Source organism: Quercus lobata, chromosome 6, assembly GCF_001633185.2.
Source record: "Quercus lobata isolate SW786 chromosome 6, ValleyOak3.0 Primary Assembly, whole genome shotgun sequence".
NCBI lineage: Eukaryota > Viridiplantae > Streptophyta > Magnoliopsida > Fagales > Fagaceae > Quercus > Quercus lobata.
The window spans coordinates 15187725-15259813 of record NC_044909.1 but is presented as its reverse complement, the minus strand read 5'-3'; the positions used below and the strand labels follow the sequence as shown (position 1 = coordinate 15259813).

Sequence of the window (72089 nt, the reverse complement as noted above, 5' to 3'; positions counted from 1 at the left end):
TTGTTTGGAATTTTAAGCTTCCACAAGGCAGACCAAACTTGCTTCCCATACCTCCCATTAGAACTTTCAGCCCCTCTTCCAACCTTCAAAACTTGTTGTGCAACCCTATATGCTGATTTAACAGTGAATTTTCCATTCTTATTATGCAACCATGTAATGGAATCAAACACACTCCTTCGGCTAAAGGGAATTTTACATATTGCATCAGCCTCCTTCTCATGAAATAATGCCATCACTACTTCAATCATCCATTCATGTAATTCATGATCAATGAGGTTTGCCATAACCCAACCTTCAACATCATTATTGGGCGGATGAAGTATTCTATGTAGGCCTGTCCACGGGTCGGGTTGGATCGGGTTTGTGCTCAACCCGCATCTGACCCAACCAGATTGGGTGGACAAACTTTGAACCCGCCGCCAACCGAGAGGATGATCGATTCGGATGGGTTGGAACATCAACGAGCGGTGGTCGGATTTGGTCGGAGTCAAGATCTGGAAAATAAAGGAAATCCGGTGAGAAAACGATGAAAATTGGCCAAAAACCTCTGAGATTTCGCCGGAAATAGCCAAGATCTTGACTAGATCTGGTGAAATCTCGCTAGATCTAGCCAAGAACTCGACTAAATCTAGCGAAATCTCACTGGATCTAGCCAAAAAACATCTCAAAAGTCATCGGAAGATGAAAATCGGCCAAAATCCTTTGAGATTTCACCGGAAATAGCCAAGATCTCGACTAGATCTAGCGAAATCTTGTCGGATCTAGCCAAGAACTCAACTAGATCTAGCGAAATCTTGCCAGATCTAGCTAAAAAACATCTCAAAACTCATCGGATTTATCAAATTACGCCGAAATATTTGTGGGTCAGTTGGATCAGGTTTCTCAGATTTTGAAGAAGGAGAATCGACATTCGACCCGTCAAAGTCGGGTTTTGGAGGAAGCAATCCATCACCGACTGTCGAAGAAGTCGGTTCAGTTGGCAGAGGCAGGTGGGTCGGGGACAACCCCAATTCTATGTGATGGAAAATTAGGAATCCACTTGTCACCTTGAACCCGAATTGAACAACCATTCACCACTCTCCAACAATGACTGGACTTGAGGATTGGTAGGGCTGCCAGCATGCTTTTCCATACATAGGAACTATTTGGTGATTTAACTGCCTCAAGAAAAGAAGTCTGTAGGAAGTATCTCGCTTTAAAACACCGATAGAGCAATGAATCAGATTCTTGGATCATTCTTTGCCCTTGCTTGGCTAGCATGGCTAGATTAAATGCTCTAAGATCACGAAAGCCCATTCCACCATCTTTCTTTGAGGTTGATAACTTATCCTAACTTCTCCAATGAATTTTCCTTTCATTCCTAACTTGTCCCCACCAAAACTTTGCACATAAAGCATCCAATTCATCACATAATTTCATTGGGATTTGAAATACACTCATTGTATAAGTGGGAATAGATTGAGCCACCACCTTAAAGAAAATGATTTTATTTCTTTTTGCTTGGTGTATAAATATGAATTTGATAATTATGATGGTTCATAGCTATTTATAAACATTTATTATGACTATGTTTGTATATAAATTATTAAATATGAAATTTGACAATTATAGTAGTTATTAATAGGTATCGATTATCATTTTTTTTATTAGGAAACTTTTAACATCACTTTCATGAAAAATGTAATATCACGGCGAACCAAAAGTCCCCTTAGGATAATGGTTAATAAATTATATTAGGAAAGTTTTAACATCACTTTAATGATAAATAAAAAAATGTATTAGAAAAATTAAGATTATGTTTGGTAACAGTTTTTATTTTCTATTTTTAAAAACTTGTTTTTGGGAATATAAAGAAAAAAAAATTCTTATGTTTTTGAAATCAAAATCATGTTTGGTTAGTTGAAATTAAAAAGATAATTTTTTGAAAAAAAAATAGAAAATACTAAAATATGTTGTTACTAGGATTTGAACTCTAATGCTAACTTATTAAATGAGATAGATTTATTAAATTAAATTCGTATTTTCATTAACTTTTGAAAATTAGAAACTGAAAACAGCATTTTACATGTTTTCAGTTTCCTTCACAAATTAAGTTTTGAGAACAGTTTTTGCTTTCTATCCATTTTGGGTTGCCAAACAAGTTTTTTAGTCTCAAAAATAGAAATTGTTTTTAGAAACAGAAAATAAGGGGAAAAAATAGTTACCAAACATATCTTAATTTTTTTTATCATTTTTTCATAAAATATTTCTAAAAATAGTTCATAAACCAATGTCTTAGGACATCCGTTAACATTTCTCATAAAACAAAAACCATTATCCTTAGTCCTTACCTACTCCTTTGAGCACTGTTATCACCTTAAAAATAATGGTTAATAAACTATATTAAGAAAGTTTTAACATCACTTTCATGGGAAATATAATATCACGGCTAACCAAACACCTCTTTAGAATAATGGTTAATAAACTATATTAGGAAAATTTTAACATCACTTTCATGGGAAATATAAAAAGGTGTTAGGAAAATTAATATTTTCTCTGTTCCAGTTTGTTTGTTCTCTATTCCATTTTGGGATGTCCCAAAATATTGTCCTATTTCTAAAAGTAAAAGTTATTAATTTACAAATGAGAGTGTGTGTGTGTGTGTGTGTGTGTGTGTGTGTGTGTGCGCATCTGTTTCTCAAAAAAAAGAATGGGTAATTGTCTCACATTACTTAAGAGAGTGTGTTGTGTGTAGTATAACTTGCCCCACCCTCCCTTAAAAGTTACAATGACTTTTGAGTAGAGTTGTGATGTGTCTTTGTATTAGAACCCATTTCCCTCTCCCTTGTGTGTGTGTGTGTGTGTTTGTTTTTATAAAAAAAAAGAATGGGTAATTATCTCACATTGCTTAAGAGAGTGTGTTATGTGTAATATAACTTGCCTCACCCTCCCTTAAAAATTATCATGACTTTTGAGTGAAGTTGTGGTGTGCCTTTGTGTTAGAACCTCTTTCCCTCTCCCTTGTATGTGTGTGTACATGTGTTTGTTTCTCAAAAAATGAATGAGTAATTGTCCCACATTACTTAAGAGAGTGTGTTGTGTGTAGTATAATTTGTCTCACCTTCCCTTAAAAGTTACCATGGCTTTTGAGTGGAGTTGTGATGTGCCTTTGTGTTAAAACATCTTTCCCTCTCCCTTTTGTGTGTGTGTGTGTTTGTTTCTCAAAAAAAAAAAAATTTAATTTACTAATGTTCCTATTATACCCCTACTTTATTTTCAAAACTATTTGAAAAGAAAACTAACAAATATTTAAAAAATCAATTTAATTGGAACACCTTTTTAGTTGTCTCATTAAGAATAACTCTTTAAAAAAAAAAAAAAAAACTAATAAATTTATTTAAAGATAGTTTTGTAAACTTATACATTTTTATAAGGTAGACAAAATAATAAATGATATTCCCTTAAAAATTTTGACTTTTCAAACAGGACAAACAAATTAGGACGGAGAGAGTAGTTTTATCATTTTTTTCATAAAATATTTTTAAAAATAGTTTTTAAACCAATACATTTATAACATCCGTTAACATTTCTCATCAAATAAAAATCATTATCCTTAGTCCTTACTTACTCCTTCGAGCACCATTATTAACAACACCTTCTGATTAAAGTAGACATCATGCATTCCAATGACTATGAGGTTTAAAATAAAAACATACTTCTATATTCATTTGGGGGAAAATCTTTGTTCTTAGTGGGAACTGGTTGGGAAGCTAACATTAATGTAATGTAAAGAGTAAAGACACTTTAACAAACCGGCAAGCGTGGGGCCTGTGAGAAATGGCCGAATGGGAACGTAGTCTTTTACCCTTTGTTCTATTTTGGGGTTAGGGTAGGAAAGTAGATAGTAGGTGATAGTTTCACTTTCAAGGATGGGATCAGATCCTCTTTAGTTGGTTACTGTCTCCATCACTTTCTAGTTTCTACACTGAACCAAAAAATGAGAGAGACGTGTATCAAAGATTTTACAGCTTTGCCTATTAATCCATCAACCCAGCAGGAATCTCCCCCAGATGAACACATATCTTGAACCATAAACTAACTTGTCATACTTTAGTAGATAAACCCACTAATTGGAATATATAAAAACTTCCACACCCACAATTTGTGATTTTTATAACGATTTTGGTCCGAATCTTTAATCCCCAGATGCTTTGACCTCGCGTACCATTTTTTTTTTTTTTTACTACTTTCATTATCCCCCCACAAAATAGAAACACCAATGTGCGTGTCATTGGAAAGAGACCGAATAATAACTTTGTTTGGGATTCAATATTGCATAGTCTCCATCCAGTGGTTAGATATAAAATCAGAAAAAGTGTTTTATAGAAAAGTGTGTTTGTGTGTGAAAGAGAGAGAGAGAGAGAGAGAGAGAGAGCTAAGAACTAGCCTAGTACATGGTCAAATCAAGGCGGAGAAGGAGAAATTATATTAACGCATGACACAAAATATCACACCTTTATGAAAAACAAAGCCTAATTTTTCTAAGTTTAATTCCGTTTGACCCAATTTAAAATATGTAAATATGTGCTGGCACTTAGCAGTATTATGAATTGCATGAATTCGATCATTAAGAAACAATGTTAAAACTATAACAAAGTATACAATTTTTGTCACAATTTACCATATAATGAGTTGTAAGCGATAAAAGTATGAGCCATCATTTTTTTCTTTCACCAGTCGCAAGTTGTGACAAAAGAAAAGTTGTGAAATTTGTTCCAAATCTAACATTTTTTAAAATAGTTTATTAATTAACGTGCATACATTAGTAAAACACGTAAACAGAAGCATGGTTTTGAAACTTGGACCGGACTGTACAATTCGACCAGGTTAACCAAAAACTGTTCATCAACACAGTTCTTTAAAGTTTAAACCTCAAGAACTGGCCTATGTGAGAAAGTGAGTGAACCATTCCGACCGCGGTTGAACCTTCTAGGTTTGAAACAAGTCAGACCGTTAGAGGTTTTTTTTGGATACTTACAGGTTTACAACCATAGTTGAAGGCTAAAGCTTCAACCATGTGAGGTGCTATCAAATGAGATTACACTGCCATCTTTCTGTTCTTATTCTTTGTCTCGCTTGCTCTCTTTCTCTCTCTGCATTTTTAATTTTTGCTGATGTTGTTTATGCATTTTTGGCCTCTGAACTCTGAAGTATTCAGTCTTCTTCTTTGTTGCTTTTGAAGTCTTCTTCTTTGTTGCTGTTTGCTTTAGTGTCAACCACTTATGTTTGCTTTGCTGTCAAAACTACTAACATATAATGCTTGCTTGCTGTGAAGCACTTCCTTCTTGGGTTTTGTTCTTTATTTGACTTAAAAAAATTTTAAATGCATGGACATTAGATCTTCTAGCTTTTGATTTTTTTTTTTTTAATTCATAATAAATGGTGAACAGTAACTATTCAAATGGGCTTGGGAAAAAAAAAAAATTGGCAGTCAAATGGGCTTGGTCATGGGCAAACAAACTAATTTGTCTCTTAACTATTTTATTGGGTTTCATAAAATAAAAATAAAAATTATTAGGTACTAAATTGTGCTTTGTCATGACTTAAAAATAAGTTAGAAACTCAATAGCTATTTATGTTTTTTTAGAATTTAATAATTCTTATTTGTATTATGAAAGTTATGTTATAAAAAATACTATCTATATTTGTTTTGGATTATTTTAGTTAAATTTTCAATTTTTATTAATTTAATATATTTATTTATAATTTAAATAATTATTAAATTAATTATGACGTCATCACGGTTTGATCTCAGTTTGACCTTAATTTAACCTTAAAAACTTCGAACCTCGCTCTTTTACCATTCATTGAACGGTCCAAATTTTAAAACTATCAACAAAGTGGCCCTCCCCAAGTCAAACCTCAATGTTACGATGATAAGATACACGACTCAGTTCTTATATAAACAGGTTTGATCTGATTCATCATCAGAGTCTAATCCAGCCTGAGAAACTACAAGAATGTCAACGAAGGAAGTGCAACTTGGCAACTCCCAAAGTCTAGTCAATGCTAGCGCACGTGGAAAAAAACAATTGTGTTCACTTTTTTTTTTATGAAATAATTGTGTTCACATGATTCTTGCCAACAATAACAACCATTACCTCATCCTTAATAATGTACCATAATCCATAAAGATTTATAAACTAAACTCCACACAATATCAAAGAAAACAAATTGAATGCTCTGACATTATAAATTTCTTACCTTCCAAAATACAATAAATAAAGATTCTCAAAAAAAAAAAAAATACAATAAATAAATAAAACTTTATAAATTTCTTTGTATTTAAAGAACACTCCTTTAGGAATAATGTAAGAGCCCAATCCTTTTAAGCATAAATGAAAGTTAGCATATATACGATCATCTATTTCATCACTAACCATGGTTTTAAAAACCAAATCGATTAGTTTAACCAATTTGATCCTGAATCGATTTCTAAACCACTCTAATTATCACGATTGTGAAACAATTATGAAAAGCAATAATCCGCCATGGTTGTGAAATGTGATGTTTATATAATTTGTTATCATGTTGTTAAAGGAATCGAAATACATGCTCCTTTATTAATTCATTAAAGAATGACAAATTACTCCTAATGATGCTGAATGTTTAGTATACGTGCATATTAATATTTGACTTATTTCAAGAGATAAGGAAGAGAGTACAATAAAAGAATATCTCAGAAGTGGGATATTACAAGTGATACTTTAGATGAACCATTTGAAGAAACTTGGCTAGCTAGATGAATTGAGGATGAAGAACAGCCTTTTCGATAGTGATATCGTATAGTGATGGTGTTGTTAATGGAGATAATTGGTAACCTAACGGTAATGAAGGGGATCGATCATGTTGTCATTATTGGATCATCACGAAGACTTTTCTTTTTTCTTAGTTTGATATTGATTGTAGTTTATTTGAACTCTTAATTTGTATTTTAAACACTATTTTATAGGTATCATTATCAATGTAGTCAATACCGTACCGATACTCGTCATACCGGCGGTATATACCATACCGATACATATACTAGTATCGAAACGCCAACGTTTCATACCGGTTTAAATACCAGCTGTACCGGTCATGTACCGACCATACCGGCCAATTTCGAGCAATACCAGCCGGTACCGGGCGTACTGGCCAATACAAAAAAAAGTTTTTTTTTTTTTTTTAGTTTTGTAATTTTTGAATTTTTGTAAGGACAAAATAGTAACTTATTTGCATTAACTTATTAGTATTATTTGTTTTCTTAGTATGCAATAAACAATTAAGCTTTCTATTTTTTATATTGAGTGTTTTTTGTTTTCCTTTTAATTGATGCTAAAGTCTAAAACTATGAATAATTTGTTTTGAATTGAGGTAATGTTTTATGGTAAACTTTTATATTTATTATAACACACACACACACACTCACACACATATATATAAATATAAAAAATAACGGTAAACCCAAAACGGTATACTGGTATTGACCAATACCAAAATATATCATTCTATTGGTCAAACCGGTACATTCCGGTACAAGATTGACTCCTTGATTCATTATACTTCTTTACAATCTATTATTGTTTTGAAATTAATTTTAGATATGTTTTTCAAACATTTTGATGATTGTTACTTGTTGCTTATTTTTAAAACCTAAAAGAAACATAGATTATGCCCAAAAATATAAATAAATAAATATATATATATATACATATATATATATATATATATATACACTACTATTTAAGTGGTTTTTCCTATTTGGACCAGATTTTTTTTGTTCTAAAATACCCCTACATCCCTATATTTAAGAAAAGACAAAACTAAATGACAATCCGATAAAAATACAACCCTAACTCCCACTAAAATATTGCCTAAAAAATAGTATTACTCTCCTATTGATTTTCAAATTTCTTTATCCACTTATAAATTAGATTCTTAAAATAAAAATTATATATATAAAATAAAAAACACAGTTTTTTTTTTTTTGCTACGACCACTAAAAAAAAAAAAAAAAGCCTCATCGCATGCACGAAGCGTGTGTGATGAGGCTAGTGTGTATATATATATATAATACTAATGAATTATTTGTTGTGTCTTATGTTTTCAAGAATATATTATGCTCATATATGTGCATGCTTCATAGATTTTCTAAGGGGGAAGATATAGTAATTATTATTTGTTGTATCCCCTACCATGTTTGTGTCATGTTCATGTTCATGTTTATGCTTGTTGGAATTTATTTTTTCTCATTTTTAGAGAATTTGACCGTTTCTATCTCATACTATTTCTGTTAGTTTTTAGACTCCCTAACACAATATGTTTAACCTAGTATTAAGCCAAGTTGATTAACAAGTTTGTTAATTAAATCTAGGTTAAACCAATATGTGTAAAACAGATATAAAGTGGAAAATAAAAAACACATAAATTTGATAACCCAGGAAAACCTAACTAGTAAAAAACCTGGGGAGAATTTAACCTAACTATCCTTAAGGTAAAAACAGATCCACTATGAAGGAATTGAAGTTTATATAATAAGACTTAGACCATTAACATCTTATTGCTACCTCATGTAGAAAACATACTACCACAACCATATGACAGCTCCGAGTCCACGGATTACTTCTTTCTTTGATCTGCAACAACCACAAGTTCTCCTACTTGTGACTTTGAGACACCTCTCAAAGGTTTCAGATCTTCTTTAAAGTTCTTTATGTAGCAACTAAAGCAATCATCAAGTTTTTGACGTGAATCTTGATCTTGATAACTCTATGTGTGTGTATGAAGGTAAATACATCTCAAATCTCACAAAAGATTCAACACACAATTCAGCAAAGACCTCTAAAACGTAGCTAGGGTTTTTCATTTTATACTTGGAGTAAAACACTTAACCCTACACATCATATGGGCTTAGGCTGGTTTGAAAATTCTGTAGAAAATTACTGATGCACGACTTTCGATCGATCGAGTCTTACAGATTTTGAATAGTAATTCCTGCAATTACTTGATTCCAACTTTACTTCAATCCAAACTTTGAGCAAGCCTAAACCTAGATTAAATGTTTTGATCATGATTTGCCAACATATACAAATTGAAGTTCTAATGCATTAGTTTCTTAAGTCTTAAAACCTAACCATTTCTACAATCTAACAGAGCCCAAATAGCCATTACATGTTGAAAAGAAAGACTATTTTGTGATTGTATTAATTTCTTAAAACATTCCGAAATATTTTTCAGTACTTTCCTTTCTCTCTTTTTTTTTTTTTAAATAAAATTTTAAAAACAAATTAAAAGCATTTAGCCGGTTTCTCTCGTTTATGGCAGCATGATTTTCAAAGGAATGTGAGGAACTTACAGAAGAATCTGGAGCTATATCTCCTACACAGCTGCATAACAAGTTTCAGCTAGCTATTATTATAGCATCATTGTTGGTTATCCATGCATATTTAAGTCTACAGAATGACATATTTACTTTTCTTTCTTAATTTTCTTGACTTTGTAGTGGATGATTGAAGACACAAACCACAACTATAGTTAATTAATCAAAATTTCAAAGGGAAACAAAGGCAAACGCTACCACAACCAAAAGGCCTACTTTTTTCTTTTTTCTTTTTTCTTTTTTCCCTCATCAGTAGGGACAGCATCACATGCTATTTGCTAATTTAATATTGAACAGCGTCACTTGCCAAATCACTTGCCAATTTAATAAAGCTTGAAGATACAAGTGTGTGTTATTTTATTTTATTATGGATAATCTATATGCATTTTATAGATATGCTATCACTGAAGATACAAAGCTTGGAAGTGATAGTGTGTGATAATCAATCTGTGCACTATGTCTTTATATCGAATCTTATTATAATTCTACATAAGAAATAGAGAAAGAGTACATGCATAGTGTTCCGAAAACGAAAAAGTGAAAAACACAAAGCAAAGAAATCCAATGATATAGTTAAATAACAAAAACCACTTCCTAGTTTTTTTTTTTTGAGAATGTACCACTTCCTAGTTGGTTCAAGCTCAAAACTAACAATTCCTTGATGGCTAATCCAGGGTTGGTAGAAGTGGGTGTGGTCTCACATTAGTTAAGAGATTCATGTGGGTCCTCGATAAGAATTGAGATTTGGTGCAATAGTTAGGGCTATTGCAGTGTATAATTGCAAATCAAAGATTAAGATTGAAAGTTTCAAAAGTCACTTTTAATCTCAGCTCTTGAATAATAATAAAAAAATTAACTTTTAATTTTTTACTATTTTACTTTTACACTTATTTTGTTAACTTCTCTCACAACTTAATTTAAGGTGAATTGCATGGTTCAATCCCCCGGATAAAAAGGCACTCTCGTTCTATTAGTATTGCGATAAGCCCAAGCCAAGTTATGTGCTTTAAGAGATGAGTATCCGTTCGGTAACAAAGCAAAACATAATATAAGACAAAGAACAAGACTTAAGTACAGTACTTAGGTGCTGTTCCTTAGGTTCCCTTCTTAAGATTTTGCCGTGTGGATTTTTTTCATATGGGATGGAAGTATATTTTTTAATTAAGTAGCCACATTGTTAAATCTTAAAAGGGGAACTTAAGGAACAGTCCTAAAACAAAAAAATATAATTTTTGGTAGCTTTATAATAAATAAATATATGATGAAAAATAAAAGCAGCTTATTTTCAAAAAAGTTAGTTTTGCTATTATTATTATTTTAAAAATTGAGACAAGAAGCAAAAAGCCCAAACCGATGTGAATATATTATTCATGTCATGGTTAGAGGTTGAGGGTGATGCACTATCTGTGGCCTAACTACTCGGCCTCCTCTCATCTTTTGCTTGGTCTTGTTATTCACAACTAGCATATTCTATATGGTGCAAATTAAATTGATTATCACGGGGTCTAGCATATCTATATTGAAGTCAACTCTTTGTGTCAATGCTCTAGTAAGATTATGGGCTTACAAGAGCTAGAGCTTTAATTTAGTCTATAACTACTGGCTATCTCATCTACGAGCATTCACATTAAGGTTTTAAAAGATAAAAATGTTATTTTTTAACATTTGATTCCAAAAAAGCACACTACATTAAATATGCTATTGGCTATAAATTTTGAAACCCAGCTACAGTTAGAGGTGGCAATTCATGCTTACATGTCGGATTCATGTCGTGTCGACTCATGAGTATCTAACTATATGGGTCAACACTAACCCAACATGTTTATTAAATGAGCTAAGATTCTTCAACCCTAACACAACTCATTTATTAAACGGGTCAATTGTGTCGACTTGTTTATCTGATTTTATCAAAATGAAAAAGAAAAAAAAATAGTATTAACCAAATTGAGTTATGAAAAACCAAAAAAATAAATATTTTTAGTATAAAATTCAGAACTAACGAGTAACTGCATTACAAATAATCATTCAAAACTAAAGCATATCTCAATATCACAAATAATGAATCATAATATGCTAAAGAAAATAAATCACAACAACTAATAAGTTTATATACCTAGGATTTGAAGGGTATATTGGTAAATTTTCATTTAATTAAATGGGTTAGATATGTCAAACGGGTTCTATGTATTGGACACTAACACAACCTGTTTATTAAACAGGTCAGTCATGTCAACCCGAATATGACACTAACTCATTAAGTTTCTACTCATAACCTGCTAATTTCGTGTCGTGTCACGTCAGGATCATGGGTCATGTTTAATTTTGCCACCCCTAGCTACAGTGGCGGCTCTAGAAAGTTTTTTCAAGGCATGGTCATTAAAAACACTTAATTTTAAAAAATTTATTAATAATAAAACTTCAATATATTAACATCACAAAATAAAAACATACTCAAATATATAAAGTTTTAAAATTTTCTTTCACAAGTTTTCATATTTTAAAATTGTTGTGTGATATAATAGTTTTATTATTAGTATTATCAGTTATATCTTTTTCAATATACACAACCAAGAAATTATTAAGCTATTGATTTCCTATTCAATTACTAACATATTGCTTAATAAGTACTAATACAAACAAAATACATTATCTTTTTGAAAAAATATATTACATAAATCCAACAAATTCGGCTAAAGACCAAAGCAAATACTAGTAGACTAGCTATTTGAAAAGTGTGCAATTTTTTATATAAAAAAATAGCAATTTTAAAATATGCCACTTGAAACACAATTTAAAAAATCACAATTAAATGTTTAATTTGAGATTTTAGGCTAATATGTTTGTTTAAGCAATTTTTGAGAAGTATTATGTTCACAATATTTTTGCAACACTTTCACAACAAAATCTAGGTTGTAAGTTTTTACTGGTTCTAATTTGAACTTACCACTGAAATTACTTTCTATTCATCAGTAACAACCTGTTATTTAAGATTTATTACGAAAATATTGTGAATATAGCATTTCTTACAATTTTTTTTTCAACATTCAATAGACAAAAATTTTAGAGAGGTTGAATTTTATTTTTAATAGGCTCAATTGTTATTAAGGGTGTTCCAAGTGTTTTTTTTAGGGTGGTCAATTTTTTTTTTTTTTTCTAGAGTGGTCAAAAGATCCATTTTAATTTAAAACTCAAAATCTATTAAGTTATATTAAAAAAAAAAATTCAGCCTGATTAACACTTGGTGCCACCAATGCCCAGCTACAGCCCACTATAGCAAGGTGTTAAAAAGAAAAAATTACTCCATATTTGTTTATTCAGATAGGTACATGGTAGTTAAAGGAAAACATAAAGAAATAATAAAAAAACATAAAGAAAGAATTAAAAAAAATATTTAAATGAAGTGGTAAAATAATAGAACCTTTGGTGTTAGTTGTATTATAAAGTGAATTGTTAAAATGAATAAAGTAACTTTTTGAGATGTTAAATACTATATTTTATAACATTCTTAATGTGAATGCTCTAAGCTTTTACATGGTCTACGATAAATATCTATAATTCTTTTTGTTTTAATTTATTAGTCTTATGATCTTATACTCTCTAAAAAAAAAAGTCTTATGATCTTATATAATAAAATTTGTAATATGTATATCATCATTCTTATTATTTTGGCGAAAAGCACATTTTAGTCCCTACATTTTATTTTTACTGTTTTTAGTCCCTATCCTGAAAAACGCTTCCCATTTTGGTCCCTGCTGTTACTCATTTAACAAAAATATCTTACGTGGCAAACGGTTCAACAGTAAATGCTGACATGTCTACTAAAATAATATTAAAAAAATATTTGCATTTTTTAAAATGCCACGTCAGCCATTTAATTTTTGAAAAAACCCACATCAGATAAAAATAATATAAAATTTTCTAACCTAATTATTTTTTTTAAAAAGAAAAGAAATTAGTTAAATTAATTTTTTTTCCTTTTTTTTGGAAGAACATGAAGAACGTGTTCTTCATTTTTCTTCCCCAACTAAGCTTGCCCAAAAAATTAAAAATTAAAATTTTACTTTTCTTTGCTTGCATTTTCTTAGCAACCAAAACCATAAAATCACTCAGATTTACAAAATAAAAAGATATGCCCATAAAAATTTACAAAACACAAACATTCAACAAGATTTTCTTATCCTTTGAAACCAAACACAAAAAACACAAAACTCAAACCCAGATTTTCGGCCTCCATGCACAACCAAACCCAGCGAAGCCTAAATAAGATCTTAGAGAAAACGTACACTTGATTCCACTCTGGATTCGAAATCTTCTCCAAATGAGTAGTTGATTTGGATTCAGACAACATACACCACAAACCCACAAACCCATAAATCAACATACAACACAAACCCAGAAATCAAACCACCCACTGCCAAGCAATTCAAACCCAAACCCAATACCTAACTCACCAAACACCTAAACAAAAAATCACCAAACACCCAAACAAAACCCAAAGGCACAACCACCACCACCATCTCGAACAAAAACCAGCCACCACCAAAACCCGGCTACCAACGAAACCCAACTACCAAAAAGACCATCACGAAACCCAGCCACCAAACAGACCCAGCAAGCACCAAATCTCACCACCAAACTGATCCAGCAAGCACCGAAACCCACCACCAAATGGATCCAGCAAACATCGAAAAAAACCCACAACCAAAGCTGGCCACCGATTCAACTCCACAACCAAAACCCACCACTAAAACCTAGCAACCACCGATTCGATCCAACCAAAACTTAGTCAGATGAGAAGAGATAGATGAGTGAAACATGTTGTGAATAGAGAAAGAGGAATGGGAAACGTAGAAGAGAGATATAGAGGGAGAGATGGAGAACTGTGAATAGAGAAAGAGGAATGGGAAATATGCTCCTGGCACGTTCTTCCAAAAAAAGGAAAAAAAATTAATTTAACTAATTTCTTTTCTTTTTTTAAAAAATAATTAGGTTTGTTTGTAAATTTTAATTAAGTTATGTTTTGTTTTTCGTTTTTTAAAGTTTTTTGTTTGTAAATTTCTTTTGATGGTCCTTTTTATGTGTTTTAAATCATTTTATTTTTATAAATAATTCAATAGTTACATTAATGATCCATCCAACCCTCGTTTTTCTCTCATATTTTTTATTTTTAAATTCTTCTCTCATGTTACTAAATAATTGTAATTTCTGTCTTTATTAAATTCTATGCATCTCATGATTAATGTTCGTATGCTTTTTGTTTTTTGTTTTTTATTTTTTATTTTATAGAGTTTCAACCTATGATTTCCGCTTTTAACGATTGTTCTTATCATTGAACCAAAACACCTATTGGTGTTTGATATATGCGGAAATTGAATTTCAAATATTTTATTTGACGACAAGAGACTTTACCTAATCTTATTCACAAGTATTGTTTAATTTGTGTTTTTGTGAGGAGAAACTAGATATGAGTCCACGGAAGACAATGGAGAAAGTAAGTTTTATTCAACTACAAGTTCATTGGACTAGTAGGTCTTAACAATTGTTCTTATCGTTGAACCAAGACACCTATTGGTTTTTGATATATGCAGAAATTGAATTTCAGATATTTTATTTGAAAACAAGATACGGTATCTGATCTCATTCACAAGCATTGTTTAATTTGTTTTTTGTGAGGAGAAACTAGATACTGGTCCACGCTAAGGAAGACAATGGAGAAAGTAGGTTCTATTCGGCTACAAGTTTATTGGTCTAGTATTTCATTATTTAACTAAAAAAAAGTTGGTTTTATTCTGCTACAAGTTCATTGGACTAGTTTTCATCATTTAACTGCTATAAAAAAATAAATAAAATAAAAAGGTATTCACGCTCTATTTATTTTAGCATTAACGTTTTCTAGAAAATGGTCCATTTTCCAAAGAGCATTTTTTGAAAAACTATCTCATTTTCTGGTGTTTGGTAACAACCTTGAAAATGTACTTGAGAATGTTTTCTGGTGTTTAGTATGCATAAAATTTTTCTAACATTTCATGTATAATTTAAAACATGTGTATTATGTAAACCAACTAAATGTAATCAATATAAATAAAAAACCAAGAATAAATTTGGTTTTCATACTAAAATTTTAACAATAAATACAATAAAAAATATTTGTTCAATTTTTATGGTGACCAATTATCTTGCTCATATATATGGACAGTAATTCTCATAATTCAAAATAACCATAAACTTCATTTTAAATAGTTCAAAACGCCACATAGGCCAAATAGTTTAACCTGCAAAATAATCTAGTACAAATAGTTTGATAAATATCAAAATGCCAAATTGACACATCCAAATTCAAATAAAATGCACCTACATAATCAAAATTGGCTTGAATAATTGTTAAGAAGTTCAGCCATTGTCTACGAAGTTTGTCATTTTTCAACATTAATGTATAACTTACACTTATTAGATATTGGACTAACGAGCAATTTAGTAATTTGCAATTACGAAGTGAATAGAGGTTAAACTTAAATGTCAGACACATGGGAAATTGACATGGGGATGCATATATATTCTTAACATGTATTTGTGGTTGATTGAATCAACATTTTTGGAGGCCAGCCTATTGTCTGTCCTGTGGACAGAAATATCTCAAATAGTATATATTTAGTGGATGAAAGAAGAGTACCCACAATATACTTCTTCTCACTATGTATACCAGGACGAAGATTGGAAATGGACTTGTTACCATTGATTTAGTTTTTACATAAGAATACATATCACTTTATTACACATGTTTCAGACAGAAGGAAATTTATGCTTGCACAGTCTGTTCTAGTTTGATGACCAAATTTTATTAGGTGGTTCTAAGGCCTTTGGAACTAGAATTCAAGCTTATATATGCCTGTGTCATGCACACATGAATTAAAAAAAAAAAAAAAAAAAAAAAAAAAAAAAAAAAAAAATCTATATTTTGTCCATAAAAAATAAGAACAGAGATTCATCCCACAGTACAATTTGAAATTCATCCCATGACCTCCTAATGGCTTAGATCCTAATATTTAGAGCTAAACAATTATCTCTTAATTGGAAACTTGTTCGGCAACTAACCAACCACTCCTAAGAGTATGGTGATAACAACAATAAGAACTAACAATAAATTACAAAATCAAAATAATGATAGAATGATAAAATAATTAAAGATGACGAGAAGGCGGCAAAAAATTTATGTTTCATGCGGCTAAAGAAGAATGTAATATTTATAAGAGATGAGAAGCTTGAGAGAGAGATTGTTTTCCATTTTTTATTATTGGAAAATAACCTATAGAAAATAAGCCTTATTTTTATTAGGGTTTTCCATTGACTAAAGATAGTTTTTTTTGTTGACCATTTTTTTTTTTTGTGCTATCAAATACTGAAAAATGTGAAAAATTATCTTTACAAAAAATTTCTCAACGAAACAAACAGAGCATCAGTATTTAATTGACTGAGCCATCATATGTCGTTAACAAGAGCACTATTAATTATAATTAGCCTGGGCTCTTAAACAACTTGTCTTCATAAATTATCATTAATATATCACCATCATGCCAAGTAAACACCCAAAGTAAGTCGATCCGCAAAGCAAGCAATGTTTCTTCCTCGCGTGAGCGCTTTGAGTTTGAAACAACTTGCCTAAATCATTCTTCTACTATTATATTGTGACAGTGATATGCACGTAACTGACGTAAGATATTGTTTTTTAATAAAAGTAAAAAAATAAATATGGTTGATTAATTAATATAAGTTCTTTTAAAAATCTCAAACTATTAACAATAGCTTCTTTGATTTAAATACAATAACTATTAATAATATTTATTTTTTTTTAAGAATGAGTAATACTACTGTGGGGCCCGGCCCAATATGATGGGCCATTCCAAATTCAGGCCCGTCCGAGGAGCGTCCTGTCCGAAGAGAAACCACGTATGAAGCATTACTCAATCCCAATAAACGCCAAGGAAACCTGTCCAATGAGTAACTCTTCCTCGGACCTCACGAAGCCCATACGAGGAGCTCTCCCCAGCCACTTCAGTTCATCCTCCCAACATATAAAATGAATAAAATCCAAAATATCCCATGGAGAGCTACCACCACATTAATTGCGCCCCAACCACCCTCTTGGCCGCATTAATGAGGAAATGACCCCTGAACAGTACCGCCTTGGCCTCTGCAACTCACATGGGGAGAGATGAAGGCGTCTGATGGGACAGCCACTCAAGTAGGTGCTTAGATAGTCAACAAGTGTAGGGTTGAGATGAGAGAAGGGAACTATATAATGTAGTGGAGTCCCTTAGAGAAGAGGAGGAAAATTTCTGTATAAAGAACTAAAGAAATAAACTTATACGCGAGAGATCCATTTTCATGTCTTTATTTTCTGCAACTATATTGCCCATGCATCAGACTGAATAGACACGCTGAGGCCAAGTTCTTTGACCTATCCTCTACAAATATTTATTGTGGATTGCGCTTTGGGCCAGGACCTGATCAATCGAATTTGGGCCAGGAAAATCGTGCAACTACAATTGGCGCCGTCTGTGGGAAGAACTAGAGCATCAGCTAGCACAACGGTCAAGCATGGCAGAACTAGGTCCGCACCAGGAGAATCCTCACCAGGCTAACTCCCAACAAACACAACCCGCCGAGTCCCAGAGGCAAAATAACCCCGTCAACCCAGGCCACAGGGGAAATCGTGAGGGAAGTGTGCGTACTATCCGGACAAGCCAGAGTCACACTCAGATAGGTAATCACGTGTCCCAGAAGCGAAATAGTCACCAGGCCATGCAGCGAGAGATAGATGATCTGAAGAGGAAGCTACGACGAGCACAGCGAAGGCGATCTCCTTCAGACTCAGACAAGTCCTCTAATGCGGAGGATGTGAGTTACCGACGGAGGTCAAGGACCCCCCCAAGTGAAACCTTTACCTACGAAAAGGAACTACGCCCTGTGCGGAAGTATGAGAGCCCATCTAGTAAGGGTTCGGGAAATGACGCCATGAAGAAGGCGTTGGATCAGGTTTCAAGGTCCCCCTTCACGTATAGAATTGAAGGGGCTGAGCTGCCTCGACGGTTCAACCAACCGACGTTCGCCATCTATAGCGGTCGATCAGACCCGGTAGAGCATGTGAGTCAATTTAACCAAAAGATGGCGATCTACTCGCAAAATGAGGCCCTTATGTGTAAAATCTTCCCGTCCAGCTTGGGATCAATGGCGATGAGATGGTTCAACGGCCTAAAGACAAATTCCATAAGCTCTTACAAGCAGCTCACTCGGGATTTCTGCTCTCGCTTTATCACCAACACCAGAGTCCCCAGGCCCCTCGGTTCGCTATTGTCCTTGTCCATGCACGAGGGAGAGACTCTGAAAGCATACTCCGATAGATACTGGGAAGTATATAATGACCTGGATGACAATCACGATGCTGTCGCTATCAGCACGTTCAAAAGCGGCCTCCCCACCGACCATGGCTTAAGGAAATCCCTCACTGGCAAACCGGTTGCCAACGTTGATCAGTTGAGGGATAGGATAGACAAGTACAAAAGAGTGGAGGAAGATCAGCTGCAAGGGAGGGGGAAGGAGAAGGTTATCCACCCCAAAGCAAATGATTTCAGGTCGGATCGGCACAATCATGGTCAGCCGAGGAGAGATTTTTCGCGACAGGCTGGGCAGAGCAACCCGCAAACAGTGAATGCCATATTCAGAGAGTCCGTACAACAGGTACTGGAGAAAGTAAGAGATGAACCCTATTTCCAGTGGCCGGGAAAGATGGCTGGGGAACCTTCCAAACGTAACCAGAACCTGTACTGCCACTATCATCAAGACCATGGGCACACTACCGAGGACTACAGGAATCTGTGGAATCATCTGGATCAGTTGGTCCGAGAAGGAAAGTTACGTCACCTGCTGCACCCATCGAGTGGCCACACTGGCCAAGCAACACAAGAACCTCGAAAGGACGTGACCTTAAGACCACCCACCGGGACGATACATGTCATCTTCGCTGCACCAGGAAGAACGGGACCACCCATCCCCAGGGTGTTAGCTGTTGATTGGCTCCCCTCCGGGAGCAGGCAGAGGGAACACAAAAGGTCAAAAAAGGGGAGCTCTTTGATACTGGGTTTCTCGGATGAGGATAAGAGAGGAACTATTCAACCTCACGATGATGCCTTGGTGGTCACTCTGAGGATTGAGGGCTTTGACGTGAAAAGGGTGTTGGTGGATTCGGGAAGTGCAATAGAGATAATGTACCCTGATCTATACAAGGGGCTGAACCTGAAGCCAGAAGATTTGGCAGTTTATGACTCCCCTCTTCTTAGCTTCGAGGAAAGAATGGTTATGCCAAAAGGACAAATCCGACTACCCATACAGACTGGGACGGAGGTGGTGGAAGTGAATTTTATCGTCGTCGACGTTTACTCACCCTACACCGCGATAGTCGCCAGGCCATGGATCCACGTCCTGGAAGCCGTAACCTCCACACTTCATCAGAAGGTGAAATACCCATCCAAAGGACAAGTGGAAGAGATCCGAGGAGATCAGGCCGTGTCCAGGCAGTGTATGGTGGCCGCCGTCTTACATCAGCCCCATGCCGAGTCCTCGGCCTCTGAAAGTTTATAGCAATCAGCCGCCTCGGCAGAGCAGGACGACGGACTGGCCGAGGAGATAAGGTGTGAAAGTTTAGATAAAATCGTTGTCAATGACGACCCGGAGAAGTTCTTTCTGGTCGGCTCGGAATTGCCCTCTCAAGAAAAGGAGGAACTGGTCGGATTTCTTAGAGAAAATGTCGACGTGTTCGCATGGGAAGCTTACGACGCCCCGGGCGTCGATCCCAGCCTTATTTGTCACCACCTGAACGTCAACCCCTCTTCCACTCCGAAGAAGCAGCCACCCCGACGCCCTTCAAAGGAGCATGCTAGTGCCGTAAAAGACGAACTGGCAAAGCTAAAAAGAGCGGGGGCTATCAAAGAGGTCTTTTACCCAGAGTGGCTGGCAAACACGGTGGTGGTAAAGAAGAAGACAGGGAAATGGAGGGTCTGCGTAGACTTCACGGACCTGAACAAGGCATGCCCAAAGGACCCATTCCCCCTACCACGAATTGATCGATTGGTGGATGCAACCGTGGGGCACCCTCGAATGAGCTTCCTAGACGCCTTCCAAGGCTATCATCAGATACCACTTGCGCTAGAGGACCAAGAGAAAACGGCTTTCATGACGCCCATCGGAAACTATCATTACAAGGTGATGCCATTTGGGCTAAAGAACGCAGGCTCAACCTACCAAAGAATGATGACTCGGATGTTTGAACCACAACTGGGCAAGATCATTGAGGTTTATATAGATGACATGGTCGTCAAGAGTAGAAGGGCGTCCGAGCACGTGAAGGACCTCGGAACAATCTTCACCATATTAAGGGAGCACCGGTTGCGGCTGAATGCCTCCAAATGTTCATTCGGGGTCGGGTCTGGGAAATTCCTAGGGTATATGGTCACCCACAGGGGAATAGAAGTAAGTCCCGATCAAATCAAAGCCATTAACAGCCTATAGGCTCCTCGGAACCCGAAGGAAGTACAGAAGCTCACTGGTATGATTGCGGCATTGAACCGGTTCATATCGAGATCGGCGGATCGATGTCGGCCTTTCTACCTCCTGATAAACAAGTGGAAAGAGTTTGCATGGTCGGAGGATTGCGTTTAGGCTTTCCAGCAACTTAAAGACTACCTGTCCCGACCACCCATCATGTCCAGCCCTGAGGCGGATGAGGTGCTGTTTGCCTACATCGCCGTAGCTCCCCACGCTGTAAGCCTGGTACTGATACGGGATGATAATGGGGTGCAGCGACCGGTGTACTATGTGAGCAAATCACTACATGAGGCCGAGGTGCGATACCTACCTTTAGAAAAGGCAATTCTGGCAATAGTGCATGCAACCCGAAAACTTCCTCATTACTTTCAGGCGCACACGGTCATCGTTCTGACTCAGCTTCCCCTCCGAGCAGTGCTTCGAAGCGCTGACTATATAGGAAGGATCGCCATGTGGAGTGCGCTCTTGGGAGCCTTTGATATAAAATATATGCCCAGATCCTCCATCAAAGGGCAGGTCCTCGCAGACTTGGTAGCGGAGTTTGCTGAGCCCTCCATAGAAACAATAACCGAGAAGAGGGACATGGACGGGAAGTCGGTTGGTGCGATCTCAACAGGGAGGAACACGCATTGGAAGGTCTACGTAGACGGCGCAGCCAACCAGAGAAGGTCAGGAGTTGGGATAGTTTTAATATCCCCGGACGGTGCTGCCATTGAAAAATCATTAAGGCTCGGATTCTCGGCTACGAACAATGAAGTCGAATACGAAGCCTTACTTCAAGGGATGACGATGGTTCAAAGGATGGGCGGAAAAATGATAGAAGCGTTCTCGGACTCCAGACTGGTAGTCGGACAGGTGATGGGTGAGCTGGAAGCCCGAGATACTAGGATGCAAGAGTATCTGGGACAAGTTAAGCGGCTGCAGACGAATTTTGAGTCCTTCAATCTGACACACATTTCCAGGAGTGGCAACACCCATGCGGACTCGCTGGCCACTCTCGCCACGTCCTCGGCACATAATCTGCCGCAAGTGATCCTGGTTGAAGATCTAGCCCAGGCAAGTCCCATCAGTAGAGGCCCTGCCAGAGTCCACCAGATCAGAAAGAGTCACAGCTGGATGGATCCCATAAAGAACTTCCTGCAAAACGGCGTCTTGCCGGAAGAAAGGTTGGAAGCCGAGAAGATACGAAGGAATGCTCCTCGGTTTTGGCTGTCGGAGGACCACAAACTATATCGGCGTTCCTATTCTGGACCGTACCTACTCTGCGTACACCCAGAAGAATCCGAATCACTGCTTGAGGAGTTACACGAGGGGATTTGTGGAAGTCATACCGGGGGGAGATCGCTGGCACACAGGGCACTTACCCAGGGGTACTGGTGGCCGAACATGCAGAGAGAGGCCCAAGAATACGCTAAGAAATGCGATCAGTGCCAAAGATTCGCCCCGAATATCCACCAACCCGGAGGAGTTCTCAACCCCCTCTCGAGTCCATAGCCGTTCGCACAATGGGGCCTTGATCTAGTTGGACCCTTCCCCAAGGCCGCAGGGAACAAGCGATACATAATAGTCGGAACGGACTACTTCACTAAATGGGTGGAGGCTGAACCATTGGCCAACATTAGGGACGTGGACGCCCAGAAATTCATCTGGAAGAACATCATCACCCGCTTCGGGACCCCGCGAACACTCATTTCCGACAATGGTCTGCAGTTCGACAGTAAAAACTTTAGGGAGTATTGCCGCGAGTTTGGAATCATCAACCGATATTCCACCCCCGCCTACCCTCAGGGAAATGGGCAGGTCGAAGCCGTGAACAAGGTCATAGTGAACGGACTGAAAAAGAGGTTGGACGAGGCGAAGGGGAGATGGGTAGAAGAGCTCCCCCATGTCCTATGGACTTACCGGACGACGCCGCGACGATCGACCGGTGAGACCCCCTTCTCGATGACTTACGGGGCTGAGGCCGTGCTCCCGATTGAGAACAACTTTCCCACGCTGAGGTCTAGATCGTTTACCCCAAGCGATAACGACGAGTTATTGGAACGGAGTCTGGACTTAGCCGAAGAAAGAAGGGAAAAAGCGATGATTCATGTGGCCTATTATCACCAGAAGCTGAGACAAGGGTATGATGCTAACGTCAAACCACGGCCTCTGGGGCCAGGTGATCTCGTAATGAGGAAGATTCTTGGCAGCGCAAAGAACCCCTCTTGGGGCAAGTTGGGGCCCAATTGGGAAGAACCATACCGTGTCACATCCGTGGCCGGAATAGGCACCTACTACCTAGAAGATTTAGATGAAAAAGCTGTACCTCGACCATGGAATGTAAATAACCTCAGAAGATATTATTATTAATGAGAATGGCTTAGCATACGTTTTTCTTTCATGATTATCCGCTGCTTGCTGGGCTACTGACAACCATTCATAGTTTTAAACAGAACCCAAGTCCTGCATGGCTCCTCGGACCACAGACTTGGGGGAAATTATTACTAATATAAGTTTTAAACAGAACCTAGTCCTGCATGGCTCCACGGACCACAGACTAAGGGGAAATTAATACTTAAGGCAACCATTCATAGTTTTAAACAAAACCCAAGTCCTGCATGGCTCCTCGGACCACAGACTTGGGGGAAATTATTACTAATATAAGTTTTAAACAGAACCTAGTCCTGCATGGCTCCACGGACCACAGACTAAGGGGAAATTAATACTTAAGACAACTATTCATAGCTTTAAACAGAACCTAAGTCTGTGGCCCGAGGTCCTGCATGGCTCCTCGGGCCACAGACTTGGGGGAAATTATTGCTTATGGTAGATTGGGAGATCACTACTTAAAGGAAACCATTTTAATAACGCGCGCGCAGTCTGGCACCATCGCAACCCTCAGATGCGCAGCCCAAAAACCCATTCTTATCTTGACCGTTTATCTGTATCTACATAGTTGCAAATGTTCAAAGAAGAGCGCTACTGACGTGCATCCATAGTAAGCAAAACGAACATTTTATATTGATATTCCGAGTACATTAGAAGGAGAGGTCCTTACAAAAGAGCGGGAAAATTGGACGACTCTCGGTCAAAAAAGGAAAAAGTACAAAGATCAAAAGCCTAGAGGGCTAAGCCTCAGCAGGAGGATCTCCTTTCTGCTCAGGCTGAGGAGGCGGAACCTTGATGGTAGAGTCTACGACAGGATCATTCGCCATATCAAGCACAAGGACAGCATTAGGCGTCGCCAGATCCTGCTCAGAGGCAGCTTGGACACCATCAGGATGCGCTCGGATCTCCTTAGGATAGAAGATGCTCTCAGGCAGTCTCAGCGCCGAGTTAGCAGGAACTCCTGCGGCGTCGAGGGCACGAGACCATGAAATATCGCAATACTCCCGGCATACCTCGGGGATTTCCTTGGATAGCCTGGCCTCCGTCTCTTCGGCCCCGAGCTGGCGTGCGGCACTCTTCTCAGCCTCTGTGGCCTCTCGGATCAGTTGGGCCTCCTCTTTGGCCCGTCGCAGCTCATCCTCGACCCTTTGCAGAGCAGTCTTGAGATCCTGCACTGCCTGTTTCTCGGTGGCAAGGTTAATTTGGGTCGAGAACAGTTCCTTGCGCTGGTCCTCCGCCTGGGCCTCAGCACTTTTCAAACCAGCCTCTGCAGACTTGCGCCGGTTCTCCGACTCCTTGAGCTTGTCCATAAGTTCAGTGTAATCGTGCTGGAGGGACCCCAAGGTTTTCTCCACCTCCGCTCGCGCCTGGTTCTCGACCTCAGCCCGACTGCTGTTACCACGGCAAAATTCCTCAGCCACGAATACCTGCTGGGTGATCTACAAACGAAACAAGATTGCTGTAATCTAAGGTCAAATAAGTTAATGAAACAGTAAAAGGATTACTTACCATCGCGAGATCCCTTTTAAGGGATAAAAAGATCTCGGGCTGAGAGAACCGCCTATAGGCCTCCATATCCCGAGGAAGGAGTAGGGGCTGCTCTAAGGCCTCGGCTACGTAGCCTGCCCGGCCCCGATTGTACTCTCGGACCGAAGTATTGTAGGGGATGGCCACCCCATCCAGCTCCAATCTGGGGCCCCATACACGCGGGGTAGCACGTACATCCGCAAGAGTCTCCTCGTCTCGACTCTCCGAGGAGTTTCCCCTTCTGCTCCTTGGCGCGCGAGTGGTTTTTTGCTGCTTGGTCGGCTGGGCAACCACCTCGCCCTCCTCAGGAGTGTCGGCCGTCCTTTTCTTCTTTAAGTCCGGATTAACCTTAAGGCCAAGGTCTGAGGTATCCGTAGGGGCCACAGGAGGGAGGGTCTTGCCCTGTGGTGGAGTTGGCGCCTTCGAGGACTGTCCTTTCGACAACCGGCCTTTCCCTCGGGAGGCCATCAGCTCCTTTAAAGTTTTTCCTTTTTCTGCCATGGGCTCTATCTCCTCGTCCGAAGTATCGTCCGAGCAGATAACGATGGAAGGAACACCAACTGCAGAATGTCGGTCCCGCTCTCCTTCGGTATCAGAAAATTCCACCAGGGGGGTCTGTTGAACTTCCTCCTCAAAATGAAACTCGTCTATCTCTGCCTCAAGGGAAAGACGAGATGATTCAGCTTCCTCTTCAACCTGAGCGGCAGCACCAGGCTCGTTCGGCGGAGGTAGCTGCTCTGCCAAGTAGGGATCTCTAACACCGGGCAACACAACTGGTGGCAGATCGTGTTCAGCTAGGAACCCGTCCCTGGACACGTCAATCCTAGCCAACCTCGGACTACCAGCCCTTATAGCGTGACCGATAGCCTGGAAAGAGCTGCTCAGGGGTTGATAGCCCAGAACCAGATGGGCAGCACGCAACTGCCCGTCCTCGGAAACGTAGATCTCCGACCTAAGAAGGTAGTTCAGCGCTGGCACGTTCACAAAGTTTAGCCGAGGGGCGACGTGAATTTTATCTGCAAACAATCAAGGAAAAGAGGATTAGTCCACGAAATCTTCCAATTATAAAGAAAGCAAAAAGTGTAACCCCTCAATGCTAAATCCTATCCCAAAAGGGACCAATCCTAGAGACGCCGCACCTGGGTTTCCTGCCCGAGTTGGACAATGAATACCGTCGAACCACTCCCCAGAAGCAATAAGGAAGTCATTCTTCACTGTCTTATTGGATATTGGGAGACAAGAGATCAACCTAACGTCCTCATTCCGGGATTTAAGATAATACCCCTCATCCCCGAGGCGATGACATTCGTACAGATAAGCCACATCGTGCCAAGTAAGGCCTAGATTCATCCGCTCGTTTAAGACGTCTACACAGCCTAGTATCTTGAACATATTCGGGGCACACTGGTACGGCGTCAACCTATGGTTGAACAAGTACTCCCTTGTAATCCTACGCATGGGAAGTGTCATCCCTCCCTCTATAAAGGCAATCATGGGGATAACGACTTCTCCCGCACGCCTATCTGTCAATATTCCTTCAAGAGGACAGTACCGCAACCCAACCCCCGGGGGAATGTGATATTTAGCCCTAAAAGCCTCCATAGCGGCGGGGGTGTTAACTAATTTCTCAAATCTACCCATCTGGACTGAACCGGGGAACAAAAGTAAAGACTCAGAAAAAAAAAGTAGAGTCCGAGGAGGAAATTGAAACAGCAAGATGAACGAAATGTACTGGTACCTTCACAAAACGTTCAAATGAGGCGCCTGGGAATCCCTCATGGACGAAACGCTTCACAAAAACGGCTACGATGGCGTAACGGTCGCAAGTGTTCGTGTATCTCTGGGGTTTCGATGGAGTTCTCTGGAAGCCTCAAAGGTTTGTGAAATGCAGATAAAGAAGAAACTGAACCCCTATGACGTCTTATATAGCCAAGAAGAGAGAGAAAAGATCGCTCCTGCCTAAAGATACGGAAAAAACGATAGCCGTTCGATCTACGCCACACCGTTGGATGAGGGAACATAACGCCTCCAGAAGTTAATGTCCGCGCCTCGTAAATTGCAGCGCGTCAGAAGTAACGGTCCGCACGCGCGCCACGCGCTCTCCTTATTTCCACCCTCTCCCAAATATCAAAACCCCGTCTTTTCCTCCTCGGAGGGAGATAGAAACCGGAGTTTTGAGGGGCTAATGTGGGGCCCGGCCCAATATGATGGGCCATTCCAAATTCAGGCCCGTCCGAGGAGCGTCCTGTCCGAAGAGAAACCACGTATGAAGCATTACTCAATCCCAATAAACGCCAAGGAAACCTGTCCGAGGAGTAACTCTTCCTCGGACCTCACGAAGCCCATACGAGGAGCTCTCCCCAGCCACTTCAGTTCATCCTCCCAACATATAAAATGAATAAAATCCAAAATATCCCATGGAGAGCTACCACCACATTAATTGCGCCCCAACCACCCTCTTGGCCGCATTAATGAGGAAATGACCCCTGAACAGTACCGCCTTGGCCTCTGCAACTCACATGGGGAGAGATGAAGGCGTCTGATGGGACAGCCACTCAAGTAGGTGCTTAGATAGTCAACAAGTGTAGGGTTGAGATGAGAGAAGGGAACTATATAATGTAGTGGAGTCCTTTAGAGAAGAGGAGGAAAATTTCTGTATAAAGAACTAAAGAAATAAACTTATACGCGAGAGATCCATTTTCATGTCTTTATTTTCTGCAACCATATTGCCCATGCATCAGACTGAATAGACACGCTGAGGCCAAGTTCTTTGACCTATCCTCTACAAATATTTATTGTGGGTTGCGCTTTGGGCCAGGACCTGATCAATCGAATTTGGGCCAGGAAAATCGTGCAACTACAACTACAGTTACAAACTATTTTATAACATTTTTACAAAATGTTGATGTAGCCAACCTTTTATTGGTTTTTATTTAGTCCCACCATTAATATCATTTTTTCATTTATTAATAATCACTCACTACATTAGCAGTTTGTAACATTTTTTGTATCTCTAGCATTATTCTTAAAAAATATAATAAAATTTCAACCTATAATGTTCACTCCATAATAATCATTTTTATCGGCTAGCCAAGATACTAATTGATTTTTTGTGTAGATAAAGTTTAAATCTCAAATCTTTTATTCAACAACATGAGAGTTTAACAATTTAGTTAATTAAACCTACTATTAATAATAACATTGTAAACGAAATAATAATTTAAACTTGTTGGATCTTTGATAATAAAGTTGAATTAGTTTTATAATTTTAATGTATTTATAATGCAGTGAGTTTTTTTTTTTATCATATACGTAGGGTAAGAGATGGCTGTACACTTTTCACAACCACAACTTCTAATTACCCAACATTCATTATCAAATCTATAATATATGATATACTATCTTTTTAAAGCGAAAGTCTATATGATTTTCTAATAAGTAGTCAACCAAAAGTTGTAGCCTTCTCGCTGATGTAGCCTAGATCTCCAAGGCAGAATATTTAAAATCAAATCAAATTGACTCAAAATTCAGCAAAAAAAAAAAAATCAAATTGACTCAAAACTATGGGAACTAATTGCCTAGCTTATCTTTTACACACGGCACTTTGCAACTGATTGTGAAAAACTGTTTCTTTCTTCTACCGCCAGTCATATAATAAACCATCTTGTGAAGGTGTAGCTTGTAGGTCTCATCCTGTTGAGGGTTGTTTTTGGAAGCCCACATCTTGCAATGCTCAAGCCCAAAGGGCCTGAACAATATGCAGAAGAGCAAAGGGCTGTTAGGGGTGTTTTTGTTATTGGGACATGTGTTTGTGTTTTGATTGGTTAATAGTTTGGATCGGTTTTGAGAATAAAATCAGAGATGCTATAGCTATAACATAAAATATTCAACATGTTAAGAACATGTTGCAAAATACTCTAAAAGCATTAGAGCTTGTTGGGTAAAGATTGTGTCAATAGGGACAAAACTGATTGTAAGTTAAAAATAACTAAGATCATAATAACAATAACTTCAAAATGCAGGGACCAAGATGGTGTTTTTGCCTAACTCTTTATTGAATTAATATTTTCATAGTTAGATTACATATTTTTATTTTTCTTAATATGCATGTCAAATTTTATATTGATTAGATGTATTTATTCGATTCTTAAACTCATGTTTTGTATAATTGTAAAATACTAAAGAAAAATGTTCAAATTTAAAATAAATGATATCGTTATTAATTTATGATTATCTTGTAATTTTACAAGTACGGGAAAAATAGAAAAAATGTAATGTAAAAAATATAAACCTAACCCATTCTTTCTTAGTAACCTTTTCTTTCATCAATCATCAATCAGTAAGAGAAACAAGAAGGGCAATCTAGAGCAGCAGTAATGGTAGTGGTAAGGGCTTGGAGAGGGGTATTGTTACTTGCGTGTTCAAACTTCAAAAGCAGTAAAGTTCAACAATCCCCTCCAAGCAGAAACTGAGTCATTAAGATGGGCTGTGTACATTGCTTCCCAATCCAATTACCAAGCCGTCATTTTTTAAGGTGATGCTTTGACTTGCATCAAAGCTGTTCTGAGCAAGGGTACTGATGTGCCATGGAGAATTAAGAATGTAAAATCATTACTCTGAAAGGGGTAGTACCTCACACTTCCTTTTGCTGGGTTCTTAGAGAAGCCAATGGTGCTGCAAATTCTCTAGCCAAATGGTCTGTTAAGAGTAGATTTGTAAGTTCCTTTGACTTGTGCAACTGCCCTCCCTGTGTTAGTAATATTCTAAGGGTTCAGGAAAGTTAATCTTTTTGTTTGTAACCTTGTTTCTTGCTTTCAAGAGGGCAATTGGGTATTGGGATTCTCCTTACATATAGGTGCAAGTACAACTACCGATAATTGTACAGAACTATGGGTGATTTGCCAAGGTTTGCAAAGGGCATGGGACTGGACTTTAGGAGCATCATTTTGGACCACCGAGGGTGGTTGGTCTAGTGGCCATGGGCTCACTCCTAAGAGTTTGGGAAGTGGAGGTCCCAAGTTCGAATCCCGCAATGGGAAGCGCCTAGGAAATAACTCTATGCTCTCAGCTTAAGCTCACTAGTGTCCTTAATTGGGCTCGATGCATAGCTATGGTTCATCCGGATCCCCTACTCTCACAAACTTGGGCCCAATAGATAGAGTGTCATTATAGTCACGCTCAAGTGGAAAACACTAACTCAGGTCACCCCCTCTACCCTTTTTTTTTTCTCGACTAAAAAAAAAAGGTGCATCATTTTGGAATCTGATTCAAAAATAGCAATTAACTTATTCACTAACAGGGAAGATCCTTCACTAGGTCTTTCTACCTTGGTTTATGATGAAGGGGGCTCATGGAGAGGCAATGGACGGTGCATCCACATCACATGCAACAGGAGGGAGGCTAACGGACTAGCAAACGGACCAGCAAAGGGCAAAGATCAAAATAGTAGAATAAGGGAATATGACCACTTCCCACATTGTGTATGAAGCATATATATTTTGGATAATTTGGGTATTGGGCATATACGCCCATGCCCAATCAGTTTGTTATAAAAATCCATTTTCCCACTTCCTAGACTTTAGAGTTGTTGCTCACAGCCCAGCAATCATTCAAAGTTTCATCAGTATTGACATTTAACAATGTGGAACCTCGCAAGGACTAGAATATCCTAGTTGAGGATCATTAAGGACTGAAGTATCCAATAATATTGCAAAATTCTGATAAGGTCTACGATGCTAACATGTAAAAGCAGTCAATTTCATTAATTTTAACACCTATAAGAACTACAGGAACTCATTCAATATAAAAGAATATTGAAACAAAATAACTATTCTAATTACAAAATGATTGGAGAAAAACAAAAACAAAAACAAAAAAACAACTAGAAAATGTTTCTCTTTAAGCTATATACAGTAAATTCTTTCGTGTGACTATAGATTGACAAAAACTCTATACAGTGCTCCTTATTATCAGCCCTGCACTGCTAGGGCTTGCAAGTGATCTATAAAAACTTGCAAGCTCAAATCGTCTGTGAAAATAATATCCGATCCATCTGTGTATGTTGAATTCTGAGTAACAGATGGATTCAACTTTGCAAGAAGAAACCTTGCCTGACTACTATGCTGATCACATTTTATAATCTTGGGCACCGGAACTCGATCAACTATGAGCTGCTCTGCATCAACCTCAGGAGCTTCTAATAGCTTTCTTAGATTCTCATGGTTTGGGTCCTTGTCATAACCAAGTTTCCTCCACTGAGCAATTTTGGACCCACAATGAATAACCACATGGAAATAAGAATCAAACAGCAAAATAACATCCGGAGAAATGGAGCGGACATCTAGGAGAACTGGAATTGGGGGCCCATCAAAGGAATATTGGAGAAGTGTAGGTTGGATCATGATAAGTGAACCCACCACCCCCTCACGGTTCAGCATCAGCCGGAAGAAGGAAGTTTCATCAGGAGAACTGTTGAATACATCGATAAACTGTGACCTCCTTAAGTAGTACATGAACTGTGGATAAAGTGAGAAGTTGGATGAAAGGCGGAAGGAAGAAGGATCTTCTTGGACATAGTCTCCAAACTTAGAAGCAAATCGGATCAGCGTGTCATCCAGCCATCTGATAACATCCCGAGCTTGACAATCCTCTGCTCGCTGAATAGCAAGTCTTGCCATCACTGAAGCTGCTGCTTCTTGATCGAACCCTGCAGCGATTTCTGGTGAGTTGTTTGCAACCCATCTTCTAGCAACAGTTGTCACTCTTTTTCGGATTCCCATGTTCCCATGTCGATATCGTGTAATGAACTGTATGGAGAATGCAGATCCAGGCTGGACCTTATGCTCTTCATTCACTTGGAAGAAAAAAGAAAAGCATGTTTTGCTAGTGAGTGTACCCAACTTCCACATATAGGTACCACCCTCCCCAATCTCATTGTTACTCACTAAATTGTTCTTTTTATGAAGGGAAACACAAGGTCCAAGGGCTCCACATATTTTTAAATCTTTTGTGGTCACTATCTCAATAGTTGCATCAAAGTACATCTTCAAGTTTCCCTCTTCATCACGACTAAAAATATGCCTCAAGCATTTTCTAAATTGACTTGACTCGAATGACTCCACTAGCATCATGAATCCACCTGATCTCTCAACAGGGTCTTTTAGCTCTGCAGCTCCAACTTGATCAAGAGAACAAGCAAACAAATCAAGAATAATAGATGCATCACATAATCTCGGTGATACTTGCTTGTAGAAGCTGCTAGATTTACTATAGTAAGGTGCATGACCATTAATAAGATCTCGGTGAGTTCTGATGGTGCTCCTAAAGTCTGAGTCCACGACAATTCCTGGGCCTAAAGTTGCTGGTCCAGATGTGAAGACCATGATCCGAGAGCCTGTATTCACTAAGCATCCTTCTAAAAGTCCAAGTGCAGCTAAAATTGCTGTTCCTGTGGACCTTAAAGGGCGATGTCCTGGCATGACCTGTGGTGAAGAATGGATCTCTTCTATTGCAGTGGTAATATTGAACTCACATTCAGATACTGGTAGCAAAAACCCCTGCTTTTGGATAACTGGCGTCTTTCCAAGATACTGTTGCTTTGTGCGAGTAAGACCCAGAAACCGTTGGGTCTGAGAGTTTGAGGAAAGGAAGAAACCTTTTAAAATTTAAGCAAATACAAGAGGAAGGAAATTCAAACAAATTTATGACACACACAGGAAGCAGACATGTTTGTTTGTATGCATGACATGGCCACACTCAAACCTACCTTCTTTATCACTTTATCTCTAGAAGAAGCAAAGCACAAGTACAATAAGAGAGAACAAAGGAGAAATGTAGAGGGATCAAGGCCTGTATAGCTTTTCAATCTTAAACCAGCCTAGAGACTATGGCATCGTGCATGTGAAAAGCTAGAAAACAGTTGGAAAAGGATGCCAAACAAGAAATGGCAAATTCTCCTAAGAAATCCGCCTTTTTTTTAACCACTTCATATATCGGATGTAGTATGCATCCTCCCTCTCACATATCTCACACTGTTGGGGCCTACATATTATGAGAGGGAGGATGCATATTTCTGAATTATGAGATAATTATTGTGTTTGATGAGGTGTGGTCCCCAAGCCCCAGCCAATAGTGTTATCATTTGGGGTTTTTCCTAAGAAATTAACTACACACACACACACACACAAACGTCTTCCTAACAAGCGCCACTCCAAGTGCAAAGTGCAAACATTATTTTTTGAGAGGCAAAGTGCAAACATTATGATGAGGCATAATAGTATGAATATGACTACTACTTGAACCATGCAATTGAAGCTTATAAGGACATTGTAGAACACAATCAAAACTACCATTTATAGTTTCATACACCAAATTCTCCTAAGAAATTAACCCTTTTTTTTAAACACCTAAGTTTTGGCTCCAAAGAGAGGGGAAATGGGAGATTTGAAATAATGACCCCCATTTCATGAAGAAGTTATCTAATTTATCGGATGCATGCATCCTCCTCACAGCATACAGGTCCTACAGTTGTGAGGTCCACACACCGTGAGAGAAAGGATGCATATATTGCAATTCATAAAGTGTTGTCCCCCAGCTGAGCTGATTCTGCTAATCCCTCCTAAGAAATTAACTCAAGATTCAAAAAAATGTCTTCCTAACAAGCACCACTCCAAGTGCAAACATTATGATTAGGAATAATATGACTACTAATTGTACCATGCAATTGAATCTTATTAGAACATATTAAAAGAAACACAACCAAAAGCACACCAAATTTCACTTCTTTTTTTTAACAATTGTTGAGGTGACAAGTTGTGATTGGTGTTCTATAAAAGCAATGTCTCAACATTGATGTGTGTGTAGCATTGTTGAACATTATTATAAGTACCTGCTCCGAAGAAACCTCGCGCTCTCCATGAAACAAGACAACCCTCGAACACTCCGAAAACCCAAGATCATGGACACGAACCATGGAATCAAAAGTAACCAGCCCCACAAGCGCGTTCTCCGGCAACTGCTCCACAACAAGCAACAGCTCATTCTTAAGCGCCCCGAGCTCCTCCTCCGCCGTACACGTGTCCACCACGAACACAAACGCCGGCCCCACTACTTTCCTCAAAGAATCCAAACCCGACAGCGACGAAATGGACGAAAACGACGACGCCATGGACATGGACGTCAGCGACATGGACGAAGACGGAGACGACATGCCGTTCAGCTTGGGATTGAAGAAGGAGTACTCGACGGTACTGTAGGTCGGGAAAAGCTCGGCGGGGAGATTGGTTTCTCCGATGCCGGAGTAAGAGCGCGGAAACGTGTTTTTCTTGTAGCAGAAGGGGCAGAACCAAATGCGAGAGGTGTAGTCGAGGCGAGCGTATGGGTTCAACACGGCGCCGCATTGAGAGCAGAGGAGAGGGTCGTAAGAGAGGATTGGGAGCTCTGTGGATTGCATCAATGGCGTGCACATCACGCTTAGAGGGACTAGGAGAGCTGTGGCTTCCGATTTCGATGCTGGCCATGAGTTCCATGACCAGCGGAGGCCTTCGATGGCCTCTAATTCGATGAAATCCATAGATGGGTTTGTGGAGGTAGAGGTGGAGAAGGAGGAATTAACCTAGTTTGATGAGTATCTGTAAAGGAAGAGAGAGAGAATCATTTTTTTTTTTTTTTTTGTTTGTTTGTTTGTTGGCGTGAAACAAAGGAAAAGAGAGAGTGAAGGTGGGGAAGAAGAAATGGAAAAGCAAGGGAGAAGGGGGTTGTTTGGTTCTCGGGAAACTTAGTGAAAAACACCTGATTGGAGAATGTTCCGAGTTATTAATGTTACATTTTATTCCAAATTGACCCCACTATAACTTTGGGGTATTTTAATTTTGCCCCTCTCAAGTTTAATCCCACTTCTTCCCTCTATGTCATCAATGAATTTATGGTAAGTAATGCAATTAAAATTTAAACACAATTTTTCTCCAAACCAATTTAGAAGAATCTCATTCAATCTATTATTATGTAGCAATTCATAAAACCATCTACTTGTATTATTTAAAAAAGTTGCATGACTTATTAAATAGATTATATAACTTAAAATACACATAGATGGTTTTATAAATCGTGACTTGGTTTGAAAAAATTTCCTTTAAACTAATTTATACATAAAATTTTTCTTTTAAATTGAGGGTAAATTAAACCAATCTCTCTTAATGTTTTACAAAATAACACTCCACTAAACTAGATATCTTAATGGTTCTCTCTACAATGGCCTTCACTTCACCCTTGGACCCTTTTTGTTGTTAGCTTTAACTGATGTGATTAGGCTAGTGACCTATATTGCTCTACATTTGGTTTCATTGTCATCTTATTCTCTAATTAGCTCACTTGGTCTACCCTTGTTATTTCTTCCAATTCAGTCTTCCATGCTCGTACAAAGCATATTGAAATTGATTATCACTTTGTATGAGAATGAGATCTTTGCAAAGATCTTAAAATTTGATTTGTCTCTGGTATATAACAATTGGTAGATATCTTCATTAAATCCTTGCCCTCTTTGTTGGGGATTTTACCAAATTAAGGAGTAATTATGAAAGAACAAATGAACACATCAAGTGAATAGAAATTAGTGATTGACTTGGAGGCACAATTGAATGTTATCCTTAGACAATATTGGTCCCCATGCGTAAGTTACTAAAGGGTTTTTACAAACTTGTCTCCAAAATACAATCAAGTTTATTAGATTCTACAAATAGCAATTGTGGAGAATACCCACAAGATTTTTTGTATTTCTTTGTAACTTACTATTTTAGGGAGATAGTCATATTTTCAAGTGAACATTAACCTCTATTTATACCCATAGGATTATAACCCTTCAAAAGGTACGTATGGAGAGTTAAAATGTTTCATAAAATCGTTTACAAGGCTTGAAACCTCTTCAACCTTTCTGTACAGTCACTAAAAAATTCAGTTTTTCGAATTTCGATCGGTTGAAAGGTCCTTTCGATTGATTGAATAGGAATCAAATAGCGATCAAACCATCCAGAAACTCCAAGATTATTTTCTTACTATTTTGATCGATCGAGCCAAAGTTTTGACCAATCGAAAATGCTGAATTTCGAATTTTCACTTAAAAAATTCCAGAACTTGAATTTTCACTTTAACAACTTTATAAAACAATATTCTCCAAATTCAAACATCATTGTTATAACTTATCCATGTATATACCTATATATACAACACTCTTTTCATTTTATTGATCTTTAAAACAAAATTCTGGGTCATTGTTTCCCTATTCGTTTGAGGTGAGAGGTTCACACAAAGGATTAACTCAAGGATTCATAAGCTAAAAGGAATGATTTGTGGCTTTGCATGTTTATCTAGTACATGCTGTTTCTAGCTTATTGCATTATTGATTTTTGGTGTCAAATGATATGTCATTTATGTCATCTTTATATTACATGGCAGGTAGTTTATTGTAACAACTAATTAGTGAAGTTATTTTTACTATTTAGTTATTTTAGTGAAGTTATTTTCTTCAGCTTTGCCATATGGGTATGATAGTGAAATGAGTTCTTTGAAAAAGAGAGTTTTGGTATTTATAACAAAGTCAAAGGCCATCTTTGTTAGTGAAATGGGTGCTAAGAGATTTCTAGAAACAAAGAATTTATATTCCCATTATCCAAAAATTGAAATTTGTAAATATTGTTATTTTGTTGGAAGTGGAGATAAATTGGGAGAGGTATCGGCTGAAATATAGTGCAATACAATTCCCAATTTTGGCATTTTATTATGCAGCCTTTAGCAGTAAAATTTGGCCCTTAATGTCATATCAATCCTCCCATGACATTTCATTGTTTCAGTATATCTTCTAAAACCAACCGACCTACTAAGACTATATATATGAAAACTTTGCTGTAAAGATAGATATAACTATTCAATAGCAAAAACCTTTTTTTCATCTTTCAGCAATATAAAAGAGTGGATGACCATTTGAAATATATTAGTTACATACCTTCAGAATCTCAGTTTTATTATGTGTTGCACAATTTTATGATAAAATTTATAAAATATACTAGCCTTTAAGCACATGCGTTGCGCATGCTCAAAGGCTAGCTCTTCTATATTTTTGAGTAAAGATTAATAATTTGCATCTATTATAAATATAAAATAAATTTTTTTTTAAAAAAAAAAACTAAATTTTAGGGAGTAAAGAGATGAACGTGAAGAGAAAAAAGTCTCAACTTTTAGGAGTAAAAATTGAAATTTGTATATATTGTTATTTTGTTGGAAGTGGAGATAAATTGGGAGAGGTATCGGCCGAAATATAGTGCAATACAATTCCCAAATTTGGCATTTTATTATGCGGCCTTTAGCAATAAAATTTGGCCCTTAATGCCATATCAATCCTCCAATGACATTTCATTGTTTCAGTAAATTTTCTAAAACCAACCAACCTAAGACTATATATATGAAAACTATGTTGTAAAGATAGATATAACCATTCAATAGAAAAAACCTTTTTTGCATCTTTCGACAATATAAAAGAGTGGATGACCACTTGAAATATATTAGTTACATACCTTTAGAATCTCAATTTTATTATGCGTTGCATGATTTTATGATAAAACTTATAGAATATGCTAGCCTTTGAGCACGCACAATGTGCATGCTCAGAGACTCTTCTATTTTTTTTTTTTTTTTTGGTAAAGATTAATACTTTGCATTTATTATTGTGGGGCCCAAATAATTTATGGGCCAGGCCCATTTACCCGTAGGGAGTCCAAAGGCCCAAGCCGAGGAGGGCTATGGCCCAAGTTTGATAATATGAAGCACAAGATGGCCTTGTGGTACAGCCGAGGACAGTTCAGTCCTCAGCAGACCCAAAGTCCCACCGGTAAGAGGGGCAAAAACGGTATAGAACTAAGCTAGAAAGAAAATCTAAAATATCCAGGGAAAGCTGCCCTTACTCCCATTCAATACTCTGCATCTGACAGAGCCGTATTCTTCAGCTTTTACAACCACCCCCAACGACTTTGGGTATGGGCTGATGGGACAAGTATCAATCTTGGAAAGGTTGACCCTATACGTGGACGAAAGACAGTGAACGCGGGTGAGGATAAAAGGAAAAAGGAGTAATCTAGAACAGGGACTAGGAAAAATGGCCAAAAACCAGAGTCTCCCAGCCCGCCTCCGAGAGAAAGACTCCTAAGGCGAAGACGACCTAACCATGTATGCATATCACGAAAAACCCACCACTTGGTGACCAAGGCCTAGCCTTTCAAACCCACGCTCTACAAATGATGTTGTTTGGGCCTTTTTACGTGCGAACCCAACACTGTTACGGTCCGTCACGAATCGTGTCCTTACAATTATAATTTAAAAAAAAAAGCTAAATTTTAGGGAATAAAAAGATGAGCATGGAGGGAAAAAATTCCCAAATTTTAGGAGTAAAAATTGAAATTTGTAAAAATTGTTATTTTGTTGGAAGTAGAGATAAATTGGGAGAGGTATCAGCCGAAATATAGTGCAATACAATTCCCAATTTTGGCATTTTATTATGCGGCCTTTGGCAGTAAAACTTAGCCCTTAATGCCATATCAATCCTCTAATGACATTTCATTGTTTCAGTACATTTTCTAAAACCAACCGACCTGCTAAGACCATAATATATATATGAAAACTTTGTTGTAATGATAGATATAATTATTCAATAGCAAAAACCTTTTTTTGCATCTTTCGGCAATATAAAAGAGTGGATGATCACTTGAAATATATTAGTTACGTACCTTTAGAATCTTAGTTTTATTATGTGTTGCACGATTTTATGATAAAACTTATAGAATATACTAGCCTCTAAGCACAAAGGAAATATTATTACTATTATTATTATTATTGTAGGGTCTCGATTTACAGTCCAAGCCTAATATGTATGAGATATTAGCCCAATAAGCCCAATGCAATAAATTTGTAGAGAGTGAATCGAAGAATTAGGCTCTAATGAATTAAACAACTGATAGTTTTGATTTGAATGACAGTCAAATACAAATAAGAGATTTTGTTCTTAATATCCTTTCAGTCCAAGGAGGTACCTCTTTTATACATTAATCACAAATGGATACAAAGATAATTTAGATTGCTGCAATCTTTTCTCTCTATTTTTCCCGATCCCCCCTCCATGAAGAGCCTTTCACATTATATATCCTCTTTTGGACCATTTTCATCCTACACTTATTGATCATCTAAGCCTTTACTTGAGTATTTGTTCTGTCAGACACCCTCTCTGGTTTTCTGTGAGTTGTGGTAGCCAAGGTAGCACTGTTCAAAAGTCTTCTTCACATAAATGTGGCCAGAAAAATAGTTGCAGTGCATTTAATGCGGTGGTGACAGCTTTCTCTTAGATATTTTTAGGTTTTCTTCCTTTTCGTATGTTCATGAGGCATGTCCCTATCATTGGATCTTCTTGGGAGATCACTCTAATTGCTGGAGTACGTATTTTGAACTATATTCATCATATCCAAGGAGGAGTTCCTCCTCGGACCACCTTTCAATCGTTCCCTACTTATAACACTTTAACTGGGAACATGTAACAACTATTTGCTTCTCCTCGAACCTATCAATGTCCTTGGACAAAGTCCAAGATCCAACATATGGTTTTGGGCCCTTTATCCCTACAATTATTATTATTATTATTATAGAGAAGAAAGAATGCACACCTGTGTTGTCAGGTAATTTAGGCATTCACATATTGGAGTAAGTGAATCACTCCAAAAAGGATATATAAGGTTATATATATTGGTAGAGTTCCATTTGATATAGAATTTATTTAAATCCTATTGAAATTAAGATCTATAATCAATGTGTTTGTTCTTATCCCATAAAAAGTAGAATAAAAAAAATGTCATATGAATAGAATGAAAAAAGAAAAAGAAAAAGAAGAAGGAGTTGATATGAACATAATGTAAAATATTGGGGAAAAAAAAAGAACATGAATGAGGAGGAAGGAAATATAAGATAGATTTTTATTTTTTATTTTTAAAGGATGTATAAGTTGGTAGAGTCTCATTTGATATAAAATATAAATCCTATGAGACAGTAAGGAAATATAGGATATAATTTTTTTTTTAAGGATGAATATGTTGGTGGAGTCCATTTGATATAAAATTTAAATCCAATTGAAATTAAAAATGGTATATATATTTGTAGAGTCTCATTTGATATAATTATAGAGTTTAAATCCTATTGAAATTATAATTTCTAATCAATGTTAACATAAAAAATGAAAAAAAAAAAAAGAAGAAGAAGAAAGAAAACGTGATCGATGGCTGTAAGGAAATATGATAGTTTTTTTTTTTTTTTTTTTTTTTAATGGAGTAATTATATGGTTTTTCAAGATTATCTAAAAATTTCCTGATTAGGTGATAATTTATATCTCCCTTAAGTATAGTGTGTATGATACCAAACAACTAAATTTAATTAAAAAAAAAAAGAAATTTAACGAATTTTCTGCCATTTGGTGTTGCCACTTGGCGTAACTGCAGTTTCTAAAGTCAAATTTTAATTTTTTTGTTAAATGGAGTTATTATACGGTTTGTTAGAATTATCTAAAAATTTCCTAATTAGGTGATAATTTAGGTCTCCCTTAAGTTTAGTGGTTGTATGGCACCAAACAACTAAATTTAATTAAAAAAAAAAAAAGAAATTTAATGAATTTTCTGCAATTTGATATTGTCACTTAACGCAACCACGGGTTCTAAACCAAACGTTTATTATATAGTATATATGATATGATATAATATGATTTCACATAATAAAAGATTTTATTATTATTATTATTATTGTTATTATTATTTATTTGTGAAAACATAATGAGAGGTTTTTTCTTTTTGAGAAAATTTTTTTTTTAGAGAGTTTCAACTTATGACGTCTACTTTTAATGATGACTCTATATTATTAGACCAAGAGACCAATCAATTTTTGGTGTAAATAAAAATTAAATCTCTAATTTCTTATTTAACCATTAAAAATTTTACCAGTTGAACTAATTAAAAAACTTAATAAAAGTTTAAATCCTTTCATTTGTCAAATTCTATGCAAAGATTCACTCATTCACCTAAGTCCCAACCACGAGGTAAATAATATGGTAAAAGTGCAACACTCATTGGGCCCATTTGGTATTAAAAGTCCTGCTACCTAGTTCTGGGTCTACGTCTACAAAGCCCAATCCATTAAACTCGACACCTAGTTTCCCCGACAACACACAGCCTCTCTTTTTCCTTGATTTGGTTTTGGTAGCTCAGTGGTTCATGTTCATTACTGGGGTTCAGTGAGAGGTCAAATTGCTGACTGCTGAGTTCGAAATTTATTCACACGAGTGAGTGAGTGGTGCAAATTGTTGGGGGTTCATTACAGGAGTGAGTGAGTGAGTGAGTGCTGGGCTGACGAGGTTCGGGTTCAGTTGTGTGGTGGTATGGTGTTGGTTTCACACGAGATTGCAAATCCCATCATTTTAATAATTTCAATACATTTACCAATTCCTTCACTCGGAGACTATATATTGTCTATTTCTCTAATCTCTCAACAATAATGTTTGGTATTTCCTACGGAGAGCTCTTCCTTTTGGTCGGTGCCACTGCTGCTCTCGTCGGTACTCTCTCTCTCTCTCTTTTGCATTTTGGATTCTAATGGGTTTACTTGAAATTTCTATATTTCTGAGTTATGGGGGTCCTTAGCTTTATGGAAATGTTGTTTGGAAGCAAAAAATTGAAATGGGTTTTTGATTATAGGCACAAAGGATCTCCCTGTTATTGCAAGAACTGCAGGGAGGTTAGCGGGTCGAGCAATCGGCTATGTTCAACTAGCTCGTGGCCAATTCGATAATGTTATGCACAAGTCTCAAGCTAGCCAGGTACTCAAATTCTTTTCACTTCTCCTTTTATTTATTTATTAGTCTTGAAAATATGGTGATTGGGGTTTGATGTGTTTTAAATTTAATTTTAGTCTTTCGATTAGAGGTTCTAGCTAGTTTGGTTATTGTACCGGTCTGAATGTCCTATGGAGATGGTGTTAAATTGTGGTTTATTTAGTGTGTTGCACAAGTTTAATGTTGAATAGGTGGACTTTTATTTTTGTTGAAGATGGTAACTTAAAGAGCATGCATTTTACAGAAAAGAAGAAAAGAGATGACAATAGTGAGCCTCTCCTAAGGAAGTTTATAGAGTTATCAAAAAGATAAACAATCAGTACCCCTTTTTTGAAGGTGATAGCGAAAATATATTCATGGTTAGGACGAATTGTAGGTTTGGTAATTTTATAGCAAAAAGATGTATGAAATATTTTCCAACTTAAGTTCGTTCTTTGCACTAAATTTTAGGTTCACAAAGAACTTCAAGAAACAATGGCACAACTAGAGGCTATTCGTTATGAAATTCGAAGTGTCTCTCTCATTAATCCTAGCCCTTTGACACGAAGAATGATGGACAATCCTGAGGGTCCTGCTCCTGAAAGAAATTCTGGTACTTTCAGCCTCCAACCGTTTAAGTTATTGATTGCATGTTTTACTTCCCTCTGTTAACATGTTATATGCATTTTTTGTTTGTCATCTTCATTATTTTCTTAAGCAGACAATTGTTCGTCTGAGAAGTTTGAAAAAGAGCAGAAGCCAACAAATAATGTGATGAAGGTTTTGGATCTTTTTCATATTGTTAATTTTATTTCTTAATTACTTTGAATGATCTTAATTTCTTTTTATGTTTGTTTTCTCAGGATTATAGTTTTAAAACTTCAGGTTCGGTTAATTTGCAAAGCCAAGCAACTGCTTATGCTAGATTGGCTGAATCTGAAGCCATAAGGACTGGTTCTTTGAAGAGTAATGCAGAGATAGAAAACCTTAATGATGAAGCTGGTCTCTTCACTATCCTCCCAGTTTCAGCTGAAAGCACTGGGATGCTACCAAATCGCAAGGGTAAATAGTCTACCTATTTATCACTTATTATTCTTATTCATCTCTCTCTTGTGCTTCAACTAAATTTTTGTGAACAAAAATTTATGTTGGTTCTGTCATTAGTTCTATGTCCCACTTCAAGCACAATAAAATGAGCAGTCTGGACTGGAAATTCTCTTGCCATGTTAAATAAAAAAAAAATAAGATTTTTCCTCAGTAATGTTTCTAGAAGCAAGATTCCAGTTATTTTGGTGGATTTCTTCAACCTATTGTACTGTGCCTTTGGATATCCTCAATCCCTGGTCATGTGCCACTTCTTATTGCAATTAACAATGGTTTAAAATTTGAGTTTCATAAAAGAAGAAATATGCAAAGATCATTCTGATATTTTTGCTTAGAAGCGTTACAATGGTGTAGTTGTGTATGTGTGTTTTCAAAGTAATTTGAAGGAGAGGAGTAATTGAATGCCTTATAAACAAAAGTACTAACTCCTAAGCTCGCCTCAACAGGACTACTCTAACTCTTAGGGTAGCTTAGACACTTATAAAGCTATCATCCAACTCTTTCCGTAGAGAAGTGGGGCAGTGCCCATGGGAGATCCATGGTACATTGCTGTAGTTACTAAGGGTAGTAAAGAGCTACAAGTATGCAACCTTCTTTTAGAATTTTATATTTGTTGCTGAAGGCTTAAGTTTGATAGTTGTAACAAAGAGCAATTAGAATTGTGATTGTAAGGCCTTCAATCTGATATGCATTTTCAAAGTGGTATCTGGTTTGATTTGGCAGGCACGAAATTCATAGAATGATTTATTGAGATAGATTAATTTTCTCATTATATAAAGAGTATACTTAGTTGTTAGACTCTCATTTTTTTTTTCTTTTATTTCTATATACTGACAATTGACTAATTACGTAAGAAATGCATTACATTATATGTTTATCTTGTATTTTTTTTTGCAATGAATTGAACTAATAACCTCAGTTAACTGGTTAGTGGGGGGGAATTTAGATTAGTGGCCTAAATGATTCCCCTTATGAATTTCGCTTTTCTTTTCTTTACATCATACAATGCCATATGTGAGAAAATTTTCCACCATTTTATTTCCTTGTTTGTGTTTAGTGATTCCCCTGTTAGGTAGTATTTTACAACATCCTCTGCAAACACGTTATCATTTCTACATTTGACAATTGCCACCCCTAATCAGAGGGGATTTTTGGTACTTCGAAAAAAAAAAGGTATGGTCATAGAACTCCTTATGCTCATGCTTTTGTTGCTATTAGTACTGTAGTGATGCAAATGTGACAAATTGAGGTGTATTTCAGTATGTGACTTACCTCCAAAATAATTATGACTTTTTCACTTGCTTTCCTTTGTGAGATGTCCTAAAATACATTCCCACTTAAAAAAGTGAATGGTCTTATTCAATTATTTATATCACCCTTACATTGTTTTTTTTTTTTTTTTTTTTTTTTTTTAAGATTTGTATTAAAAATTGTGCCACCTCTAATATAATGTAATAAATGACATTTTAGGAAGATTACTTTCATATTTTTATTTATAATTGTGTCTTTGCAAACCAATACATAAAATTGGGATGGAGGAAGCTTTTTAATTGCTTATTTTTTTAACTAAAAAAGAAAGTCATAGGAAAATTTATGAGTCATTTCCTGTGAACATTTTCACCTTTAGCATATTAGTGTCTGCATCTTTAACTATTTCTGTAAACATTTGTTCTGGCATTTGCATCAACTGCTTACACTTTTTTACGAAGATCATTGGGCATGCATTTTTTTTTCCTGAATAGAATTTGCAAGGAGTTTCTCATTTGCATGTCAAATATTTTATATTTATATTCAAACAATTACCCTGTGGATGTGGTGGCAGAAAGTGTGAAAGGATCAGACATTGTGTTGGAAGCAATAGTTGAAGCAGAAGTAGCACATAATGCCAAAGATTTCTTTTCACAGCCCCAGAATCAAATACAATGAGTAGACAGGTAATCCTAATTTTAGATCTACTGTCTGCACTGTTAATTTTTCTGAATCTTTAGTGAATCTTGTATATGTATATATTATTGGTAATACATAATGAAGATGTGTACTGATTGGAGATCCTTTCTATTTTAGTTTTGCTAGCTGCCGCTTGCTGTAATGGTAAAGTTGCTCTTACATTATATGAAACCGGTATACCACACCTTATGCAAGTCAGTTCCTTTGAATTCTTAATCTAAAACATGCTTGCCAGTTTTTTTTGGTACAATCTTTTGGTGGTAATGCAGCAAAGTTGCTTGGGGGCTTGACTATCAAGCTTTATTAATTGGAAATTTTATTCAAATGCTTAGATCTAATGAGAGCTCGGGCTCAAATGGCACTTCTCTCATAAGAATGACAGGGTGAGGTTATGGACTCAAGCCCGTTGTGTAACTAACCAATAAAAAAAATGCTTAGATTCAAGAATTGAAAATGTCAGAATGGACTAGTCTTAAAATTATTGTTCAAGATTGCTACTCTTATGTGGGATACTCACTGCTCATACACAGGCAAAAAGGCAGTTCGGCAAAAATAGATTGTTCAAGATTGTCAGAGCAAGCGTTTAACTAGAATTAACTGATTAAATTGATTTAGTAGCTACTCTTTGCAGGTGCTTATCCAAAAAAATTTAATTAAAGGATGCAAAAAATTGTTTGTTTTTTTGTACGTATGTATATAAACAAATTTGGTACGTGGTATGGGCGCATACAACTTAGATGAGTTCTTGGTATTAAACTGTGGTGGTCGTGCAGGGATCGACGTGTTCATCCAAAATTAAAGGACGGCATGGCTTTTCCAAAAAAAATTTTGACTAAAAAAAGCATTTTTTTTTTAAATAAAAAATTTTACTTCCTAAAAATAACCATTAATACAAGTTTGGCTAATTGGTGCTTTTAACTGAAAAAAAAAAGGGTTGGTTAAATTAGTAATCCTGAATTTGTTCCCGCAAGCATGTTTGTGTTTGGCCTCCATAGGTTTGAACAAGTTGCTTGTTGCAAATTTTAAGTTCATGACATATAATTTGGCTTTCAACGTAATGTACCCTTGGGTTTATCTTTCAGCTTCACTTTGGAGTCTTTTAGCAGATAGCTGCATTGTTTCTTGGGGTAATCTCTCGTCTTATTTTATTTTATTTTTTATGAATGAGAAGATTGTATCGCATCAAATGAAAAGAGTACAAAGTTAAAGTAACAACACCTAATAGCAAAACTGGAACACCAGTGAACACCAAAACTAACTCAAATACAAGGGAAAGGAACTAAGAAGAAGAGGATTTAAGATCATTTTAAGAAATTCCCCATACACAACAAAAAACTCTGTATTGGACAGAAATAGTAAAATAGCCGTTCCCTTCAATTCTCCTTCATTTCTCTGTATTGGACAGAAATAGTGAATGGATATTTTCTTCAACATAAATTCTACCACCATTTCTCTGCTGCCAAATGTGATATACAGCAGACTATAAGGCTAGGCGGAATACATTGGATCTAAGGCTCTTACCCTTGGCATTTCTTTCACCCCAAGTCATGATCTCATCATCTTGGGGTAATCTCTCTAACTACAAAATCAATTTTCTAGCCAAAATTATATAAACTCTCATAACCAATGAACAGTTAGCGTTGTTAATCTCTGTGATGGCTTCCCCTGACCGATTTTACTGGTTTCTATTAATATATATCCTACAAACCATTTTTTTTTCCCTATAATATAGTGTTTTTGATAAATTAAAGAGTGCTGTTAATTTGTCCATTTAGGTCCATCTGGGCGTCTTGTTGCGCATACGTTGATATCCAATGAATTTGCCCACCTGTCGAGAGAGACCATTGACTTAGCCAAGAGAGAGAAAAACCAATTGGCTTAAAAAAATGAAATAAAACTAAAATAATCAGGGTTGGTATATCAAATAGAATGTACATTATTGGGTATGTGTGTGGCGGAAATGTACATGTCATTTCTCTTTTCTGTGCATGTAAATTAAAACTATATGCCATTTTTTTAGGTCCATGTAAATTCTAAACTGAAGGCCCGATGTTACATGTTGTTCTTAAAGTGCATATCGTTCTTGTTTTAGGTCCATCAGAATAGTTTTTTCTTTTTAATATTTAGTTTCTGTTTATGATCCATGTAAGTTGCTGTTTTTAATTTAGGTCCCCATAAATAACATGCTGTTTTGGTTTAAAATGAGCTTCGTTTTGTTCTTAAAGTTGTCTTTCTAATTTTTGAAAAAGTTAATTTCGTGGTGGTGAAAACGAATGATTTTTATTTTTATTTTTTTCTCTTCTGGGAATAAGAAATGCTGGTACCCACCGGGGGTCCAATTTGTTCTTGTAAAGGTTAACATAGATAATCTCAGAGGTAGATATACTTGGTTGGAGATGACGTTGAGGTATTCTTTTTATTTTTTAAATTCTACCCTTTTCCCCCTTCTTGAAGTCAAGCTCTCACTTTTTCAACCGAGACAGAGTGAGTAAATTGAGAAAATAAGTTGACCTAGAAGTCTTTAATACTGGGTGGGTAAGTTTGAAGATTGAATATATGGTCACCTATGTTTGAACAACATAATGAGTGTTTGGATTCACGTTTTGAGCTGTGTTTCATGTTGTTTTTTTTTTTTTTTCTTGATTCACGCGCAACAGCTTTTAGGAGACAATATACTGTTTGTGCACTGTTCATCAGAAAAAATATTAAAAATTGGTCCCACAGCATTATTTACACATTTAAAAATTATTTTGTTACAGTGTTTTCAATTTTTAGTTTAAGCAAAAATAATTTGTATCCAAACGGACCCATATTGTAATATGTCTATCGTTCACGTCGCTCTCACTTTTTTTTTTTCGTTGGCACTCCCAAATTTGTCTTCTATGGATTGAAATTACTAAATCAACTTTTTTTTCTTCTTTTAATAAAAAGAAATTTGTGGCCCCTTTTCTTAAAAAGAATGATGACACAATTTATATGTAATGTGAATGGAATTTGGCGCTACCTTTCTTTTCTTGTAATATCAATTAATGGAGCGGATACAAATTGTCTTGGGATAGTGGAAGTTTTAATACCTATTTGTTGCGAGTATTCCCTCTTCTTAAGAAAACCAAGTATGATTGTATGTGTGTACACACGTGCGCGATATGCGCACATGCTCTCTTTTTATTAGGATGGCTACAAATGAGTGTATCTTCTTTTATTTGAATGATGTATAGTTGTTAGTTAGTATACACACGACTTTTTAAGAGGCTTAGTCATGTATTGTATTTCTAACTTAAGCCACAATTTTGCAATTGGTTTCTCCATTGTTTTGAAACTTGAATTATTGAAAAAAACTAAAAAATGAAGAGGTTTAAAATTTTTGAGGTTAAACTGGAGTTCAACCGACGTCAAACCGGGACAAAATAAAAATGATTAATTCAATTATATTTAATAAACTTAATATTTTGTAACTTAAAAACTCAAGAAGCTGACTTGTCTCAATGGTTAGTGTGCAAGTGTCAGACTATTTCTTGAATGAGGGGCCAAGGTCTGACTTCCCATGCTTGAATTTTATCCAAAAATACAGACTATCCTGAATCGCTTGCCAAAAAATGGGCTAGACCTTCGATTCTTGGTTGAACAGGTCGATCTAGTTCAGTTTTGAAAACTATGGCAATCTCCTCTACAACCTCTTTTAAAACTTCATCTGTTAGAGACAACTGAATTACACTCTGCTAGCTCATTCCAAGAAATCTTCCTTTTCATCATCTTTTGCTAGCAAAACATCCTTGATGTTTCAGTGCTTTCAATAATTCTTTTTGCATTAACAAAACACGCATTTTAACACACCACAAATTGAAATTATTTTTCTCTTAAAAATTTTTTATCTCAAATTTTGTTGTGGACAAAATTTTTATCGTCTTCCTTAAAAACCTTACATAACCAAATAGATCTTATAGCTATTGGAACATTCAGTTTCTTGAACAAAGAACTCAAAAAAAAATTGAAATAACCCCTCAATCCAAACAAAGAACACTGGTACCAAGTTGTTGAGATAGTGGAAGTTTTGATACCAATTTGGTGTGAGTGTATCCAATAATAGTAGGCTGTAAAAATAGAAAAAGCAATCACATAACGAACAAAAATATTAATATGATTTGGCCTTAGGTCTACATTCATAGGCAGAGAGAAAATTTCACTAAAAAAAATAGGAAAATTACAAAATTAATACAAAAGTACTCTCATAAAGCCCAAACCTAAAATACGTTCAAAGAGCTCTCCCTCGCTAGGAATATAAACAGGATAATTTTCTGTTTGCTATACAATTGCATGGCTTGAACTCACTGTCCTCATAAAAACCTATAACAAAGGTGAATATATATAAATATATATTTATATTTATATTTATATATATAATTGGAATCCTATTAATAATATGACTTAGTCAACTAATTGGAATCCTTATTATTGTAACAATTTTAACAGGCTTTCCAAAGCTTATTATTGTAAAAAAAAAAAAAATAGAGTGACAAAATTATCCTTCATTTCTCATATTCCATATTAATTTTAGAAGTAATCAAATATATATTCTCCCCTACACCAAAAATTAATTTGTGTTTTCATTTAATGATAAAAAGTTGAAACTCTAACACACACACACACACACACACATATAATTTTTCTTCCGCGTCCCTTATATTTTTAATTTTATTATTATTATGGTCATCTTTTTATTTATTTTTTTTTGAGAGAAAGTTTCAACCTATAACATCCGCTTCTGATGATAGTTCTTTTTCATCAGTCTAAGACATCAATCAGTTTTTGATGTAGGTGGGGATTGAACTTCATATCTCTATTTCAATCATCAAAGATTTTACCAGTTAAGTTAGCTGGACTCTCATCACTTATCCCTTAAAAAGAAAAATGTTTTCTCTAACCATTTTGTCTTTGTCATGAAACTGCATGATAAAAATCTAAACATTTTCTGACAAGTCTACATGAAAAAATTAACATAAATAAATTAGTGATACAAATTTAATAATCATAAATAAATAAATGAAATGGTGGGCAACTTAAAAAAAAGTATTAAAAAAAAAAATCGTAGTGTGAAAGAAGGATACGAGTTTGACCCCCAAAAAAAAATGTTAGGTAAGCTAAGGGATAAAATGACAAGGAAAAAAAGACAGATTTCTTTTAGCCTTACTTTTGTAAACAAAGATAAAGCGATGAGTATTAAAAAATAAAAAATAAAAGAAAAGAAAAGCAAAGGAGAGTAATTATGAAATTCTACGGCATAGAAATTTACATCAATAAAATAAAAAAAAAGCAAAAAAAAAACAAAGCACCTAATACAAAAGTATGATATAAATTCAAAAAGTCATATACTTTTAATTGGTGCTCTTAGGACAATGTTAATAAATTATTTTATGAAAATTTTTACACTACTTTCATATATGGGAATATAAAAAATAGCTAAAAAATTAATTATTTTTTATTTTCTCATAAAAAATTTCTTAAAATATTTTCTAAATTAATACCTTTAATCAGGCCATTCGTTAACTAGCACCTAATACAAAAGTATGATATAAATTCAAAAAGTCATGTATTTTTAATAGGTGCTCTTAGAACAATGTTAATAAACTATTTTAAGAAATTTTTTACACTGCTTTCATATATGGGAATATAAAAAGCCATTAAAAAATTAATTATTTATTCTTTTCTCATAAAAAATTTCTAAAAATATTTCCTAAATCAATGCCCTTAATTAGGGTATTCATTAGCTTTTCCCTTTTTATATTAGGTGGCTTGTTTTTTATTTATTTATTAATGTGGAATGCTATATTCTAGGAGTAGATAATAATTTTTCAACAAAGTGATAAGAAAGAGGAGGACTACTGAAGTGGTCTTTCTAACCAATGAAACAATCCCACACATATAAATGTGTGGGTTAACTTCCTAATCAGCACAAGAAGTAAAAAAAAAAAAAAAAAAAAAATATCACCGAGTGACGTCATATTTGCATAAGTGACAATGTTTTATTGGTTGGAAGAACTATTTTAGCAGTCCTTCGGTAGAACTAATAATTTCCTGAGAAAAAGAGATTGTGTATGGGTTTTTGAAATAATAAATGTGGCTATTCCGTTAATAAAAATTTAGAATATTTCTTTACTTTATTTTATAAGAATACTTGTTTGTTCTTTTATTTTTTTTTTTTCATAGATAGTTTTTTTTGGGGGGGGGGGGGGGTTGATTTGAACTTTTGATATCTCTTTTAGAAACATCAAAATGTGCCAATTGAACTATACAATTCTTGGCAATATTTCTATACTTTTAAAACTAGAACTAAATATGATATGTAAATTTTTCTATAAAATTTTTTTTGATATGTAAATGGTAATTTTGTTATACTCGTTTTTCTCTACAATAATAAGTTTAAGGGCAAAGCCAAAAGTTTTTTTAAAAAAAAAAAAATTGGAAGGAAGAAGGAAATTGTTCTTGGATTAGGTAATCCCAATAATCAAATTAAAGGAATGTTATTAAAGAGAATTTGTTACCTTCCGGGATCATGCCATTTCTCATAAAACAAAGTATTTATATTAAAAGCAGCAACATGAGAGTGTCATAGTGCCAGATTCCAAGAAATCCTAAAGCTTAAAAGAAATAGAGAGAGGTGAGGAAGGTATTAAAAACCGGGACCCAAATTTGGTAGGGAACAAGACCATGTGCATGTTGATGGGGCTTGCATTCATGGCCATTAATTTGTGGAATTTGTATTACCAGTTGGGACACACATATTTAATTTTTTGAATGTAGACTGTTGATTGAAATGTGGGTGGAATTCTTTAAGCTCAGATGGTACGAACTATGGTAGTTGCCATAGGTGGATGTTATATTGTTTTAATTTTAGGATCATAATTGAAGATTACGGGATCACTAATAACATTTAATTTAGGTCAAAGAAAGTGGTACTACCCATTTCAATTATCAAGTTTATATTGTCCATCGAATTCTTTACCCATTTCTCTCACCTCTCTCTATTTCTTTTAAGCTTTAGGGATTTCTTGGATCTGGCACTATGACACTCTCATGTGCTGCTTTTAATATAAATACTTTGTTTTATGAGAAATGGCATGATCCCGGAAGGTAACAAATTCTCTTTAATAACATTCCTTTAATTTGATTATTGGGATTACCTAATCCAAGAACAATTTCCTTCTTCCTTCCAATTTTTTTTTTTTTAAAAAAACTTTTGGCTTTGCCCTTAAACTTATTATTGTAGAGAAAAACGAGTATAACAAAATTACCATTTACATATCAAAAAAAATTTTATAGAAAAATTTACATATCATATTTAGTTCTAGTTTTAAAAGTATAGAAATATTGCCAAGAATTGTATAGTTCAATTGGCACATTTTGATGTTTCTAAAAGAGATATCAAAAGTTCAAATCACCCCCCCCCCCCCCCAAAAAAAACTATCTATGAAAAAAATAAAAATAAAAGAACAAACAAGTATTCTTATAAAATAAAGTAAAGAAATATTCTAAATTTTTATTAACGGAATAGCCACATTTATTATTTCAAAAACCCATACACAATCTCTTTTTCTCAGGAAATTATTAGTTCTACCGAAGGACTGCTAAAATAGTTCTTCCAACCAATAAAACATTGTCACTTATGCAAATATGACGTCACTCGGTGATATTTTTTTTTTTTTTTTTTTTTTACTTCTTGTGCTGATTAGGAAGTTAACCCACACATTTATATGTGTGGGATTGTTTCATTGGTTAGAAAGACCACTTCAGTAGTCCTCCTCTTTCTTATCACTTTGTTGAAAAATTATTATCTACTCCTAGAATATAGCATTCCACATTAATAAATAAATAAAAAACAAGCCACCTAATATAAAAAGGGAAAAGCTAATGAATACCCTAATTAAGGGCATTGATTTAGGAAATATTTTTAGAAATTTTTTATGAGAAAAGAATAAATAATTAATTTTTTAATGGCTTTTTATATTCCCATATATGAAAGCAGTGTAAAAAATTTCTTAAAATAGTTTATTAACATTGTTCTAAGAGCACCTATTAAAAATACATGACTTTTTGAATTTATATCATACTTTTGTATTAGGTGCTAGTTAACGAATGGCCTGATTAAAGGTATTAATTTAGAAAATATTTTAAGAAATTTTTTATGAGAAAATAAAAAATAATTAATTTTTTAGCTATTTTTTATATTCCCATATATGAAAGTAGTGTAAAAATTTTCATAAAATAATTTATTAACATTGTCCTAAGAGCACCAATTAAAAGTATATGACTTTTTGAATTTATATCATACTTTTGTATTAGGTGCTTTGTTTTTTTTTTGCTTTTTTTTTATTTTATTGATGTAAATTTCTATGCCGTAGAATTTCATAATTACTCTCCTTTGCTTTTCTTTTCTTTTATTTTTTATTTTTTAATACTCATCGCTTTATCTTTGTTTACAAAAGTAAGGCTAAAAGAAATCTGTCTTTTTTTCCTTGTCATTTTATCCCTTAGCTTACCTAACATTTTTTTTTGGGGGTCAAACTCGTATCCTTCTTTCACACTACGATTTTTTTTTTTAATACTTTTTTTTAAGTTGCCCACCATTTCATTTATTTATTTATGATTATTAAATTTGTATCACTAATTTATTTATGTTAATTTTTTCATGTAGACTTGTCAGAAAATGTTTAGATTTTTATCATGCAGTTTCATGACAAAGACAAAATGGTTAGAGAAAACATTTTTCTTTTTAAGGGATAAGTGATGAGAGTCCAGCTAACTTAACTGGTAAAATCTTTGATGATTGAAATAGAGATATGAAGTTCAATCCCCACCTACATCAAAAACTGATTGATGTCTTAGACTGATGAAAAAGAACTATCATCAGAAGCGGATGTTATAGGTTGAAACTTTCTCTCAAAAAAAAATAAATAAAAAGATGACCATAATAATAATAAAATTAAAAATATAAGGGACGCGGAAGAAAAATTATATGTGTGTGTGTGTGTGTGTGTGTTAGAGTTTCAACTTTTTATCATTAAATGAAAACACAAATTAATTTTTGGTGTAGGGGAGAATATATATTTGATTACTTCTAAAATTAATATGGAATATGAGAAATGAAGGATAATTTTGTCACTCTATTTTTTTTTTTTTTACAATAATAAGCTTTGGAAAGCCTGTTAAAATTGTTACAATAATAAGGATTCCAATTAGTTGACTAAGTCATATTATTAATAGGATTCCAATTATATATATAAATATAAATATAAATATATATTTATATATATTCACCTTTGTTATAGGTTTTTATGAGGACAGTGAGTTCAAGCCATGCAATTGTATAGCAAACAGAAAATTATCCTGTTTATATTCCTAGCGAGGGAGAGCTCTTTGAACGTATTTTAGGTTTGGGCTTTATGAGAGTACTTTTGTATTAATTTTGTAATTTTCCTATTTTTTTTAGTGAAATTTTCTCTCTGCCTATGAATGTAGACCTAAGGCCAAATCATATTAATATTTTTGTTCGTTATGTGATTGCTTTTTCTATTTTTACAGCCTACTATTATTGGATACACTCACACCAAATTGGTATCAAAACTTCCACTATCTCAACAACTTGGTACCAGTGTTCTTTGTTTGGATTGAGGGGTTATTTCAATTTTTTTTTGAGTTCTTTGTTCAAGAAACTGAATGTTCCAATAGCTATAAGATCTATTTGGTTATGTAAGGTTTTTAAGGAAGACGATAAAAATTTTGTCCACAACAAAATTTGAGATAAAAAATTTTTAAGAGAAAAATAATTTCAATTTGTGGTGTGTTAAAATGCGTGTTTTGTTAATGCAAAAAGAATTATTGAAAGCACTGAAACATCAAGGATGTTTTGCTAGCAAAAGATGATGAAAAGGAAGATTTCTTGGAATGAGCTAGCAGAGTGTAATTCAGTTGTCTCTAACAGATGAAGTTTTAAAAGAGGTTGTAGAGGAGATTGCCATAGTTTTCAAAACTGAACTAGATCGACCTGTTCAACCAAGAATCGAAGGTCTAGCCCATTTTTTGGCAAGCGATTCAGGATAGTCTGTATTTTTGGATAAAATTCAAGCATGGGAAGTCAGACCTTGGCCCCTCATTCAAGAAATAGTCTGACACTTGCACACTAACCATTGAGACAAGTCAGCTTCTTGAGTTTTTAAGTTACAAAATATTAAGTTTATTAAATATAATTGAATTAATCATTTTTATTTTGTCCCGGTTTGACGTCGGTTGAACTCCAGTTTAACCTCAAAAATTTTAAACCTCTTCATTTTTTAGTTTTTTTCAATAATTCAAGTTTCAAAACAATGGAGAAACCAATTGCAAAATTGTGGCTTAAGTTAGAAATACAATACATGACTAAGCCTCTTAAAAAGTCGTGTGTATACTAACTAACAACTATACATCATTCAAATAAAAGAAGATACACTCATTTGTAGCCATCCTAATAAAAAGAGAGCATGTGCGCATATCGCGCACGTGTGTACACACATACAATCATACTTGGTTTTCTTAAGAAGAGGGAATACTCGCAACAAATAGGTATTAAAACTTCCACTATCCCAAGACAATTTGTATCCGCTCCATTAATTGATATTACAAGAAAAGAAAGGTAGCGCCAAATTCCATTCACATTACATATAAATTGTGTCATCATTCTTTTTAAGAAAAGGGGCCACAAATTTCTTTTTATTAAAAGAAGAAAAAAAAGTTGATTTAGTAATTTCAATCCATAGAAGACAAATTTGGGAGTGCCAACGAAAAAAAAAAAGTGAGAGCGACGTGAACGATAGACATATTACAATATGGGTCCGTTTGGATACAAATTATTTTTGCTTAAACTAAAAATTGAAAACACTGTAACAAAATAATTTTTAAATGTGTAAATAATGCTGTGGGACCAATTTTTAATATTTTTTCTGATGAACAGTGCACAAACAGTATATTGTCTCCTAAAAGCTGTTGCGCGTGAATCAAGAAAAAAAAAAAAAAACAACATGAAACACAGCTCAAAACGTGAATCCAAACACTCATTATGTTGTTCAAACATAGGTGACCATATATTCAATCTTCAAACTTACCCACCCAGTATTAAAGACTTCTAGGTCAACTTATTTTCTCAATTTACTCACTCTGTCTCGGTTGAAAAAGTGAGAGCTTGACTTCAAGAAGGGGGAAAAGGGTAGAATTTAAAAAATAAAAAGAATACCTCAACGTCATCTCCAACCAAGTATATCTACCTCTGAGATTATCTATGTTAACCTTTACAAGAACAAATTGGACCCCCGGTGGGTACCAGCATTTCTTATTCCCAGAAGAGAAAAAAATAAAAATAAAAATCATTCGTTTTCACCACCACGAAATTAACTTTTTCAAAAATTAGAAAGACAACTTTAAGAACAAAACGAAGCTCATTTTAAACCAAAACAGCATGTTATTTATGGGGACCTAAATTAAAAACAGCAACTTACATGGATCATAAACAGAAACTAAATATTAAAAAGAAAAAACTATTCTGATGGACCTAAAACAAGAACGATATGCACTTTAAGAACAACATGTAACATCGGGCCTTCAGTTTAGAATTTACATGGACCTAAAAAAATGGCATATAGTTTTAATTTACATGCACAGAAAAGAGAAATGACATGTACATTTCCGCCACACACATACCCAATAATGTACATTCTATTTGATATACCAACCCTGATTATTTTAGTTTTATTTCATTTTTTTAAGCCAATTGGTTTTTCTCTCTCTTGGCTAAGTCAATGGTCTCTCTCGACAGGTGGGCAAATTCATTGGATATCAACGTATGCGCAACAAGACGCCCAGATGGACCTAAATGGACAAATTAACAGCACTCTTTAATTTATCAAAAACACTATATTATAGGGAAAAAAAAATGGTTTGTAGGATATATATTAATAGAAACCAGTAAAATCGGTCAGGGGAAGCCATCACAGAGATTAACAACGCTAACTGTTCATTGGTTATGAGAGTTTATATAATTTTGGCTAGAAAATTGATTTTGTAGTTAGAGAGATTACCCCAAGATGATGAGATCATGACTTGGGGTGAAAGAAATGCCAAGGGTAAGAGCCTTAGATCCAATGTATTCCGCCTAGCCTTATAGTCTGCTGTATATCACATTTGGCAGCAGAGAAATGGTGGTAGAATTTATGTTGAAGAAAATATCCATTCACTATTTCTGTCCAATACAGAGAAATGAAGGAGAATTGAAGGGAACGGCTATTTTACTATTTCTGTCCAATACAGAGTTTTTTGTTGTGTATGGGGAATTTCTTAAAATGATCTTAAATCCTCTTCTTCTTAGTTCCTTTCCCTTGTATTTGAGTTAGTTTTGGTGTTCACTGGTGTTCCAGTTTTGCTATTAGGTGTTGTTACTTTAACTTTGTACTCTTTTCATTTGATGCGATACAATCTTCTCATTCATAAAAAATAAAATAAAATAAGACGAGAGATTACCCCAAGAAACAATGCAGCTATCTGCTAAAAGACTCCAAAGTGAAGCTGAAAGATAAACCCAAGGGTACATTACGTTGAAAGCCAAATTATATGTCATGAACTTAAAATTTGCAACAAGCAACTTGTTCAAACCTATGGAGGCCAAACACAAACATGCTTGCGGGAACAAATTCAGGATTACTAATTTAACCAACCCTTTTTTTTTTCAGTTAAAAGCACCAATTAGCCAAACTTGTATTAATGGTTATTTTTAGGAAGTAAAATTTTTTATTTAAAAAAAAAATGCTTTTTTTAGTCAAAATTTTTTTTGGAAAAGCCATGCCGTCCTTTAATTTTGGATGAACACGTCGATCCCTGCACGACCACCACAGTTTAATACCAAGAACTCATCTAAGTTGTATGCGCCCATACCACGTACCAAATTTGTTTATATACATACGTACAAAAAAACAAACAATTTTTTGCATCCTTTAATTAAATTTTTTTGGATAAGCACCTGCAAAGAGTAGCTACTAAATCAATTTAATCAGTTAATTCTAGTTAAACGCTTGCTCTGACAATCTTGAACAATCTATTTTTGCCGAACTGCCTTTTTGCCTGTGTATGAGCAGTGAGTATCCCACATAAGAGTAGCAATCTTGAACAATAATTTTAAGACTAGTCCATTCTGACATTTTCAATTCTTGAATCTAAGCATTTTTTTTATTGGTTAGTTACACAACGGGCTTGAGTCCATAACCTCACCCTGTCATTCTTATGAGAGAAGTGCCATTTGAGCCCGAGCTCTCATTAGATCTAAGCATTTGAATAAAATTTCCAATTAATAAAGCTTGATAGTCAAGCCCCCAAGCAACTTTGCTGCATTACCACCAAAAGATTGTACCAAAAAAAACTGGCAAGCATGTTTTAGATTAAGAATTCAAAGGAACTGACTTGCATAAGGTGTGGTATACCGGTTTCATATAATGTAAGAGCAACTTTACCATTACAGCAAGCGGCAGCTAGCAAAACTAAAATAGAAAGGATCTCCAATCAGTACACATCTTCATTATGTATTACCAATAATATATACATATACAAGATTCACTAAAGATTCAGAAAAATTAACAGTGCAGACAGTAGATCTAAAATTAGGATTACCTGTCTACTCATTGTATTTGATTCTGGGGCTGTGAAAAGAAATCTTTGGCATTATGTGCTACTTCTGCTTCAACTATTGCTTCCAACACAATGTCTGATCCTTTCACACTTTCTGCCACCACATCCACAGGGTAATTGTTTGAATATAAATATAAAATATTTGACATGCAAATGAGAAACTCCTTGCAAATTCTATTCAGGAAAAAAAAATGCATGCCCAATGATCTTCGTAAAAAAGTGTAAGCAGTTGATGCAAATGCCAGAACAAATGTTTACAGAAATAGTTAAAGATGCAGACACTAATATGCTAAAGGTGAAAATGTTCACAGGAAATGACTCATAAATTTTCCTATGACTTTCTTTTTTAGTTAAAAAAATAAGCAATTAAAAAGCTTCCTCCATCCCAATTTTATGTATTGGTTTGCAAAGACAAGGTGAGAGAAATGGGTAAAGAATTCGATGGACAATATAAACTTGATAATTGAAATGGGTAGTACCACTTTCTTTGACCTAAATTAAATGTTATTAGTGATCCCGTAATCTTCAATTATGATCCTAAAATTAAAACAATATAACATCCACCTATGGCAACTACCATAGTTCGTACCATCTGAGCTTAAAGAATTCCACCCACATTTCAATCAACAGTCTACATTCAAAAAATTAAATATGTGTGTCCCAACTGGTAATACAAATTCCACAAATTAATGGCCATGAATGCAAGCCCCATCAACATGCACATGGTCTTGTTCCCTACCAAATTTGGGTCCCGGTTTTTAATACCTTCCTCACCTAAAAACAATAATAACTCCTCTCAATAAATTAATGAATAGAAATGAAAATAAGGGATATGAAGAATCTTTTCATGAAAATAATCAAATATAAGAAGCATTAAAATTGAAGGAATAAAACATACAAACAACTAGGACAGCAGGGACAGCAACAAACAACATCAAAATAGGTGATTATTAAACAAACCATTAGCAATAAACAAGGCAGACAATCGGGCTAAGTTTATTGCTTCTTGTCTATTACAAATGTCCAGATCCTTTGATATCTATATACGATCAAATTAAAAAAAAAAAAAAAAAACAAACAAACAAACACAATCAAAAGAACATGCACCCTGCTCGATCGATCCGACTCGTGCGAAAGTGCCTTCACGCATAAGTCCTCATGGATGCAGGAGTTGGCTAAGCTAAGCATAGTTCAGCTACGGTTCTTGCACTTCTCCATGGCTCTTGGTGCTGAAAGTTAAACCAAATTTACATTAATTATAGTCTTACATATAAAAATTTACAAAAATATAAATAGTTAAACTAGACCAAATAATGTATTTTTGAATATATATACCAAGACCAATAGCTTCTGATCCTTTCATTATGCGTAAGCGCTTGCATGAATCAACAAACATCCTGTATGAAATCAAATAAGAGTTAGTACTAATAGTTGTAATTTCACTTGATCTTTAAAAAATTTTCTAAGTAATAAGAATTTTGAACGTTAATTCTCCATTTCTCCATATATTATGCTGGCAAGCTTATGTGTTATATTTCCATATATATTCTGTATTAGTTATTTGATTATCCATGTGATTTGGCTTAGGGTTTCTTTTAGAGGGATGAAGTACTTACTCCCATGGAACATCGCCCACAAGCATCCAATCACCATCCTTATCTTCATAGGTTGGCACATATTCAGAGCTGTTGAGAAGATCCATTAACTTGCTCTCATTCATGAAATCAATCATTCCTTGGGCCCCATAATTGCCTTTAATTTAAACAAACATAAAAACAATATAAATTACTTATACATAAAATATCAAACCAACAATAAAGTGATAAAAAGCTAGCTTGTAATATGCAATCAATCATATCATTTCAAGTTCCACTTGCTCTAACATATGTTCTTTTCCAGATCTACACAAGGTGAAAAGACAACAAAATAGAACTTTTTAATTAACTTACTACTAATTATTATAATATAATTTGCAAATAATCAATCTGTTCCATGAAATACAAAATAAGACCTACCTGAATGGGAGCTTGTTATTTTTATTTTATATTAATGATGTTGGGGTCAAGATCTCTCATACACATGGATATCTATTGGAAACTGTTAATATCTCTTCAAAATATTTTTTCTTTCTTTTGGACCAATGATTGTTACTCATGGAACTTGAAAAATCATATAATCCTCCTACCAAAAAAAAAAAAAAATAATAATAATAATCATATAATCCATGAATTTTTATAGTCTTGTTTTCTACCTAAAAAAAATAAAATAAAAAATTATGTTATCTATATTTCTCCTATAGGCAACAATTAATAGACTCACCCATGGTAAAGGAACTGAACATCTTGGCCAAGGCATCAGATAGTTCTTGGTAGCTCTTGTACATTTTCAAGTCCACCTTACGAAGATATGGTGCACCATCCATGCAAACCTTCACAAAGGCTGCACCAGCACTGCTTGCTTTCTCTCCCTCCTCACTTGTATTCTTCTGAGCCATCATATTCTTCCTGTACGACCTAACTGGTGGCCATCCCACAACTTGTGCCCTGAAATCCATAATTACCCTTTGAAATTCTTCCTCCTTCTTTAACAAAACTATAAATCAAACCCTAAAAGCTGTATTTTTTGGTATTGATGAGTATTGCCAAAAATAAACATGAAAGTAAAAATAAAGAAGTTGATAACGTTGACCATAAAATAAGCAGCTTTTTTATCCAATAGAAATGTGTCCTAAAAATTTCTAAAAGATAAAATGTGTTAATACATCTCTAATACTATCAACTATAACAGTACAATAATAATAGTATTTGGGCATGATAGCCTAACCCCATATAGCATATTTAAAGTGACTAGAATTTCTATTGAAAAAAAATCAGAGATAGAGTTGATAGCTTACTTGGCTGGTGGCTTTGCCGGGTTTTTCTCCTTTGAAACAATATTCTTGTTGCTATCTTCCTTGGACTGAAGGTTAAGTTTCAGATCAACAGTCTCGGAGAAGCCTCTTTTTCCGGTAGCTTTGAGAGTCTCAGGCTCAGCAGTTCCACCACCACCACCACCACCAGGCAATCCAAGACACAGCTCAGTCTCCTTAAAGTTCAAATCACGCTCAGTGCCTAGCACGTTCGTCATTTTCCGGCTAACTTCCATGAGAAAGTCCGGTTGTGGACACAAAACAAGAAAAATTAACAAGTAACTTAGAATCAAATAGCTACTATATGATATTTGGGTTAGACTAATTGCTTTCCTATAATTTGTTTCTTCTTAAGAGGCTTTAGCTTCTTCTTCTTGTACTTCTATTATTATGCGTTGCTTAGGCTCTTAGCTATAGAGAGAGAGAGAGAGAGAGAGAGACCCCAATAATATAACTGCGTGGAAGTTTGTGTCTGTGGCTGCATGTGTACGTCATGTCCAGCATCTGATGTCTTGTGTGCTGACACGTGGAGATAATTGGGACGTTGATCTTCCAGGATTTAACTGTCTTTGATGTCATATGATTTTGCCGACGTGCATGATTGATTGATTGGGTTTGGAGCTAGTGGCTGTGGGATTCCCTCCAAATATGCCCTAATCCATTTCCACAGTCAACTGTCACATACATGTTTGGCCTAAGGAAGTATTTTCACTTTTCAGCTGAGAACAAACATAAATACCAATTTAATTTTGAATTTCTTTGATATATTTACGTGTGTGATTTGAGCGCATGTAAGGATTGAGTTCAATGCATGGGATCCATTCAAATAATGTCATGGGTCAATTATTGAACATGTCATTATTTGGATGAATTCAATGCAATTCAACACTGCATCCAATCCAAATCCAAAATCTCAAGTTAACTTCTTAAGAAATATGAAATACCAAAATTTAAAGAGAAATGATATATTTATGATGTTTTCACAACATTTTTACAATAAATTATAAGTGACAGATTGTTATTGGTAGACAAAAAAGTAATTTCAGTAGTAGATTTAAATTTGAACTAATTACAACTTACTGCATATAATTTTTTATGAAAGTATTATGAAAATGTTGTAAATGTGACACTTCTCAAATTTAAAAACTCATTCATAATATATGTAACACTTGCCTTTTTGGGAAATTATTTTGCTTTTAAATTTTATAAAAAAGGTTATGTAGAAATAATCATGTCCTTATACCACCTAGTTATAGTATTCCGTAATATATTTTTAAAATGTTTTTATATTTTATGGTTTTTTTCTTTTCTATATTTGAATTTTATAGGTTTGATTTTTTTGGGTTTGAATTTTCTTGGTTTATTCATCGTGTTCATCCATGTTCATCTAAGAATCAGCTAAAATGAAAAAAAAAAAAAAGGTTTATTAGATTTTAGGATTTATTTTCATTTTTAAAAGTTTTTTGTTTATTTAATTACGTGGTATAATTAAAATTATGTGACATGATTTAATTGAACCAAGTAACACATGTGGTAGGCTTAGGTGTCACTTAACATCAACATGGACATTAACGAAGGGGCTTTCAATCAAAATGAACCCCTAACATTAGGGAAGCAAATTAAAATTTTTAAATGTTAGGGGGCAAAGTCAAAATGACCCCAAATCATACTAGCCACTCACTCAAGAGCTCAACTCGGATTAAACAAAGTATAGTAAATATGGGTTTGCTTAGAGCTGACAAAATCGTATCCTAATTTGTTGATTCACTCAAACCCGTAGGATAAAATTGGGTATATATAGCGAATTTTTTGGGACAACACATGGAAAAAGGGTCAGTCTGAACCAGACCCGCTAAAATAGCGGGTAGGGTAAACCTGTCAAGTGGATTGAACCATTTATTATGAAGAGAAAAAAAAAAAAAAAATCTTTTTCCCTTAATTTGTTTTTAATTTTGTTAGTTTCAAATTCTCAATTTTTTTTTTTCTTTTTGGTTCTCATTTTCTTTGTTTCTTTTTTCTTCACTCTTCTCAAACTTTTTCTTTTCTCTAAGTTCGGTGAGGGTAGATAACTCTACTAGCATCATAAGTCATCTTTACCGCTTTGGTCTTAGTCTAGGGGTGTGCATGGGTTAGGTTGGGTCGGGTTGAAGGAATTTTTCGACTCAACCCACCATGGTGGATTAAAAAAAATCCAACCTAACCCAACCCATCATAGGGGTGCAACCCAACTCACATGGATCGGGTTGGGTCAGGTTGAATTCATGGGTTGGATGATTTTTTTATTTATTACTACAATTATTAAATTGATTAGAAAAAAAATATATCCCACCTGCCATCTGAATTGATAAACAAAATATACATAAACTAGTATTCAAACTCAGTTATAAACAAAATATATCCAACTAAGTTGATAAACAAAATATATATGAACCAGTATCCCAACTCAGTTACAAACAAATAGGAGTGGAGTGGGAGAGTGGGAGTGGAAGGCAATAGAGAGAGAAATAAGATTGTTAGGGTTTGTGAGGTAATTAGGTTTTATATATATAGGAGGAGCCGAATAGGGGAAAAATTAAATAAAAAAATTTATTAATTATATAATATATTTTTAAATATATATAATTTAAATTTTAAATATATAAGTGAGTTGGGTCGAGTTAGGCGGGTTTGTGATTGTTATAACCTGAACCCAACCCGACCTACTGTAAAAAAAATTTTAATAACCCAACTTAACTTACCAACTCCTAAAAATTGACCCAACCTACCGGGTTGGGTTGAGTCAAGTCAGTTTTGGCGGATTGGTGGGTTTGCTGCACATCCCTAGGTCTCATACTTTGCTTTGCAACTATTGATTTATTAAACTCCGGATCTCCCTCTGTCAAGACTGCCACCTACTTACCATCGTCTTGTTGTTACATTCAGTAGTCAAGCTTTAATTATTTATGTTCAAAATACTCTTAATTCAATATTTTGTCAATTTGTTTCTACTCACCCTTATTGTTCTTTCTTTTTTAATTTATTTTCTAAATTTGCTAACAAAGGGAAAGAAGATTTTATGTAAAGGAAAAAATAGCAAGAAGTTTCAATCACTCATTTATTTATTTTCAATTTTTCTATCAAATTTTCTCTAGTGACCTATATTGCATAAAAATCACTATAAATTGTTATGTAAATTCACTATAATAATAAATAAATAAACATTAAATATGAGAAATGGAAATAACATAAAAAGAAACTGAATAATACTTCTGAATATTATTAATTTGAAGATAAGAAATACAAAATACTATTTGGATTGAAGCGCAACATTGACACCTCCTCCCTTTACCTTCTTTTTGCGTACGTATCTAGTCCAATATCTAAATCAATTTATATTAGCCCACTAATTATCACAATTAAAAATAATAAAATAATCTCTCTCCTTTTCAATGTGGGATTAAACATTTTCATTAATTTCTCATCTTCTATATTAACTCTCACATCTTTACATTTATATAGTCCTATAAATCCATTTTAATTAATTAATATTAAAATGCTCCAACAATAAGCGTACTCAATGTTGATATTTGGTCAATGGCATCTAATTTTTCTTTTATTATTTTGTTAAATTATTAGATTAGGACATTTTGGAAAGAAAACTTAAGAATTTATATTTTTATTTCAGAGTATTTTCATTTTTTTTTTCTATCTTATTTTGTATTAAAAGAAAGATAAAAGATTAAAAAAAAAAAGTTCAAGTGTATTATTTAATTATTTCTTTTTATATAAAAAAAATGATCATATTGGACTGATTTGACCTGCCAAAGATCGTATGTTTTACATCACATTTTAATTATACTAATTTCTAACTTGAACCCATTCGGGTCGAACTTGAACAAGACTAACCCGACCTGTTTGTCACGTCTAGGTTTGCCATTCTTTGCTTTGCTCTCACATTTTCATGTGACTCACGCATGCCATTCCCACTAAGTGCTGCAACAATTTACCTAGCCAGTTTAATAGGGTGTCATGTGTGATAAAATCTTTGAACATGGCCTACTATATACATGTGATAAAATCTTTAATTGAACATGGCCTACAATATATATGTGAGCAATGTTGTTGTACACATAACTAATCCCACATGAAATGTTGTCTGCAGCAAAGAAAAACCAGCATCATTCCCCATCAGTTTCAGAACCTTTTTTTTAATTTAAAAAAAAAAAAAAAAAAAACTCTTTCTGATGATCTTCACATATTTAGCAAATCGCTTATAAACGTTTTTTTTTTCTTGCAGTGCACCATGTTCCTTTCCGCCGCTTCCTTTTACTTTTGTATCAATTAATTGGGTGTGGGGAGGAGCATATATCACCAAGCACGACGTAGCCGTTTATTATTATTATTATATCATTGACAAATAATAGTTTTTTTTTTTTAATTTTTTTATTATAATATTATTTATTTATAGTAAGGTGCTTCTAGGAACCTTCTAGGTATATAAATCTATAAGCACATGGATGAATAATTCGTAACATGTTCGGGGGTAACTCAATTTATATATTTCTAAATAAAATAAGCTACGAATATAAGCACATGAGACGGTTTGTTTCATTAAACAATTAAAAAAGCTTTGAAATTGATTGAAATATTCAACCACCATACCTTGCCTCCTTTTACCATTACAGCTTTGGTCTAGGTTTAACATTAAGAACTTTTCTTTCCTCAAAAATAAATATAATATTAATATATGTTTTTTTTTTTTTTCTCATGGCAAGCAAACCCAATAATAGTCTATTGGGAATACACGTATAAGTGAAGTTCCACATTAAATAATTAAAAATAACAAGAATAAGAGATTAATATAACATAATTGTGTCCAAAATTATAATCTTAATCTTTTGGATTAGATCCAGTGTGTCCTTATATGTTAGATATAAGGATTGGTAACATGGGGCGTGCTACTACTCAACCCCACATCTAATGCAAGTATGTGTGATGGGGGCAACAAAGCTTTCCTGCCACTATACCACACCCCTTGGGTGGTAATTTAAAAAAAAAAAAAATTGTGATTTAGTGAGTGTTTGGATCCACGTTTTGAGATGCGTTTCATGTTTGCGTTTTCCTTTTTATTTATTTATTTTTTAATTCACGCGCAATAGCTTTTAGAAGACAGTACAGTGCACTGTTCATCAGAAAAAAAAAATATTAAAAATGGGTCTCATGACACTATTCACATATTTAAAAATTATTTTGTTACAATGTTTTCAGTTTTCAATTTTAGCAAAAATAAATTGTATCTAAACGGACCTTAGAGTAATTAACATCATTTTCACTACTTTTATTATATATATATATATATATATATATATATTTATATCAATTAAAACCATTCTATATTAATAATAGTGAGAGATGTGTACCTGACCTTATTGGTCTATACAACATCGCAGCCTAACAAGCATTTCATGTTAGATTTTATCAAGATAAGAGCAACTGCATTAGCTCATGCAAACTTTCTATCTATTTTGTACAATTTTTTTTTTTTCTATCTTCTATACCCATTTTTACAAAACATCCATATTACTCTATCTATTCTACACATCTATTCAATAAAATATTAATTCTTTTACAATTTTTTATTATTTCCTTACCCACTGGCCACTACCTCTCTCTCTCTCACAAACCTAACACTACCAAAAAATACTAAAATATTAAATGCACGGGCTACCGTAACCATCAAGTTATGCATAATTTTACACCTACTAATATGGGTGTTTTTTACTTAAAATGTGTAAAATGGACTATTTTTATATTTTGTAAGATTACGCACGATTTGCGGTTGTTATAACTGTACACGCACAGTAGTGCTGAAAATTCCCCTGAACATCAATCGGTAGCAAGTCGCAAAATATGATTCATTCAAAAACTTTTAGGGCATATGGTCATGACTAAAAGACAGGTCACATCCCAAAAGAAGGAAACATCCCTAACCCTAGCTGTGCCCTTGCCTTGTCAACGTCCCTCTGCAAACCCAGTCTGGGTTGTTTCTTTCTAACCTACCTCTCTATCATCTACGATAATTATCCCATGGTCTCAGATCCTCACAACTCCCAAACCACATATTTATTATATTCTTCTTCTTATTATTAGAATAGTGACAAATGGATTTTTTTATTATTTATAAGTGACCATAGGGTTCGACTTAGGAAGAAAACACATACCCTTTTTCATCTTTTGTGCCTGGTGGAGTCAGAATCATATATATAAGAATACAAGGAACTATTTTTAGCTTTGAAATCCCAAACACCTCCTTTTTTTTTTTTTTTGATAGTGAAACACCTCCTAATCCAATAGTTAAGATTGTGACTCACACACTTCAGATAACTTTTACAATGCAGTGACTCAAGTTCAATGGATTTTTTAGGTGGTCCTTCTAATCTCATAGCTAACGCCAGCACTAACGTAGGGACAAAAGATCAGGTCAATCCAGGTGGTCCTTTTGATTGATTTTTTTGATAACCAAGTTTCATGGCATAGAACCCAACACAACACTAGCTAGTACTGTACATGAATCGTTGTACACATTGATTTATAGGAATAACGTCCATGCTCCACCCCTTGTGTTGTTAGTAATTACAGTTGCCACAGTAAGTTATATCAATTTATTTTCATTTTCATTTTCATCAGTTTATTTGGTTTATTTTTGTTAGAGGTATATTATGTAGAATTATAATCATTATGTCAAGAATCTTGTAATTCAACTTACATTTTTTGATGTTTTTAACAAAAACGTCTAAAGATCAAATTTCCTCTCTCTTATCGTAATTATCAAATTATATAAATAAAATAATCATTTTAAAAAAGTAAAGTTTTTTAAGTGGGCATTTAGATGAAGACTTTACTATAATTTGTTTGATTTGTTTATTTGCTGAAAGTTTATTAAAATATAGTTGTAATTTGTTCTTAAAAAATAACTTTAAAGAGTTGTATACAGATAAACTAATAATTTCAAAGAAAAAAACTTCTGTCAAGCAAACATTTAAGAAATAAACTGAATAAGCTAGCTACTCTAGCATAAGAACAGTGAAATCTTACTCCTACCATAAGACCAACTTGAGAAAGAAATTTTCTTCAAACCAGTTTGAAAAAAAAAAAAAAAGAGAGAGAGAGAATAATATCAGGACACACTCAAATTTACAACAGACTTAAATGTCACATTGTAATTGGTGCACCTAATTTTTTTTCCAGCAAGTACTTGTGTTAATCTAATATGTAAGTGCTGAAACCCAATCACAAGTTGACATCTAAGTATGTTGTAAAATTAGGTATGAGTTTGGTGCGTCCTTACTCAGTGGGTGGATTGAAAAAAAAAAAAAAAAAAGATCAAATCCACACATGCTAATTACACAACATATTTGATAGTTATGTAATTAATTTAAATAACTTAATAAGTTATATAAACAAAATCGCACATAATGAGTTGAATGAAATTCTTCCAACAGGTTTGGACTTAGGAAGAAAATTTTGTCCTTACATTAATGTCAATAGATACCCAGTACTCTAAAGACACCGTCAAAATTTTTAAGGTGCTTATTAGAACAGTTTCTCTTTTGTTCTTGCTCTGTGATCTATCATGTCAATGGGGGAGATCCATAATTGATTCCATTTGATACTATTGCAAAGGAGACATACCAAATTCACATTACCCATTAGTTAATTGACCATTATCATCACTAATCTTGTTTATTATATATGTTGGTCCTACAAAAGAAATATATGAGAATCTTCCCCACAATAAAAATATTCGAAATGTTGGTAGAACTTGGGACATTGGATACCATTGTGGGGCTGACCAGGGCACTCTTTGCTTGGAATATTGTCTAGTCAAAAATTTATAATTAGCCTGACCAGGACCAGGATGCTCTTCTTTCATTATTATTCTTCTAACGCGGTTTTAATTTGTATTAATCCCTAATTAAAATTTTGTAGTTAGTTTTTAATATAAAAAGATATATATTTTTTGAAAATAATATAAAAAGATATTAAAGTCAACAAACTTTGTTTTTCTGAGCTGAAGTCATCGATCGATGATGAAGTTTCAGATATAATCTGGGAGAGTGATTTTAGAAATATACGATTTGCCGAATTGCATCTGTTTAACTGAATCGAAGAGGATATCAAATCTTTTAGCGGCTTGTGGGGGACAAAAAGAATCACTAGCTTTTTAGAAAGAAATTTGATGAATCAACTTACAACTCCACAAAAGTTCTATACTAAACACTATAATATAAATTACATCTTTAAATTTAGTATGATTTTGATTTTATTTTTTATATAAAAACATTTTTTATTTAGTCCTAAGTCCTAACGTTTGAGATCATTAGCAATTCCTAAGTCCTAACGTTTGAGATCATTAGCAATTCCTTGTTTCAGTCTATTCCTTTTAATGACATGGATATGGTCATTAAATGTAATTTTTTTTTCTTTTTCTTAGAGATAATTAGATCATACTGCTAACCCCGCAACTCGAACTTTTTTTCCCCTGAACTCCCAAACACTTTATACATGAAAATGTGTCAATTCAGCTATAAGGTCTTTGGCATTAAATGTAAATGTTGGTTTACTCAAAATAACTTTATCATACTAACCACATTGTTACATTTAAAATGAAAAAAAAAAGGATATTGTGTATTTTGAACATGTCTCAATTTTTTCCACTATTATCAGTGATCGATGCTCAAACTCCCCAATTCTCAGACACACTGTCTACCATCATACATTGGCAATCATCACCCTAAGTCTTGGCCAACACTCTACGTCACTAATAGCCTACAACCAAACAAGAATCACTTCACTCAAATCCATTGAAAATAGTGTGCAAAGTTAGAGTTGTAACTTGTGAATGAATCAAGTCATTTGTAAAATAGATTGGGCTTTACTCAACAAAAACACTCATTTATATTTGTTTGTTTATAAACAAGCCAAGTTTGAGTCTTCATTTTAAACTTATTTAATAAACAAGCCAGGTCTAAGCAAAAAAAAAAAAAAAAAAAAAAAAAAAATGAAATGTTTATGAACAAGTTCGTGAATAATAGGACTTGATAAAAAATAATTTGAGCCTAGACTCATTTAAGGGCTTGGTAATAAACTTAATATGAGCTTAACAAATAAATATATATCTTATTAAAGTTTTAATTAATTGGGAGTTAGAATCACGTATCCAAACCAAATGGGCTTGATAAGATTAATATGGGTTTGATAACGTAATTGTGTAGGATCTCAAGCTCAAGCTTTGTTTGACTAATGAATCAAGCCAAGATAAGCTGAGCTCAAACTTTTGTACTTTTTGATGAACTCGAGTTCGAACATTAATCTTAGGCTTGGTTTGAACTTGAGCCGAGTTTGAATATTTTAATTTTCTCCTTGTACTTGCCCTAATTATATTTTAAAAATTAAAAAATATTTTTTGTAGTATTTTATAGTTTTTTCTTTATAAGGCATATATATGTACTTTGGCCTTCAAAGTTTGAATTTATGATGTCTTTTTTTTTTTTTTTTAAATAAGTAATTTATAGTTTTATGTTTTAAGATTTAAATTGCTATATTATTATGTTTGAATTGTTTTTATATTTTAATACTTGAAATGTTGTATTGTTATGTTTCGAGAAGATTTTATAATGTTAAAAATTGTTTAATGTTTTATGAGTTTTAATTTAATGAATGATTTTTTTTAAATCAAAAAATTTATTAAATTATGTAAATACATTTGGCAGGGAGGGTACTCACAGATACCCGCTAAGATAGGATGAAAAGAAAAATCAGTCGTGAAGCAGAAGTAGGGTAGGGGTGGCGAATAGGAAATTTGGCCCGTTTCGTACCATTGCCATTGCTTGCTGTGGCCAACAGAAACAAACAAACAAATAAGTGGAAAGTGAAGGCAGACTTTATGGGATGTTGTCACCGTCACCGCCCCAAAGGTGTCTTCTCGTATTTCGAGTAAAAGAAAGCAAATGACTTTATTTTCTAACTCTAAATGACTATCACATAATATCGTTGAATCATTGAATGTACTAGTGAGTTAAGACATTTTTTTTTTTTTAATGGAAAATATAAGATGTTTCAAATTTTATTATATTTGAGGTATCAATGAAGGTGTTTAAATTATTTTGCTGTGATTGGTGTCACCTCAGTTGGTAAAAGTTATACAATAAATTTTGTAAAGCAGGAGAGAGAGAGAGAGAGAGAGCACAAAATGGTTTCAGACCTTCAGGCTTTGTGATAGCCCATCCCGCATTTGGTAAGGAATTTTACAAGCCCATTAGTTCTTTAAGGCTCTAATAAAAGAGCCCAACACTAGTTTAGTGGACGAGAAAGTCTAGTGCCATAGAAAAATGCACAACTTATGCCACAACTCGCACAACTCGCCATGGCGAGTTGTGGCATAAGTTGTGCATTGTGGTTGTGGCACTAGACTTTCTCTTAGTGGACCTAAAAAGCTTACATAATTGTAGGATCATGTACTTTGTCCATCTAAAGATCTCTAGTGATGGTTGGCAAGTAACCATTACTGATTGAACCTAAAATGGTCTCCGCATTTTGACACTTACACTATGTTTCGATGACATTTTCATATATCAAAATCAACAAATATTTTACGTGGTCAAGCTATAAAAAAA

The 72089-nt window shown here is 34.7% G+C and overlaps 3 protein-coding genes and 1 long non-coding RNA gene across 7 annotated transcripts; 1 reads left to right on the top strand and 3 right to left on the bottom strand.

Moving 5' to 3' along the window:
* Nucleotides 1–30631: 30631 nt before the first annotated feature.
* Nucleotides 30632–34683, bottom strand: LOC115995161 (protein transport protein SEC23). Its single transcript, XM_031119617.1, has 2 exons — nucleotides 33783–34683; nucleotides 30632–32523 (listed from the first exon to the last, which is right to left on the bottom strand). The coding sequence occupies exons 1-2, from the start codon at nucleotides 34464–34466 to the stop codon at nucleotides 30865–30867; spliced, it is 2343 nt and encodes a 780-aa protein (XP_030975477.1). The 5' UTR covers nucleotides 34467–34683; the 3' UTR covers nucleotides 30632–30864.
* Nucleotides 34684–41114: 6431 nt separating this feature from the next.
* Nucleotides 41115–45317, top strand: LOC115950812. Of its 4 annotated transcripts, none has more exons than XM_031068067.1 (7): nucleotides 41115–41522; nucleotides 41662–41783; nucleotides 42249–42390; nucleotides 42499–42548; nucleotides 42641–42839; nucleotides 44704–44815; nucleotides 44946–45317. In XM_031068067.1, the coding sequence occupies exons 1-6, from the start codon at nucleotides 41462–41464 to the stop codon at nucleotides 44805–44807; spliced, it is 678 nt and encodes a 225-aa protein (XP_030923927.1). In that variant the 5' UTR covers nucleotides 41115–41461; the 3' UTR covers nucleotides 44808–44815; nucleotides 44946–45317. The 4 variants fall into 4 exon arrangements, with proteins under 4 accessions (XP_030923927.1, XP_030923926.1, XP_030923924.1 ...); XM_031068066.1 differs by having other exon boundaries at nucleotides 42496–42548; XM_031068064.1 differs by having other exon boundaries at nucleotides 42496–42557.
* Nucleotides 45318–58006: 12689 nt separating this feature from the next.
* LOC115950666 lies at nucleotides 58007–58928 on the bottom strand. Its single transcript, XR_004083095.1, has 2 exons — nucleotides 58509–58928; nucleotides 58007–58378 (listed from the first exon to the last, which is right to left on the bottom strand). It is a non-coding gene; the product is annotated as an uncharacterized LOC115950666 (long non-coding RNA).
* Nucleotides 58929–59446: 518 nt separating this feature from the next.
* LOC115950611 (auxin-responsive protein IAA14-like) lies at nucleotides 59447–61858 on the bottom strand. The gene is made up of 5 exons (XM_031067819.1): nucleotides 61420–61858; nucleotides 60846–61069; nucleotides 60143–60278; nucleotides 59862–59923; nucleotides 59447–59755 (listed from the first exon to the last, which is right to left on the bottom strand). The coding sequence occupies exons 1-5, from the start codon at nucleotides 61668–61670 to the stop codon at nucleotides 59718–59720; spliced, it is 711 nt and encodes a 236-aa protein (XP_030923679.1). The 5' UTR covers nucleotides 61671–61858; the 3' UTR covers nucleotides 59447–59717.
* Between the last annotated feature and the right edge of the window lie 10231 nt (nucleotides 61859–72089).

Excerpts from the sequence above, each read along its gene's own strand:
- LOC115950812 (XM_031068064.1), top strand. The coding sequence starts at position 41,462 with ATGTTTGGTATTTCCTACGGAGAGCTCTTCCTTTTGGTCGGTGCCACT. Across the intron at positions 41,784-42,248 it reads ACAAGTCTCAAGCTAGCCAG|GTTCACAAAGAACTTCAAGA; the intron begins GTACTCAAATTC and ends ACTAAATTTTAG. Across the intron at positions 42,391-42,495 it reads TGCTCCTGAAAGAAATTCTG|CAGACAATTGTTCGTCTGAG; the intron begins GTACTTTCAGCC and ends TATTTTCTTAAG.
- LOC115950611 (XM_031067819.1), bottom strand. The coding sequence starts at position 61,670 with ATGGAAGTTAGCCGGAAAATGACGAACGTGCTAGGCACTGAGCGTGAT. Across the intron at positions 60,279-60,845 it reads GTTCAGTTCCTTTACCATGG|GCAATTATGGGGCCCAAGGA; the intron begins GTGAGTCTATTA and ends TTTAAATTAAAG. Across the intron at positions 59,756-59,861 it reads ATCAGAAGCTATTGGTCTTG|CACCAAGAGCCATGGAGAAG; the intron begins GTATATATATTC and ends TTTAACTTTCAG.
- LOC115995161 (XM_031119617.1), bottom strand. The coding sequence starts at position 34,466 with ATGGATTTCATCGAATTAGAGGCCATCGAAGGCCTCCGCTGGTCATGG. Across the intron at positions 32,524-33,782 it reads GCGAGGTTTCTTCGGAGCAG|ACCCAACGGTTTCTGGGTCT; the intron begins GTACTTATAATA and ends TCAAACTCTCAG.